This window comes from Thalia democratica, chromosome 2, assembly GCF_965202585.1.
Source record: "Thalia democratica chromosome 2, ktThaDemo2.hap1.1, whole genome shotgun sequence".
Lineage (NCBI taxonomy): Eukaryota > Metazoa > Chordata > Thaliacea > Salpida > Salpidae > Thalia > Thalia democratica.
The window spans coordinates 47935254-48007342 of NC_139166.1; the positions used below are offsets into that span (position 1 = coordinate 47935254).

At 25.4% G+C, this 72089-nt stretch overlaps 3 protein-coding genes across 3 annotated transcripts; 1 reads left to right on the forward strand and 2 right to left on the reverse strand.

Moving 5' to 3' along the window:
- Positions 1-6096: 6096 nt before the first annotated feature.
- On the reverse strand, positions 6097-31668 carry LOC145829564 (uncharacterized). Its single transcript, XM_082937404.1, has 22 exons — positions 31524-31668; positions 27751-27942; positions 26966-27126; positions 26744-26900; positions 26499-26597; positions 24854-24967; positions 24654-24781; positions 23942-24049; positions 23333-23459; positions 21164-21322; positions 20936-21027; positions 17038-17245; positions 16695-16898; positions 16135-16266; positions 12942-13072; positions 11327-11461; positions 9956-10136; positions 9322-9418; positions 8151-8197; positions 8006-8094; positions 7696-7760; positions 6097-6427 (listed from the first exon to the last, which is right to left on the reverse strand). The coding sequence occupies exons 2-22, from the start codon at positions 27940-27942 to the stop codon at positions 6339-6341; spliced, it is 2715 nt and encodes a 904-aa protein (XP_082793530.1). The 5' UTR covers positions 31524-31668; the 3' UTR covers positions 6097-6338.
- Positions 31669-44089: 12421 nt separating this feature from the next.
- On the reverse strand, positions 44090-48669 carry LOC145829787 (uncharacterized). The gene is made up of 7 exons (XM_082937656.1): positions 48651-48669; positions 48029-48132; positions 47048-47226; positions 45983-46101; positions 45699-45791; positions 45362-45483; positions 44090-44331 (listed from the first exon to the last, which is right to left on the reverse strand). The coding sequence occupies exons 2-7, from the start codon at positions 48116-48118 to the stop codon at positions 44155-44157; spliced, it is 780 nt and encodes a 259-aa protein (XP_082793782.1). The 5' UTR covers positions 48119-48132; positions 48651-48669; the 3' UTR covers positions 44090-44154.
- A 7283-nt stretch (positions 48670-55952) lies between these two features.
- Positions 55953-62688, forward strand: LOC145849642 (purine nucleoside phosphorylase-like). The gene is made up of 2 exons (XM_082954643.1): positions 55953-56174; positions 61638-62688. Exons 1-2 carry the CDS (start codon positions 55961-55963, stop codon positions 62264-62266), a joined length of 843 nt encoding a protein of 280 aa, XP_082810769.1. The 5' UTR covers positions 55953-55960; the 3' UTR covers positions 62267-62688.
- The last annotated feature ends 9401 nt before the right edge of the window (positions 62689-72089 follow it).

Here is a 72089-nt window from a genome sequence, read left to right on the forward strand (position 1 = left end):
TTAATTCATAAAATACTTAGGCACTGTTGCGGTACAATTTTACACTTTAAATCAATAGAAAAACTTAAAGTCAAGAAAAGTAATATTGAATGACCGTAAAACTCAATTTTTACATTAATGAAATAGTGATTAATAAGTGTTATTACTACACAATATGCTTCTTTTATTTAAAGAGGCACTGGCTTAAACATTTTAGTATTTATGCATATGTGTTTTGTCTAAACTAAACTTATCTAATTCTAGTACTGTACATATTGATTTCACTTTTATTTTTGATGAAAATAAATACGTCATTACTGTACAACTATGTTATAGAACTTTTATAAACAGTTTTAAGTTTAGATGTTTTTAATAACAATATTTTTTATGCATTTCGTTGTGTGAGATAAAACTAGTTTTAACGTGATACTTCCACTAGTTAAAACTTTTAATATATTTTTTTTATATACTTTAGTAGTTATGGTATCTATTACAGTTGATGACTTTTTGATTACTTCTGAAAAGTTTTGTTTTTTATTAAAACAAAGTTCAACATATATTTTCTAACATGTAATACTAAAGAAAAATTTACTTTATATCTATCGTTTATTTATATATATAAATGATATAAAACTACCCTACAAAGTCCAAGGTCTAAAAACTAGTAAGTGGATCAAATTAAAATCACCTTGAATGATGTAAACAACACTACTGTAATAATTGTTTGTTATAAAAGTTTTTTAACTCTAAACTTCATTACTACATTAAGTTAAGTAATATTTTTTGTATTGAAACGAAAATGTAGCTTTTAAATCGAATAAAAAAAGTATTTCAAAAATTATCTAAATAAAGTTTTTACATTTCTAACTAAGACTATTTTTGTTTTTATAGGGCTATAAAACGTTTTGTTTGTATCAGTCAAAGTTATCTAGTTTAGCTAAATTTTTTTTTTTTCTTTAGAAGTTTGGAGAGTAGTATGATTTTAAATTTGAGGGTTTAAAATGAATTTTAGATACATCTAAAACTGAGTTGCTGCTTTATTTGATATTTTTTAGAAGCTTGTCATCTGCACTTTATTTTTTAATCATCAATTTTTTTAATTTTACACATTTAAATACACTAAATATCTATCTTAGCTAAAGTTTACTACCACTTTTATTTTTTATTTTCATAGTGTTCATTAAAAAAAAATAAATTTTTTTACTAACAAATTCCAACATTTATTTTATCTAAACAAAATTAAGGATAAAAAACTCATTACTGTTTTAGAAAGAAATTCACAACTTAATAATATTTTCAAAAAAAAAAATTGCCAAATATTATTTTTTTTAATTTTGAAATGTTGTTGACTTGAACTGTTTAATCCTGACACTTTGCCAAGATTTAAAAAAGAATTAGCCTGACACTTATAAACCTTTTGTTTGCTAATTATAAGTTTAGATAGTGAAAAATTTCATAACTTTAGACTTTGACATTAAATGTGTCAACGTCTAAATTTTTTCCATAAAATGGTTTGAGTATTTTACATCCTTTTTAATAAACTTGTCATCTTAACTTTTTTTACTTGATAAGTTTTAATCTTTAGAATAAAGTTGTGTAAACTACAACAATCTACAAAAGAATTTATTTTTATCACAGAAATTAAGTGAGACACCACGTTAAATTAACAGCTTTTTTCAGATAACTTTTTGAACAATCAAAAAAAACTCATCACACTTAAATAACTAGGTAATCAGAAAAAAAATAAACGACATACAGTAAACCAAAACGTTCTGGAATTTAGACAAACAATATATTAGTATAAAACAGATATTTTAAATGTTATCAAAAATAAAATATTTATGTAGACCAGGGTTTTTCAAAGTGTTTACAATACAGCTTCTTTAAGGGCGACTAAAAAGTAAATGAGTAATTAACTAGTAAAGAGGTGATTGTTTCTTTGACTTCTGTCTAGGTGGCATTTATGAAATAAGTTTTGGAAATCCTGATGTAGACCAAGATTACTGCTTTTTATAAGTATTGAGTTACAAATAAATAAATCTTTTTATAATGATAGTTTTTATACTTAAAGTTTTCTAAAATTATTTGGTTATGCGTTTGTTTTTAAACTTTATTTCAAACTTGAAATAGTCGTAAGCTGACATCATATTTCAATAACTTATCGGTTTTAACAGACTTTTAGAAGTGAAACATAAACCTTTATGTTTAAAAAGTACAAGTTTTACTTTAAATTTTAGTATTAAATTTAGTAGATGGTATATATATCATCTCATTGGATAAATTTTGTATAAAAAGTTTTGTTTAAAAAGATGCAAATGGACAATTTTCTATTAATTTTGATGTTGTGTACAGTATGAGTTTTTTTGATATATTTGTTTATATGCCATTGTTCGTCAAATTTTTACAATACTAATTAGCTTAAGAACGAAAAATTAAACTTTGGTTTGAAGAAATTTATGCCTTAAAATTTTGGTTTTTAAAACTACTTAGTTTTAAGGATAAAATTAAAACATGTTTTTTAATATAGTTGCGGGTCAAATATTCGACAAAATCTCATTACAGATATTGAAAAATTTGATACTTTTTAAACTGTTTTCAAAAAATTATATTTAAAGTTTATCATTACAATCAGTGTAAAACAGCTATTTTACAACCAAAAAAAAAATTGGTAAAAAAATACACGATTAAAAGTTAGTTTAGTAAAATGGTGTGCCACTCTAGTGGTAATTGTCTCTTTTTTAACTTCTTCTTTTCTCTCAAGCGAGTATAAATTCAACAATCGCGCGTAATTTTAACTTTGAGTTTCTACTGCATTGCAGCTGACTGAAGTCAGTGCAGCTTTTCGCTGCACTTAAGTTTTAATGGTTTCAATCTTGTTGTCGAGTTGATTTCGATTTTAGAACACTTTTTGAGTTTGGTTTAAACATTTAGTTTTTAGTTTCTTTGATTTGAGTATTGTTGTCTTTAAAAGAATTGATAATTTGATTTATTCGTGTAATGTTGTGCAGTATTTTATCCTCTTTTCGTTTCGCAAATTCATTGTAAACATAATCATTATCACAGATTCGAACTAAGTTTAAATTAGTATAAGTAACTGATTTATTAAACCTTTAGTAAATAGTAAGTAAGTCATATTAGTTTATTTAAGTCAACTATAATTTAAGCGTTATCTTGGGGCATCTACTATATAAGTTAGAGCCCACATTGCGTTAAAAATCAGGCCAATAATAGTTGTATAAGTAGAACCCTGTGATAGCGACATGATGACCCGGACGTCCAGTTAACTATAGCTGGAATTGAACACAGATACCTTCATTGAAATTTCTACTTTTTTTAGATGGTGACATGGGGACAGAGTGGGATAAACCTGATTTAATAATAGTATAAATTTGATAAACTTTATGGCATTTCTTTAACCTAGTAATCAGGCCTGTAAAATTTATAAAAATGAGTTTAAAAATTTCTAGTTGGAAAAACAACTAAGTAGTTCAAGTTTGTGATAGATTTGAGTTGTTTTTTTCTAATGGTAATTAGTTTTATTGTGTTTAATTTTATGTTAAAGTGGTTTGGGAAAGGCTAATCGACATGTGTTAGAACTAAAATGTATTGGTGGTGTATGATATTATCGCAATTCATCGTTGAAGCGTTTTTTTTAAGTGAATTTTAAATCTTGTACGAGCAAGTTGAAATAAAAGTCTTGTTTTCAAGTTGTTCCGCCGTCTCGTCAAATAAATTTATTAAATATCGTTTAATCGTTTTAAACATTTTATTTAAAAAGAAATGTTCACTTAAAATAGAATAATATTAAAGGCTTCTAATAATAAAACTTTTCTTAAAATATAAAGAGTTTTAAACGTCTATAAAAGTTAGCAACTGTAAAGTTTAATTTTTTTGTTTTCAGACAATCATTTTAATTTGAACTATAACGGATAATAAACTTTTTAAACTGCATGTAAAAACATTGTTGTTTTTCGTTCGTCCTTGTAAAAATACTTGTATGAGGTTATTAAAACTTGTTTTCGAGTGTATAATCGGTTAATAAAGTGAAATTTCTTAAATTTAGTAAACTTAATCTAATTTTATATTTAGCAACAATGTTATGTTCAAACTTTGAACTGTAATATTTACAGTTGTTTGACAATGACTTTGTTAATTGCTTGTAACAAACTTTATTGGCATGTTTTTGTTGTTTTAAATCTAACCGTGCTTATAAAAAAACATTTTTAACGAGGTCATTCGAGCTATTAAATGTCTTACCCGGTATTTAAAATCTAAAAATAAGAAAAATTGTTTAAAGTTTGTTTGAATATTAAAGTTTTTAAAATCAGTACAAGTTCACTGGCTTTATATTTTTACGAAAAGAAGATTAAACTTTTGAGACGCATGTAATTGCTTGTTTTGTCAACTACTCGTGTAAAATGTGAAATGTTTTTATGTTAAATCTTGTAGAGATTACTTCGTATTAATTGGAGCCACAATTTTTTTTTCAATTACTTTAAAACATAACGGACTTTAAAGTTAAAATATAAATAAACTAATGACTAATGTTGTGGCTAATTAATACATATAAATTTGTTAATTGAATTTTTTCTAATGTTTTAAATTGTTTTTAAAATTGAAATCAAGTAATGTTACGTACATTCTATTTGGACTATCGCACGAACGGCTCGAGAAACGAATCGGCGAGGAGCGGTACGAAAAGACCGAGCTTTATGTACGAGGAGATGAAATAGGAGATGTACGGAGAGACGGATCAGAGGATTCCGTAGCGCCAACAGACCGCTAAGATGAGGCCAGGAGACGGATTCCGTAGCGCCAACAGACCGTTAGGTGAGGCCAGGAGACAGATTCCGTAGCGCCAACAGACCGGTAAGTTGAGGCCAGGAGACAGATTCCGTAGCGCCAACAGACCGTTAGGTGAGGCCAGAAGACGGATCTGAGGATTCCGTATCGCCAACAAACCGCTAAGGTGAGGACAGGAGACGGATTGCGTAGCGCCAACAGACCGGTAAGGTGAGGCTAGGAGACGGATAAGCATAAACCAGTGAAACGACGTGGAGATGTACAAAGGTGGAGCGAGTTCCAGCAGCAAAGGAATTTTTTAAAACTTTCTACATTTTTCTGTCATTTTGAAAAACTGTATCATACTTTTATTAATTTTGTGTATTTTAAACTAATTTATAGAATTTTCAAAGTAAAGTAATACTTTTTAAATTAAGGAGATAAAAGTCGGCGGTCGTTTTTCGTTCATTTTTCTATATCGGGAGTTTTAAGCATTCTTACAAGTATTAATGAATAAAAGTTAATGTTTTTTTTTCGGAAAACCAAGAATAAATTCTTAAAGTACGAAAGTATGGAGAGGAAATGTGCCACTCTAGTGGTAATTGTCTCTTTTTTACTTTCTTCTTTTCTCTCAAGCGAGTATAAATTCAACAATCGCGCGTAATTTTAACTTTGAGTTTCTACTGCATTGCAGCGGACTGAAGTCAGTGCAGCTTTTCGCTGCACTTAAGTTTTAATGGTTTCAATCTTGTTGTCGAGTTGATTTCGATTTTAGAACACTTTTTGAGTTTGGTTTAAACATTTAGTTTTTAGTTTCTTTGATTCGAGTATTGCTGTCTTTTAAAAGAATTGATAATTTGATTTATTCGTGTAATGTTGTGCAGTATTTTATCCTCTTTTCGTTTCGCAAATTCATTGTAAATATAATCATTATCACAGATTCGAACTAAGTTTAAATTAGTATAAGTAACTGATTTATTAAACCTTTAGTAAATAGTAAGTAAGTCATATTAGTTTATTTAAGTCAACTATAATTTAAGCGTTATCTTGGGACATCTACTATATAAGTTAGAGCGCACGTTGCGTTATAAACCAGGCCAATAAAATTGTATAAGTGGAAACCTGTGATAGCGACAATGGTAATAAAAAAATATTTTAAATAAATTAAACTTTTACATATGAATCATTTTTAAGAAAAAAACATTGTCTTAAATATTTTCAAACTTAGCTGTTGTTCAATCATTTTTGAGTATAAAATCAAAACATAATTCACGACACAAAACCTAACATTATGAATTATGTTTATTTCAACAATTATAAAAACTTAAATTAGTTTCGTTCTCAAATTTTTTTTAATTTAAGCAGGGTAAGTATACATAAATTTAAATTCCATTTATAAGGCTAAGATTAAAAACTTGAGAAAAAATCAAAGCACAGAGCTAACAATAAAACTTAAGTAGCATGACAGTATCAATAAACACAGTAATGAAGCAAATTAATAGTTAAAAAAAAAACAGCAAATCACAGTTAGAACTAAAATAAATTTCACAAGTTAAGAGCTAGATATTTAAAACACATCAAAATGTTCGTGAAAATCTTTTTTTGCTTGACAAGTCAGAATCACTATAGCTGAGCTGATTTCTTAACATCTCGTTTTTATCAATGTCTGTTAAAATAAATTAAAATGGTAGTGGAATCGAACCTTTTTTTACAAAAATTAATATTTGATACTGTTTAATGTATAGACTTTATGATTCTTCTGATGTAAAAAAAATCATTTTTTTAAATCATTTAAGGTAAAGATTTAAGAAAATTTTCTTTTAAATTTTACAACAACTTAGAAATAGCATATTTTTGAAAAAAAATGAGAAAAAAAAAGAATCTAAATTTGATTTTAAAAAGTTTGCTTATTTTTGATTTAAAATAAATAAATCTTTTAAAAATAGACTGAGAAATTTTTAAAACGATTGCTTAAAACCTGTAGAAGGAGATACAATATAAGTAAAATATTCTACTTCCACCTTTGAGTTTGCGCCTTTTATAAGGAACCTATTGAACTCTCTAACTTTGGTGGCTATTGTTTTAAAATTACTTTGATTATAAAAAAAAGATAGAAAACAACTGGTAGCTTAGTTATAATGAAAAAATTAGTCAAGTTTTAAAGAAAGTGGTGCACCCCCTATGCCCTTAATATATAATTTTTGATAGTAACTTTACTTAGTTTGTTTATAAAACTAAATAGTACAAGTTAATTTTGTTGAAAAAATATTAACTAGCAATAAAAAAATTCGCTTATCTACGATCTTATCTCGCAAATAAACTACTTTACTCACATAGTGGCCCGATAGCGCAGAGGTCTTAATGACTGATGACACTCTCTAAGTTGAGCGTTATAAATTCAAAACCCAGTGGTCGACACAAACCATATTTAAGTTTAAATTTTTTTGCATTCAATAGTAGTGGTGGAGTAATGATTTATTAATCAGTAATAAGAACAAAATACATCAATTATTTTTTTTTACAAAACATTGTAAAAAAATATTCTTTGAAATTTTTTTGGCCTTAATTTTTTTTTTCTAAATTAATCCAATGCAGTACATACCTTGGGAAACACTATTTTGAGATATTTTAAAAAAGATGCAATATTTCATTCTACTCTCTGATAAGCATTTCTGATGCACAAAAATAAGTATTTACTACTTAGTTTACAGTGAACTGAAAACTTAAAGCAAACAAAGTGTTAACAAGTTTTACAATTTCTTAACTAAATATACTTAACTAATTAATAATTAAACTTAATGCCATAAACTAAGTCTTAGTTATTAATCTTTTTTAAAACTTGTAGATTTAAACTATAAACTAAAATAAAAATTAAGTTAAATCTAATCATTTAAAACTTTAACTTTTTTAGACTTTATTGAAAAATTAAAATACCTGGATTAAAAGCACTATTTGTAGATGTTTCTTTGTTTGCGTTTTCCCGTTCATTATACCCTAAACTAAAAAAATGTTTTATTTCCGTAATCGTAATAATCTATAACTTGAGTAAATAACTTTTAAAACAGGCCTTTTAGCTTAAAAATAACATTTTAAACCGATAATAAACTACAGCAATAGTAGAAGTATAAAAATAAACAAGGATGATGAATTTTTAAATGGCCATAGTATATATAACTCTAATGACAACAATTCTTAGTTTGTTGATTTTTGCACATTAACTTAAGATAAAGTGTTAAAGTAATACCTGGTTACTTTATATCTTTCTATTTCATTTAATGGTTCATTATTTTCTAATGAGACGCAACGCTTTAATCCACAAAAGTCCTTAAGAACCTGTTAATTTATATTTTTTTCAAAAGTTTACATAACTAAAATAATAGAAAAAAAACCTTTAATACTTCTTTTTCAATTATGTATTTTTCTTTTTCTCCTATATCTGTAAAATTTAATTTTTCTTATATGAATACATAATCGAGATGGTGAAAACATTTTTTTTATTAATAACATCGCATTTATTGTATAATTGAAATTTTTAAAAGACTAAAATAAAAGTGAAGATGGTATGTTATATTTTGTAAATTAGACTTAAAGTTCTTAGCACTTCATAAAAAAAAGCAAAATCAAATATATTTATATATAACAAACACTGATTATACATACAAATATTTCACTTAGGCATCAAAACTTCCTCAAAAATAAATAAGTAAAGTATAATAAATGTGTATATGTAAAAACTGGTATTATCGAATTTTACTTTTTGACAAAAAGCACTAAAATAAGAATTCTACTAGTAAAAAACTTGTACAGATCTACCACGGTAGTTAATTAACAAAGTAAATGACCATCCAAAATCTATACTTACTTTTAAAAACGCTTATTGCTTTAAAAAAAAAAGCATAAAAACATTACTTTTTATAATTTCGCAATTAATTCTGTTTTCACTTATTCCCTCTCCCATTAATTATTTTAAATCTTTGTTAATTAATTAACTTTTTTAAAAGCAGTGTAGTCATGTATGGAGTGTAATCTAATCTCTGAGAAATATAACAATAAAAAAAAGTTCAGAGTTTCATTTTTAAGTTAAGTTAAAATCAAGTTTAAAAGTTTTAATTTGTTAGTTTTATTTGTTATCTATAAAAACGTAGTTGTTGCCGTACTTTTTAACCAACTTAGTTTGTGACTAAAATTCATAAGCTACTTTGAGCTATTTAAACAAAATATAAATAAACAGCATAAAAAAACATCTTTAATTTAATAAAAACATACTAGACCTTATTTTCAATCTTAAATTTGAAGAAAGATTGATTGAAAAACAAACTGTGATAAATACGATTAAAAAAAAAATTACTTTGGTGTTTTTTTACGGCGTTGCATAAAAGGATATTCAACAAAGTCCAAATAGAACTACATAAATATTAGCTGATTTCTTTCAAGTAGCTACTATAACACAAGGTATTGTACAACTAGAAATTTTCTCTTAAGCTTGTGATAACTAAAACTTTAATGCTACAGATTAGGTTCAATAAAAAAATTACAGTTATTTTCATAAAAAAAGATTACCCGAATAGGATGCAGCGCACTTTTCAACTTCTGTATTGGACAAAACAACTCCTAAGTTTTCTTTTTTATCAACACTCATTACAAACTTCGACATGATCTAATTTGATATATTTTTTTTTTATAAATGTTTAAACAAACATTAATCCTTAAAATAAATTTTGTAAGTAAAAAAAAAAAATTCATGTTAAGTACATATAAAACATACAATTTATGAAATCACCTGCAATAATAACTTTTGGTCAACTGAATATTAACTTTACTTTTACTTTTAATTTTATTATGGACATGTCTAAACTAAAAAAATAAAATAAGCTAAGAAACTAATAAAATAAAAATAAATCACTCTTAAAGTTTCAATTAATATTTAATGATCAGGGAGTAATATCATCAAAAACACTAAAATAATTAAACCAAGCTTTCATATAAACCTAAACTTCTGTAAAAGAAAAAAATCAAAATCACATCCAGTTTTAAATAAATCGTTGTTTTTTTAATTCTAGTCTTTTTGGAAAGAAACATAAGCTTACCTTAAATAATTTGAGTACAAAAAAAAACGTATCTAACTGGTTTAATACAGTTTAGTCGTAGTTTAAGACGATTTTAATTAAAGGGTTCACTATAAATAAAAAACTACTTGATGAAAAAATTTTGATTGATAGTTTGTGTTGGTTGTGTTGTCAGTATGTAGCAATTGATTGAACTGGTTAACTCTAAACATTTGCTGTTGCTTTTCTTCCATAATTTGGTGTTTATGCTCTCTATTCTTAACGGCTTTGTTTAAAGTTGACTGAAGCTTTTCAATTTGAGCTTTATACCTAAAGTTATAAATTTTGAAAGTTTTTTACTAATCACACAATAATAATAAATTATTATTATTGTTTAGTAGTTTTGAAGATAATATCAACCCTAAGAAAATTATGAAAACGGTAACTTTGATAAATTTTGTAGACAGAACATTTTATTTTTGTTCAGAATTAAAAAAAAACTATATGATAAATATTTGTTTATAATTATATCTTAATTAGGTTTGTATACTATTAGTTAAGTTCTGAATATATCCGGTAATGAAATATTTAATGTAATAAACAAACCGATTCCTACACTAAAAAACTAAAACAATCAAAGGAATTATTAACATTTTATTATTATTCGATTTATTTGTTATGCATTATTCAAATAGTCAAAAAATATAAATATGGAAAAATAATTATGAATAAAGTTAAAATAGATTAAAAATATTCTAAAAACTATAAAAATTAAACAAAAAAAAGTCTTAAAACAAAACTAATAAAATAATGTTATTTTAAGGCTTTAGGGGAGTGAGGATCTTTTACTGAACAAGTAGTTGTTTTTAATATTTAAAAATATTATAACTAGTTTTTGAGATATAATGGTACAGATTAAGAGAGTTCAATATGTTACTAATGGAAGGACCAATAAAAGGCAAAACGTATTTTATTGAAATCTACTTCCTACAGCTTTTGAGCAATTTTTCTCAAACTTTTCAGTCTGATTTTAACTTAGTAATAAACAACTGTATTTCAGAAATTTTTTTTTGATAGAATCAAAGTATCTTTTTCAAAAAAAAAAGATATTGTAGTTACTTCTTAGCCATTAGATTATTTTTAATCGCTTCAATATGATGTTTTAAAGATAATTTTCTTAATAAATTAAGCAGAAAACATTTTCAATTATCAGAGAATATTGGCAAAAACAAAATATTTTTCATACTTTTTAGCAAACTGACTATATCTGAAAAGTTTGTTAAAAAGAATTTAATTGTATATTATTTGAACTTTAAAGTAAAACCAATTTTTATTTGTGTAAAAAAAACTCTCTTTTTGCCTTAAATTAAAGAAATAATAATAGAAACAGAAAACAAGATTTTGCGAAACTTTTAATGTAAAAAATATAAAACAACAAAAAATAATTATTCAAAACAAGTTTATGCAATAAAATATAAGATCTTTAGGTGTAAAATTGTTATGTATACTACAATACTTACAACTTTTCTTGTTTTACTTTGCCTCTAATGTTCATTTTCATTTCCATTAGTTCACTTTCTAATTGGTCAAATTTACTAACAAGTTGAAAAAAGTTCTTCTTCACTCTTTTATTCTCTACTTCAAGAGAATTTGAACTAAAACAAAACATCTGGTAAACTTTAATAAAAAATTTGTACCAAATACTTTGTGATAATACTAAATGAACACTTTATTGCATAATGTAAAACAACTTAAATTTTAAGCTACAATTAGTTGATACTTTCCTTGTTAATACTTAAAAAAGAAATATAAAATAAATTTAAAGTTAACTTTATTAAACCATATTTAAGTGGGTAGGTGTCAGAAAAGCACAGCGTAACTTTAGCACGGAGTAACACTTTGGCATGGAGTGACACTTTTGCACGGAGTGAAACTTTTGCACGGAAGAATTTTAAATCTTTTTGAATATTCATTTAAACAATCTTGAATCATTCTATAACTATCAAGTTAACAAACAGATAAATGTAAAAATTAGTTCTCACACTTTTGAAAGTATCCTCTTTAAAAAAGTATAAATCTAGTTTTTACTAGAAACACTTTAAACTAAGCTGTATCTGTAAGTTTTAATTAAAACTTTAATTTTATTGAAAACGGTAAAAAATCTAAATGGGTTGAAAAATTGTTGAGTTAATTTTATTTACCCTTGTAGTAGTCTATACACAATTTTTATAACATATAATTAAGCATTAAAAAAAGTTGCAAGTTACGTGCATGTAAAAACAATAAGAAATTAAAATAATTATTTATTATGATGTTCAAAGCTCTATGTATTTTAAAAATTAAATAAGTAAGTTATCAACCTTTATATATCTCACATTGTATTAAAAATTTTAATTAATAAAAAAACTTTATTAAAACTAAATTAATCCTTTTAAAAAAGTTCTAAGAACAATAGAGCTTGTTCATATTGCTAGCTTTATAAAAATAGTTTTAGTTCGAAAACTTTAATGTAAAAGTAACAAAATATCTTCATATAAAACTGTATAGTAAAATAATTTAAAGCTTGAAAATTTACTTTTGTTTTAGTTTTAATTAGAGCTTAAACTTGTAACTCATTTAAAGCTTGTTAACTTTTAGTTTACATGTTTCATAGTTCGTTTTTAGATTTTTAAACATAATAGTACAAATATTATTTAAGCTTTAAAAAAATTGCGAAATAAATTCTGTGCTAAAATGTCACTCCGTGCAAAAGTGACGCCGTGCTAAAGCCACACTCTGTGCTAAAGTGTCACTCTGTGCTAAAATGACGCCGTGCTTTTCTGACCCGTTCCCATTTAAGTAGATTAATTTATAACTATTTCTTTACAAAAATATTCTCAGTACTACATTATTCTTTATAAAATATGATGCTAAAGTTTTGATTATTAAGAAAATAGAGTACTTTTAAGGTATAAATGTCTTTTAAAGTTCTCGACTTTATTGATTTAATGTTGTTTTGATATGATAATTAATACTGTTTTCTCAGAGATTTAAAATTCAGAAAAACACTTTTATTTTGTTAATTGTAAATTTAGCTATTAGAAATAACTATAATTAGCGAAAATAAGAGGACAAAGAGCTTGTAAAATAACTAACCGACTGTTAGCGCCATGAAGTTGATATTGCAATGAGTCGACTAATGCTCTCTTTTCCGTCACTTCATTCTGAATTTTAGCCACCGCTAAAGATTTGCATTCGTCAGATCTTCCTAGCAAGTCGAACTTTTCCTGTCATACAACTGTTACTTAAACCTTTCATAATTAAATAACCACTGTTTGTGCATCTATTGTAGTTTAAAATATTGTTTTAATTACAGTTTTCTTTAAAAAATTACAACTATATCAGTGGTATTCAGGAAAAGATTTGAAATAAAGTGCACCAAGCTGTTTTATTTACAAATTTAAACAAAATTATAGACTATTTTTCAAAAAGTAAGTGCTCTACTTTTTAAAATAAACTTAACCGTTTTTGACGTAGAGAGCATAAAACTTAAAACTTATCTTATAATTGTGTAAATAAACTTTTTAGGCTTATTTTACAGGTTTGAAAATTCAAAAGATTGTTTTAAACTTAAAACTTAAATCTTACAAAAATTTCTTTGTTAGAGTTTTACTTAAGTTTGCCAAATTTGTAAGTTAAATATAAATGTCTACCATCTTTTAAACCTATAATACTTAAGATCTTAATATTTTTACTGTTGCAAAACTTTAATAGATTATGGAGGAAACTGAAAAATATCCTTCTTGTTGGTTTTGTTCATAATTTTTAATTAATAAGTAAGTACAAACAAATCATAATTGTGCCCATGTTCACTTTAAAAAATTAACATGAAATTTACAAAATTTAAGCAATACTATAATTAATAAAAGGATTGTAACTTAGAAAGAGACTAAATTTTAATTTTAATGGTATTCTGTTTTTGCTTACAACAACTATGAATAAAATTATTGAAAACATTTCAAATTTATATTTATTGATAGTAGTTTAAATAAACATGCAATAAATTTGTTTAGAAATTCTAAGTGACAAAAACATGAATTACTTAAGCATCAAAATATTGATGTTTAATTTAAAAGTAGTTCGTTTAAAGCAGTGGTTCCCAACCTTTTTGATGCCCCGCACCCCTAAAGTCTCTTAATTTGATCTCGCACCCCTAACACTATATGCTATTATTATTTATTAATATTTTGATTATAAAATCATTGTTTTTATTAATTAATATTTTATATTTTAATTTTTATGATAGTGTACTATATTAACAAAAACAAAATACTTGAAAATTTAGAAATATAATAAACTATATTCGAACAAGTTTTATCTATTTTTTAATTTATACAAAAACAATGCTTCAGCCTATGTCTTTTTCATTTAGTTTTTTAAGATTTAAAAAGATATTAGAAGTGAGGAAAAAGCACTAGAAATTAATAAATATTAGGCTTAAAATTAAAAATAAACTTTTTATACATTTTGTTATGAATATGTGTACTTAAAAAATAAAAATCATCTGTTTTAAGTTAAGCTTATGTGATGTTTTATTTTCAAAACTATTGGCAGCTAGGAGGTTTCAAAATAATAAGGGTTTTAGTTAAGGTTTTTTAAAGTTAAAAGATTTAAAAGTCTTAAATTGAAATAGATATGTATAAAAGCAAATACAAAAATAAAGTTTGTATGCTTACAACAGTGGCGTAGCATCGTATTTTGGTCAAAAAAATTCCCTAAATTAAAACTTTTGTAATTAGCTATAAAAAGATCTTTTTATAAGTAATATAATTGAAATTAATTCATTAAGTAAATAAAGTTCGAAGTAACTGTTTTAAAAAATACTTAGAATTATTAGAAGTTACTTAAATAAAAGATTACATTATAAATATAATAGACTTAAAAGAACCTGTTCTTAACAGCTAATAAAAAACCTGCTTAAGATACTAATTTTTATTTAAGTATTTCAACAAGATAGATGCTAGCTCATAAACTGTTTTAAACAACTAATGGCCAGTTAAGAAAATAAAATATTTAAAGAATAGATGATTAAAATTCACAGGTGTAAAACTCTAAGAAAGCTTTACTGAAATGTTAATTCTAAACTAACAGCTATTATATGAAATTAATAAAATGAATTTACTTCTAGAAAAGCGCTCTTGCTCTATGATGTATAACTAAAATTAATTTATTCACAAAATTAGCGCCAACTTCTTTTTATAACAAAATGTACTTTTTAACTTTGTAAACTTTATTAGAGAGTGAAAATCTCCTTATTTATCATACAAAAATGAAAAGCCATCTCGCACCCCCTGGAATGCTGACTCGCACCCCCAAGGGGTGCGAGCACCACTGGTTGGGAACCCCTGGTTTAAAGCATATATTATATCCCTTTTTTTTACAACTTTAAAAACTAAAATTAATTGAAACAAATAAATTGTTTGATGAAAACTTAAAAAAAAATACAAAGGTATTTGTAAAAGTTACTTAGTAACTTCTAGATGTGTAATGTTTTTTTTTCTATTTAAAAAACTTAAAGTGATATAGTAAAATTTATTTACAATACTAATGCAAGTAAAGTATAAATAGTTTCAAATAAATTCCAAGACCGTAAAATTTTCAGATGAAGTATAAAAACAAAATATTAACATGTAAAATTTTTCTATTATATGAAAAACTTTACTTGATTAGTGTTTGTATAAAATTAGTTACGGCGATAGAAAGTCAACCTTATTTTTACAAGTTGATCTTATTTTGTAGAGTTTAATCTTAGCTATCAGACACTTATAAGCGCTCAACGAAGCTCAAAGTAACTTTTTTAGATATTTGCGAGTTAATTACTAATATTTCTAAATTTTAGCTGGAGAACTTTTTATGTATATTGAAATAAACAACTATGGTTATTTTCATTAAATTTATCAAAAATGTTTTATTTATTTATTTTATAATTTTAAGAACTGAAATATTTTAAACTGTTTAAAGAACGTTTTCTAAAAATTTGAGGTCTATAGCTCAAAAAAAAAAGCAGACATATTCTTAATAAAAATTTAATTTTCCAAGGAAATCGAAAATGAAAAAGTTGCAGTTTGGATGAAAAACCTTTTTTGAAAATGACTTCATGTTAAAGTTAATCTAAAAATTTATATTTAATTAAAACTGACTTATGGTTTACACTTGTACCTTTCATATATGAGTCATTATAACTTTAGAAAAATAAACATTAAACCTCGCTCAATATAATACTTAAATTAACTCTATGAGTTACATATAATTTTGCATACGCATTAAGTAAAGTTACTAAGATACTTACTTTTAGCATGTTCAAATCACTTGACTGTGACTTTAGCACTGATTTTAAGTTATCAGTTCGATTCAGATGACTCTCTATTGTGCTTTTTAATTCCCTGTCAAGTGAATCCCGCTCATGTATCAAATGCCCAACCTAGAATATTTTAATTATTTTTTTTTACTATATAAACACAACTATTTTTTAGTGTATGAAAAGTATCAAAAAATAACTCGAATACTAAAATTGATACTCTATAAAAGAAGCCGTATACTGTAGCACTTTAAAGCTACTTTTATTTATATAACTAGTTTTATAATAATTTAATTCAAAAACTAAAAATAAAATTATTTAAAGATAAAAATAGAAAAATATTAATGGGTTATAATTTTGTATATCACAAGCTTTTTAAAAAACTACTGCACATAAAAATGCCAGTAAAGTTAGACAATAGATTTTTAAAAATCATATTATTTCAGTATATTTATTTACTCATAAAATACCACACGTAGACAATAAATTTTAAAATACAATTTATTTCATCAATTTTATAAAAGCTTTTTGTTCTAAACAAATTAACACACTTGTGAACGTATTTCTACATTTTCTTTTTCAAGGCTACATTTGCTTTCTATCATTTCAACTATTTTATTTTGTCGTTGATCAGCTAATTCAACAAACTTTTTGTTATCAACGAGTAATTTCTGCAACTTTTCAGAGCTGCAGCGCTGATCTTTTTCTATGGAATTCAGATCACTTTCTAACATGTTAGCTTTCTGAATGCTTTCCTTTAAAGTAACACACAATATTCAAAGGTATATAAAATATACTAATTTTAAATGAACTCCGTTTTTAATGTGTTTAAAGGTTAGAACTTTTAAATAAATAAAAGCCTACCGTTCAATATCAAAATCAAACTTAACTTACATCAAGTTTTTTTTTAAGATCATTTTCAGAACTAATTAATTGTAGCTTTCTGATTTTGCACTGATCTAAGTCTTGATTTAGGCAGTTTATCTTATTTACAAGATCTTGTATTTCGTCTTGCTTTTCATTCATCCTGGAATTAAAGCTGCTGATTTCATTCTTTAGCTCTTGATTTTTCTTCGAGAATTCTAAGTTTTCATCAGTCAACCTAATTCATAACAAGTTAAAAGACAGTCTAAATTTGTATACAAACATATAAATAAATAATATTCGACTTGAAAACTACGACAAGACATAAAATATACATTTATGACTTACACAATGTTAGAGCGAAAAACAATTCTAAATATAAACATTTAAAGATTTAAGTTCATTTTTATTTAAATTACAAAATGTATACTAAGTGAGAAAAAAATTAACCTCAAACTTAAAAGTTTAAACAAAGTATAGAAAAACGTTTAAGTTTTGTACATTAAGGCCATAGGGGGTAAGGAACTTTTTGAACATGTTTATCTCATTTAAGAAATAATAAACTTGGCTAGCAGTTGCTTTTTACCAAATTGTTAAATTCAAAAAATTAGTTTTTGAAGTGTGAGGATACAAAGTCAAAGAGTTCAATAGCTTCCTTATGGAAGGATCAAAGTAAAGAGACAAAAAAAGAGTATTTCCTTAATGTATCTTCTCCTACAGTTTTTAAGCATTCTTTCTAAAATGTACTTGATTTAATATTTATGTATTGTTAAATTATTCTATTGTAGGATATTTTTTTAATTTAGAGTAACTTTTTTTTGTTAAAAATGAATAACTATTGAGTTGTTTTAGTCATAGAAACTTCCACTTTTTTAAATCGTGATAATAGATTGTTTTGCATTAATTAAAAGAACGTTTCCTAAAAACTTGAAAATAACTAATTAAAAAATTTTTGAATAGTTTGGTTTTGGTACTTGTTTTGACTAAAAAATTTAAACATAAGTCACTCATTTAAAAAAGGTTTATTAATTAATTTCGTTTAGCTCATCATCAGAATAAACTTGCCAAAAACTGATAACATTATAGTGTAAATTTAGTTACAAACAGTAATTTTGAAATACCTAGCTAAAAATTGTTACGTCATAAAGTATAAAAGTCTGTTTAAAATGTTTAAATTAGAGTTGAATTAAAAAAAACAGTTAAGATAGTAGAAATTTTACCTGAAACAAAATTAAATAAAAACTACATTACAAAAATACGACAATAAACGACAACAATATTCATGGTTGCCACTGATCAAGCTGAGAAAAATTTCCTGACTTTTCCTGACTTTTTACCAAAATTTTCCTGACTTTTCTAAATCAAACTCTTAAATTAAACTTATTCTAAAATACATAATCTAACACTTGAAACTATATAAAGCTTTCAATCTAATTTCAATACAGGTTAAAAACAACAGCTTTTTGCTGAATTCTATCATCAAACTTCCAGTACATCACTTAAACCATCTGTGTATGATTAATGTTTGTAATAAACAGCTCTATCAGAAAAATACTTGTATTATTACCTCATAAACACAGCTTGTCTGAAAAAAGACACTATATTTTAGCATTTCCTAGCATAAATGTACCTAGATAAACATACGACATATAAGGAACTTATACAATTAAAACCTTGAATTAATAACAAACTTTTACAACTAAAATCTTAAAACAACAACAAATTTTTACAGTTAAAACCTTAAAACAATAACGAACACGATTTTTAAGAATTTCCTAGCATATATGTATCTAAATAAACGAAACGACATATAAGGAACTTTTACAATTAAAACCTTAAATCAATAAGGAACTTTCAAAACTCAAACCTTAAAACAATAACGAACTTTTACAATTAAAACATTAAAACAATAAGGAGCTTAATCAAATACTGTTTTTTTAATTTATTTTCTCCGTTTTTTTATTAGCACTTCAACCTCTTCATCTAATGAAGATATGGTTTCCTTCATCTGAACTGTCTTCCGCATCATTTTCTTGGCAGTTAAAATCATTTTCCTCATTTTATTTCAATTGCTCTCATCTGCTGCCCCTACACTTGTTAAAGAGAATCTTTTCTCTAAATCAAATCACAACTTGTGGGCTTCATTTCTTTTTTTTTGGCACTCATTTATTTTTATTTTTATTTATAAAATATTTCCTCTTATCATTTAGTATAAAATTTGTAACAAATATACTCTTATTTACTTTAAAAACTTAAGTCACTCTACAAAAAATACAAAAAATAAGTAAACTTAATCTTGGCATATACCTCTCTTATAACTTATTTTATAAATTTAAACAACTTTGAAAAAATTATAAAGAGGTAAAGTATACACATTAACTTGTTACATAAAATACTAAACTAACTGCTTAGTTATAAAGAACTCAATTATTTACTCAATCAAAAAACACTTTATTTCTAAAATTATGCTAGATAAACTTTTGTGTATGTATCACAGTTTCACTATGGAAATGTCCTTGCTACAGATCCTCAATACTACATAGCTTACAAAATCTGCACTATGGTAGGGTACTTGTTCAATATGTTAATAGAAAATTTTTGCAGTTTTGTAAAGAATATTTTACCAATTTATACCGGATGAAGAAATTGGAAATAAAATTAAATATTTTTGTGAATTTCTAGGAATTTCTAGGAAAATTTTGGAATTTTTTTCTGACTTTAAAGGACTTTTAATTAATTTTTACCATTTGAAGGTTTTGGAAAACAAGGAATTATGTAAATTTAAACTGACAAAATCTGACTTTTTTTTTTTTAATCAAATTTCCTGACTTTTCCTGACTTTTTTTCAAAACCCCCCATTTTTTCCTGACTTTTGTTATTTTTTTTAAACTTTCCTGACTTTTGCTGATTTCCTTACTTTTCCTGACCGAGTTGCAACCCTGAATATTACTAAAAACACGCTATTCATAAAGTTTTAAATTGTAAAAATCTCTATGTAAGCAAATTTTCGGCTCACGAGTTCTAATAAACAAAGATTCTAGAACTGAGAGATGGTAAGTGTTTCTCGCTCTAGATAGAATTTTGAACCTACTATCCAGGTAGTTCTCAGCACAAACAGGGTTGTTGAGGAGGTTTGTGCTGAGAACTACCTGGATAGTAGGTTCAAAATTCTATCTAGAGCGAGAAACACTTACCATCTCTCAGTTCTAGAATCTTTGTTTATTAGAACTCGTGAGCCGAAAGTTTGCTAACAAAGAGATTTTTACAATTTAAAACTTTATAAATAGCGTGTTTTTAGTAATGTTGTTATCGTTTATTGTCGTATTTTTGTAATGTAGTTTTTATTTAATTTTGTTTCAGGTAAAATTTCTAATATTTTAAATTTTTTTATTTAAACAGTTTTGTTTTCCAAACAACTTCAAAATCATAAATCTAATTCAACTCTAATTTAAACATTTTAAACAGACTTTTATACTTTATGACGTAACAATTTTTAGCTAGGTATTTCAAAATTACTGTTTATAACTAAATTTACACTATAATATTATTAGTTTTTAGCAAGTTTATTCTGATGATGAGCTACCCGAAATTAATTAATAAACCTTTTTTAAATGAGTGACTTATGTTTAAATTTTTAATTAAAAAATAAAGGTGAACACAGATTTTTAGTAGAATTTTGAAAATTCTGAGAAAATTGGTATTAAAAATTCACTTCCATACGTTTGTATTGGAAACATTTTACATATCTGACTATATTTCAAAAAAACTTTTCTATGAAAAGTATCTTTTAATAAAAAAATTTAGTATTCATGTAGGGGCAAATGCTAAATTTTATAAAACAAAATAAAAAATGTTTGACCCCCATGGCCTTAAATACCAGACCCTGTTTAAAATATAGTTTCATTTCAAAATATTGATAAAAAAAAACCTTTTATTTTCGCAGTGGATACTGTCATGAGTTTCATATAAGTTGGAAATTAAATCTTCGTTTTTCTCTAACTTTAACGAAAGTTCGTCAACCTAAAATATTGTTATCATAAACTTTATAAAAAAGTAGCTGAAATATAGTTGTGATCATACTATACAACGTGCTATTAAATTTAAAAACAAGTATTATTGGATAATATTAGAAGTAAAAATTATGGTAACTTCGAACTTGTTGGAAAGACTGATGTAACTTGCAATTAAGATTTGTCTTTTCCATTACAACAGTGGCAAGCTGTTCTTCAACCATGCGACATTTCAACTTGATACCAGCCAGTTCACCTTCACTTGCTTGTTTTAATGAGTTAACATTGTCCAACTCTGATTGCATCTGCAATTAAAAAGTTTTTATTATATGTTTTAAACCTTACTTTTTTTTAACTTTATAAAAACACTCATATGAAAAAGAAATAAAGATTTATACTTAAAGATAAAAATACCAAAATGTATTATATTTATGATTTTTTTTCAAAAATAGCTTAATTTGATATGTTGTTGTTTAGTACATTTACAAATAACTATTTAGTCTATAAACTGTACTTTATAATAATATATTTTAAGTATACATGTGTTATTAAGTTTAAATAAATTGGACAAAAAGCAGAAAAATACTATTTAAACGAACAAAAATATTCATATCTAACTAGAATGAACAGTCAAATTTTGGAAAACAGGTTAGTTGCAAAAATATTGTTATAAAATTACAAAAAAGCTAGCTTAAATGTATTAAACAAATACTTTTTGTTTTGTGTTATTTAATAAACTATTAAAATTTTTAAGTAGTTGAGTATCAGAAAAAAAATTCTCTTTAATTGGAGAAACAGAGCGACAACTGTTTTTTTCAGAATTGAAGAACACACTAGGCTCACAAGTAGTGCAGTATTTTCTCATATTGAACAATGTACAATTTAGGGTGCATCTATTGACCTCAAAAAATGAAAATTTTTGATTAGAGCTTACTTAAACTTTTTGTGCGTGGCAAATCATATAAAAAAACAACACAAAAAAGATTGGCTACTTAGCTTTTACTACATTTGCGCTATTCACATTTCTCTGAAAACAGCCCCTATTTAAATTTTATGGGAACTTTAAAATTCGACTTTCAAATTTTTGTACATGTAACAATCATCACGAAAACACATTCTACTCATTTTAAGATAAATTAAATAAGTTTTCATCTTGGTTTTTTTCAAAAAAACTTAAACTAAAAAAAAAGGACAGAAAGTTAAAAAAATCCTTTTTGAACCTTTCTTTAAATCGTCTTCAAACGCGTAGAGTGTGTTTTTTTGATGATTGCTACTTGTAAAAAAAAATTCAGCCAAAAATACGAAGGTCGAATATTTAAGGTCCCATACAATTTAAATAGGGGTTGTTTTCAGGAAAATGTAATTAGCTCAAGTGTGGTAAAAGCTAGGAAGCTATTTTTTTTGTGTTGTGTTTCTTATGTGATTTGCCACGCATAAAAAGTTAAACTAAGCTTAAGTCCAAGATCGGGGCAACAGATGCACCTTTATTTACATTTTGTTAAAACTAAGATAATATCTAAACTTCTAAACTGTTTGATGTGATTAAACATTGTAAAAAACGAAGTAGTTTAATAGTAGTTGAGGCAATAATAATTTAAAAAATCAAACAAAAACTTAATTATCATGTAGGTCATGATAAATTATCTAGAATTACACTTACTGTTTTTTAGATAGTCCATTTTTGTTCAAATTATCTTTTTTAAGTTTTTATTATTAAGCTGATTATTTTTCTATTGATTGTTACTAAGTTTACTCGTATTTTATTTGATTAATTATTTTCAACCAGTAGTTATTACGGCCATCTTCAACAGAGTCGAGATGTTTGATTAATAAGTTATGAGAGTATTTATTTTGTTTTGAAAATGCGTTTAATTATAATTTGAAAGAATTGCTCAATAAATTTGTTATGAAAAAAGCGTTGTTATTTGCAATAAAATGGTGTCTAAAATTAATAAAATTCCTTTGAAATAAAATTCACTTAAAGATTATAACCTAAAAAATAGTTTCAGCATAGAATAATTATGAAAACTTATATTTCTTTTAATTAAAATTTTTGTTTTTAATTCTTTTTTTCAAGATAAAATTTAAATATTTCAATTCATTAACTATATCAAGATAGACTATGAATATTTTAAAGAGTGATACATTTAAAGTGACTAAAATATAGCAATCCAAAAAGTTATAAATTTTAATACTATAATGGTCTTTGTAAAAAATTAAACTTAATAACGATAGTCTGAAAAAAAACAGTAGTATTTAGTTTTTAGCCGTGCTATCAGGACCTAAATATGTAGTCAAAGATGTTATTAACAAACTTTATTTTTAACAAGTTGTTCTGTTTCTTTCACTTTTTCATTTACTTCTGCTGCTGCGCTACGTTTTATTTCAGCCACTGTTTCTTGAAGAATTTCGACTTCTGAACACTTGTTTTCAAAATCAGACCTTTAAAACATTTTATTAGTTTTAATAAGTTTTGCAGTTTAAAAAAATTAATATATGTAATGTTCTTTAACATACACTTGTATTGTCGAATGTAAAGAGTTATGACGAGAAAAACGTAGAAAAAAAAGTTATTTTTAAATACACACACACAGTTTTTACAGCGCCTTGTACTTGTACTTTTCTTTAGTTAATTCAAATTTACTTTAGACTACTTTTTAATTGTGTCATTTTATACAAACGGTCATTACAATCTTTAAAGTAAAGTTAATATTTCAAACAAATTTTAAACAGCTTAAGTTTTAATAATTTAAATTTATAAAGTCACGTTGTAATAAAAAGAATCCGAAAAAGAATGACTGTCTCTATTATTGGTATATAAGTATTAGTAGTTAAGTTTGTTATTGTTATATCATTAGCAATTATAAAAATTTCTAAAGAAAAAGCATACTAAACATAATATTAAATAAAAAATCTGTACTAACTTTAAGTTTGATATTAAGTTTTCTTTATCTTTCATTTCATTTTCAAAAGATGGTATTTTTATGAGCTTCTGCTGTAACCTATCGATTTGCATCTGTTGTTCTTCAATTCTGAGTTTTTGATTTATATATAGTCTAGTATAGTTTAAAAAACAAAAAAATATATATTCTTAACTTTTTGTAAATGTAAAATATAAAAAGTTAAAGAAATTGTAACTAATTTAATTTTGAATAAATTCTTCAAATAGGTGATTATTTTAGTATTTAAAAAATATCAAAAGCTTAACTGATTAGCAATCTTTATTCACAAAGGAACTCTTTTTTTTTTATTACACTGATTAGAAAACAAGCCAACAAAAAATATTGGTGATATAATACAAAGCAGTCAATTTTTACTTAATTCACAAATCTATGCTTATGTTAAAACAGATATTTTCAGATAAATAATATTTTTTGTTAATTCGTGTAAATATTGTGTTGAACTACCACCGATTTGCTGTTCACAACAAATAAAAAGCTTGTATTATCGAGTATTTTTGAAATATAATCTAATAGATAAATGTAGAGCTGTTCATATTTTCATTTAAAAATAATTCATACAAAAAACAGATGTTTTGATTTTCCAACAAACCTTGCTTTTTAAAATCTTTATGATTTAAAACCCTATTACGTTTTTTCTGATTTATTTTTTACACCATTAAAAAACAGAACAAACTTTAAGTTGCAAGATTCATTTTCAGCACGTAGTTCTTGCACAACCTCATTGGCTGATTTAACATCACTTTTTGCTTCTTCCATTTTCTTTTCTAGAGTATCCATCAACTCACAATTTTCATCTACTTCCTGATTAAGAATAAATACCATCGTCAAAAATACAAGCTGGAACAGACTTTTTATAAAAAAAATTGTGTTTACCTTTTTGTACTTTTCAGTTAATAAGCAATTTTCTTCATTATGCTTTTTGATTTCTTCTGACTGCAAACTAAGCTCTCCTTCAAGCACTTTTATCCTTTCTCGTAATTCTTGATTCTGAATTAGTTATTCAAGAACTTAGAATAATTTAATATTATAATCTAACCGAAACTTAATTTTATTAAGTTATAAGTAAAGGTACTTTTTTTGCAATAACAAAAATTACCAATTTACTTAACCAATTTTATATAACTTGTTTTATCTAAAAATTTCTATTGACTATTACTACTTAAGTTTTAAGATTTTAATTTTTAAAACAGGAAAAATAATTGTCTATTTGGCTTCTTATCCAAATCTATTTACATGCTAACTTAGTTGTTATTAATTAGTAAGAGTTAAATTGCCTTATCAAAAAAAGTTTATTTATTTACAAATTCTTTTTTTTTTAGTTTTTTAATTTGAGTTCATAAAACTTGTTGTTTATCAAGTATTTTGTCCTAAATATAAAACAACAAAAATGTTGTTGTAGTACTAATTAAAAAACAGTAAATTTGCATTTTGTTTGCAATAAGAGATATTACATTATCAACAAGAAATGTTTGAGTAATAGAATTCATACAGTTTTTTTAAAGAATTTTAATGGTCCCTATTTTTAAGAAGAAAACTTCTGGTTTTAATTTGCATGCTATAATTACTCAACTTGTAGCCATATCTTAAGGAAATTAAGTTATGTGGAAGACCTAATAGTCGATAAGGAAGATCCAATATTCAATGTGAAAATCCACTGGTTCATAAGGAAGTTTCAATGTCCGGTTTAGAAGATCTGACGGTGGATGATGAAACGCTAAAACTTTTTTTTTGTAATATAGGTGGATTTTTTTAATTGTAGTTAAATTGCTTGTTTCTTTTACTTATTTATAATGGTTTTTTTTTGATAATTACTCTTGTTTTAACTTAAATTATAGGTTGGCAATGTACGACCCGCGGGTTAAATCCCGCATAAAGAGTAAATCTGACCAGCTAAACAAACTTTGAAACTTATACTATATATGCTGGGATCTAAAATAAAAAGCAAAAAATTGGTCTTAGGTACAACTTATAGGATATTCGAAAGATACAAGGGTCACATAGAATTTGTCTTTTGCGAAATTAATTGGATTTTAAATGCCCTGGCCTGTCAAAGACCATATTTTTCCACACCTGGCCCTCCAACTAAAAACGTTTCCCACCCCTAATTTACATTGATTATCTTATGTTTATTTTATTTTTGTTAACCTGATCTTTTGTTGCTTGGTTAACAACTGTGATGACAGCCCTTTTTTTTTGTTTAATAGAAATTGAGTGTAGTTTATCTATTAATTAGATTATTAAATTGTTAAAGAATGTTCAGTCTGATTAAAATAATAATAATTCTTAATTTAATTTACTTATATATAACGAGGTAGCTTTATGTAGAAAAGTTTTACAAATTTACAAAGTATATTTCATCAAATGTTTTTTTGGAACACTTCAACTTTTAAACACTGTCAAATAATAACATACAATCAAACGCAATCAGCTTGCTGTAATTAAGTAAAAAAATATTTTTTTAACCATAAATTTATTATATACAAATAGCTGGTTGTGTTATAAATATTTCAAGTAAAACCTTACAAACAGTTTCTTCATTGCAGTATTCACTCATTACTCGCTGAGTTTCAAATTCCAATTGCAATGCAGTTGAATTGTTTATTTCTTTCTGATGCTCCTGCAATAAAATATTTGTTACCACGTTTGATCTTATTGTTTACTTAGATTCAATTTTCTGTTTTGATCAACAACTGTGTTTTACTATTCTTTAAAAATGCTTACTCTCATAAACAAGTTCAGAAAAAAAATTGAAAAAAAACAAACTTCCTTGTATGCGTTTCGTTCAAGTTCCAAATCGAAAACCTTTCTTCTTAGTAAGTCACTACCACCACACACTTGCATCAAAACGTATTCTAGTGCATTAACAATATTTTTACAGTCTAAATTCTCCATGTACTGAGAAAGCTCTTTTTTTTCAAAGCTGTTTGTATAAAGTACATACTTTTTTTTATATTTAATAACTACTTTTTTATTATATCAACAAACCTTGGAACTTTATTCTCACATGATTTTAGTAAATCTATAATGCTTGATATGCAAACACTGTATTTTTTGTTTTCAGTTTTAAGCTTTTCCATATTTTTGTTTGTTTCAAGCCAACAAGTTTCATGGTTTTTGTTAGTACACATTAAATCTTTTACTTTTTCCTGAATATTATAGGCAATAACAAAGTCAAACTTAATGAACAAATCATTGTTTATTAGTTACATTACTAACTATTAAATAATTAATAATAAAATTTCTTTAGTGCAAAAATCTTTTTTATTAAAATTTAAAAAAAAGGTTTTAAGTTAGTAAATAATAATGTGTTTGTACAAACCTCTTCAATAAAATTCTAAGAAGATATTAAAAAATAGTGAAACAAGTATACAAAGCACATGCTTTGTACAGTGTACACTAAAACAATTTTATTGTTTAGTGAAATAAAATATGTTATTTTTTTCTTTTTAAGTTATGAGCAATTAGATACTATTTAAAAAGTATGAACTTTTATGAGCACTTGTAAAATTAATTTAAAATATATATATACAGTGACTAATAATAATTAATCCCGTTTAGCACTGCAAATAAATATCTCAAAATAAATTGAAAATAGATATACTAAAAACTCTATATAAGATAGTTAGGAATGAAATTGTAAGGTATTTTTTAACATCAGCTACCATTGTAATTAAAACTAACTTCTATTTATAACCTTAGGTATTTTATGTCCAATATTCAAATTGCATAGCTAATGATAGTTTCCTTAGCTTATTTAAAAAATACCTCACCTTCAATTCAACTAAATTTTTTTGTTGATTTTCCATTTCAGATTGTTTATTTTGAATAAGTAGATTGTTTTTCAAGACTGAGTTTTCTAATTCTTCCTGAAGGTGGATAACAGCTGTTTGAAAATTTTCTTTTAATGTTTCATTAATCTTGTTTGATTGCTTTAGCTTCTCATTAAGAAACTTGATTTCCATCTATTAAGACAATAATAAAATGTCTAGATTTAGAGATTTTTTTTGATTAACAAATTTATAAGATCTATCTGGCAATACTACATAATTATTTTACATAAAGACTACTCAAAAACAGCTTAAAATTTAAAAGTAGTCCAACAAGTCTATTGCATTTTATAGCATGTTTTAAGTTAGTATAATAGTTTTTACCAGCAATAATGAATGAAAAAGAATAGAAAAAAATTAAATAAAAGCCTATAATATTTTATTTATAGTAAAACAACAAAAGCTACATATACTTAACATATAATGTATAAAGTTTTAGGTGGTCTTTAGAACTGTATTTATCATGAAAATAGAATTAAAATTTATACAAAAATTTTGATGATATGATGCAATAATTTATTAACACTGTACAACAGGGACGTAGCTCAAAAATGTTATGAATCTGCAAAAATTGAAACATCTGAAATGACGCGTGATAACGTCCTTGATAACGCCCTAGCGGGAACACAGCAATTTAAACTACCTCTAATGTTATTGAATTTAATCTGAAAATAGGCAGATATGTTAATACATCAAAAAAGGAATGATTAAGTACGATTGATAACTGTATACAAGGCAATTTATTTTGCTCTACACCCCCTATGACTCTTTATGTGTTGCCATCCGTGTAAACCCAGAAAACATTCATTTTAAATAAGTATAAGAAAATCACAATTTAACTCAAAAACATTTGTATTGTTTTCAAAATCAAACATATAACGTAATCAATAGTAACAACAAGTTATGCAAATTTTTGTAACATAAAATTGTATGATTCTGATTTTTGAAACTACAGCTTCCATTAGAATCAATTTTGCAATGCAGCTTTTTGTCAAATCAAAGCTTTAACTCACTAAATGTTACAATTTTGATGTATTTAATTCGTTAAATTTTCAAGACAGTAAAAATGCTAAAGAGTATATATATGTCAAAATTATCTCTCAGGAGTGCATAACTAAGTATATATGAATACTAAAAGCTAAGAAAGCAGAGTCTTTTCAAGCTGAAATAAAAGCAAGTTTTTACGCATATAAGTATACGTCCCTGCTGTACAATAACAAAACTTAGTTATTTGAGACAATATTATTAATCATTATATTCAAACACTATGTTTTTTAAGGCTGAGGTAATTGATGAAATTTGGTAGTATATTGGTAAAAACGTAGAAAAGATATTAAAATAAAACTTAAAAACAACTCGAAAGAATTTAGTAAATTTAATAGAATACCTAAGAAAAACTGCTTGTATTCACTATATGTGTTAAATTTAAAGGCTAGCTGTGTTTTTTAAAGTTTTGAAAGTATATGCATATTGCAAATATTTTGTCTTCTGTTTTTTATATTCAGAGCTTTAGATTTTTCTACTTTTTCAATTTCTATTTGTTCCAACGTACATAATTTGCAGGTGTTTTTTGAGTTAAATTTTGTTTTTGTTTGTTTATTTTATCCCATTTTATGATACACTTTTGTTTTTAAAGTGCTATAAATAATTAGATAGTTTTGTAGCTTATCTTTTAAATTAAGTTTAAAGGTTATGTAACATAAGTTTAGAAACTAATATTTTTTCTTGTAAGTAAATTGTTCAGCCTATTTTTGTTTATTTCAGAACTCATTTGCTCATATTTATTTCTTACTGTTTTAATAAAATATTTCCAAAACAATATGGTCCATAAACTGGGTTGCTACTCTTCGAGTCAAAATACTGTCCTGAGTGACCTTAAAAACTGCCTTTTTTTTCGAATACTTAAAGAAATTGCCTCTGGCCAAACTACTTATACCTCATGATCATCTTTCTTCTTAATATTTAAAAGAAAGGTTGTATGTGTATGCTCCTGCATCAGATGTTCACTAAACTTATGAGAAATACTGTTTTTGAAATTTCAGCATTTTTAGATTTCAACATAAATTTAAATCAATTGAGATTAAAAAAGAAAATAGTGGACAATTTTATGTAACAACTTAGATACCTTTATATATATAAGAAAACAAAGTAATTTTTTTGATATTTTAATTGACTAACTTTAAACTTACTATCTTTAAGTACTCACTTGCATAAATAAATTCAAATCATGATAAATGTTAATTCCTGAGTACAAACTACAATACTATTTCTAAGAACTAGCCTCAAGGCTTAAAAATTTTTTTTTTTACATTTTAAATTTAATAAAAACCATGTTCTTGAATAATTTAGGTATATAAAATATCAAAATATTGAAACTGGACTATTAAATCTCATTTAAATCAATAAAAACCTGTCCTGAGATCTTAAAAAAATCTCAAAATTATCCTGAGATTTTTATTTTAAAAAATTGCCCTGAGTCATACTGAGTTTAAAACAAAAGTCAAAATGTCCTGAGTTATCCTGAGCCTCAGTGAGATTTTCTAGAGTTTCAAATTATCCTGAGCTTCCCAGAGAACTCTGAAAGTGTAGCAACCCTGCATTAAGGACTTCTTCCTATAACGTAGCCTGTAAAGAAGTTTTTCAGTTTTTCACAGCAAAGAAGTTTAACCTGTTCTTTTTCAATAGCTAGCTGTAGACTCCTAAAAACCTCAAGACACTTCACTGTAAACTTATTATGATCACTTTTAAATTAAAAAGCTTGATATCTTTCAAAATCAATCCTATCAATTGAAAACTGATCCAGAAGGGACAAATATAAACATTTTTGAAATAAAAATATGGTCAAATCTGGATTTATTTTTAAAGTTGAAAACAGGCCAGATCCATATCTTAACAAAAAGGGCATAGGAGGATTAAACACTTTTTTCACATTTTTAATTTCACTTTTTCAAAGTTAAAGGCAACAATAACTTCCTTATGGGAGGGGCAAACAAAAACTGGAAATAACTAGAAATCACTAAAAATCTATCTCCTCCTACGTTTTTTGAGATAACTACCTCAAATTTTCAAGAAATGTTCCTTGCAATATTAAAAATATTAAAAAATAAAAATTTTATAACAAAAAAACAAAAAAAAAAACAGTTTTTTTGTTTATATTTTATATTAATTTTTTTTTTTTTTAATTCTTTCCTACAGAATTTTCTAAATATATCAAGGAACACTTACTGAAATTTATAGGTAGTTGTCTCAAAAAACGTAGGAGAAGATAGAGTTTTAATAAAATAGTCTACTTTTATAGTTTACTCCAATAAGGAACCTATTGTTGCCTATGACTTTGACCAGCTATATCTCAAAAATTATTTTGTAATTTTAAAATCTGTAAAAAGTATCTTGTAGCTTAGTAAAAACTATATAAAACAAGATAAAATTGTGAAAGAAGTTTTTTACCGCCTCCCCCCCTATGCCCTTAAAAGAGCTTAAATAAAGTTGTAGTTTAGTATAACAATTAATTCCAATTATTTAAAAGTTAAGAAACAGGCAACTAGTTTACAAAACTTTCGTGTTTATTAACTTAGAGCTTTTCATAACTGAAATTTTGTATCAATAAGTATTTAGAAACTTACTCAACACTAAAAGTGTAGATTTAAAAAATTAAATAAGGAAAAAGTATTATGGGCTGTAAAACTTAAAAAACAATGTGTTGTCTTTTTACTTACTTGGGAACTTTCATAACCAGTTTTTAGTACTGCATTATTCTTTTTTTTTCTATATACATTTCCATCTCCACTTTTTGAAACTGTTTCTTTTTTTTCAGCATAATTACAATCAATCAAGCGATAAAACTCATTGTTTAAACTGTTTATACTTGTATCTATTTTTGTTGTAGACTTTTCCAAATTAGGACTTGATTTAGTTTCTCTTGAAGGCTTACTTGAATTTAAAAAAGAAAAATTTGCAAGTTCTTGTTGTAGTATTGAACTTTGATTAAATTCACTAAAACTTTCTAAGTCCAGTGGAAAAGTGCAATTATCTGTAAAATATAAAATGGTTACAATAAATAAAATCTTAATATGTTTACTGTTTTATTAGATTATATTTTTCATTTGTCTATAACTTTTCATTTTTCATAATATTATATAACTGTATAAATAAAATGTAATAAAAATAAACATAAAAGAACAAAGCATTTAAAGACGTAGTAATTATAATGTAGTAATTAAAAAAATATATATTACTTTTTTTTTGAGTATACCTGAAATTATTATTTTTATTTAAGTTAATTACTAAACAATAACAAAAACAAAGTTGTAATAGTATTTCAGGTATACTCAAAAAAAAAAATTAATGTAATATACTTTTTTTTAAATTACTACATTATAGTTACTACATTACTATTAATTTTTTAAAAACATAAATGTAGTTTAGAGCAAAAATACTTTTATACTTGAAATGTTACCTTATCATAGTATAAGGCCAGGGTTTCCCAAAGTGGACCATGAGTTGTGAAGGGGCTACAAGGTCATAATTTAAAACTTACAGTTACACTAGATATTCTAGACTTAATGATGAAGAGCGAAAAATAAAAAGTTTAAGGTGTTCTTAATGGTAGTTTTTTGAGTAATCTTGTTGGACGGGGCCATAGCTTTTTTAATTTCTGTTTAGGGGGCCTTTTGAAAACAAGTTTGGGAAACCCTGGTCTAAACAGTTACTTACTACTCAAAGTAAATTATAACCTAATTAGTTTAAATTAACATTATTTGAAATAAAAAATAAATAACTAGAAATGTTGAAATATTTTAATTGAACTACAATTTTTTTCTTTAATTTTAATAATTATATGGTTCTTATGATATAAAAACATAATCAGTTATTGAATTCCTAATAATCTGATTATAATGTTTAATATATGTGTCTTTTCAAAATTATTATTTTTAACATTAAAAAAGGTTTTTTCTTTTTAGTAATGTCAATAAGTTTATTTAATTTATTGTTCATGAATTTAATACTGACAAAATTTTGAGGACATAAAACATTAACTTTTAGTTATACTGTTTTTAGTACAGTTAAAATAATACAATTCCATAAGTACAAAAAATACACCAAAAAAAGTCTGACTTTTGTGTATTTATATTTAAAACTTACAATTCTTGCAAAAGTGTTCAATACATTACATTTTTTTATTTTGGAAAGCAAATAAAAAAAAGAAGTTTTTGTTTTACTCCTAAACTGGTTTTGAAACATTGTTTTATTATTTTGATAAAGTTATCTACTCTAAATCTTTTTGAAATTGTTGTATTTGATATTCCAGATATGAGTTGAATATAATATATATAGTAACATATTATGAAGTTCTTTTAATAAGCTGAGATATATTACTTTGAAATGAAGTTTAAAATTTAAAAATTAAAGTTATGAGCTTAAAATACATACACTATTATTTAATAAGTGTATTTCTATCCTTTTCATCTAGTTTATGTTACTTAAAATAAAATTATTAATAAATAAAACCTTAATTGAACTACTAAGTTTTTCCTTTCATTTTATAATTAATTATATTGTTCTTATGATTAAAAAAATATAAAGAGTTTATGAGTTTGTAATAATTTGATCATAAAAAATTACTGTGTTTGTAACTTTATTAACTTTGAATAAAAGTCTTATAGTTATAACATAACATACAGGGTTGCCAATCGTTTTTTCAAAAATTTTTCCAGGTTTTCCAAATTTCTTCCAGGTTTTTAAAAATACACATGTTTGGGTCTAATTTTAGTTTAAAGTTAAGTTTTAGGTAAGAAACTGTGTTAAAAAGTATAAAAACATTTAGATGATAGATTTTTTGAGTCAAAACGTAATTTTACTACTGAATATATAAAAATTCCAGGTTTTTCCAGGTTTTTTTAGTGATTTTTGTTCAAAACTACAGGAATTTTTCAAAATTTCTCAAATTCCAGGTTTTTCCAGTTTTTTTTTTTGCCTTAATTGTCAAATTCCAGTTTTTTCCAGGATTCCAGGTAATGTGGCAACTCTGAACATATTAAGTAAACAAATGAATAAAATATTACATTTAAGTGAACTTTATTAACAAATTATTAATTTGAATGGATTAATTACTCTTAAAATACTAAATAGTAAAACAAATATTTTTCTCCATAACTTATTTCTCAATTTTAATTTATCAGTTTGTGAAATTAGTTTACTACATACAGTGTTATACTGAATAATTCACAAAAAACAATACAAAAGTTACAGTAATGTATCAATGCTAAGAAATAATTAAACAAAAGTTTAATAAGTTAAAAAATTCTTCTGATAACACTTATAAATTTAAAGTAAAATGACTTTAAGCTTATATAAAAACCTTGCATGTTTGAGCTGTCATCTTCAATTATTTCTTCAGGTTTCTTCGGATTAAAACCCAGCTTTTTACCTTCTTCAAGCAACTTTCTTATTTTACAATCAAAGCTTTCATCCATCAAATTATTTTCAGAAAAAATAACAAAAATTAAGCTTAAATCATTTTAAAAAAGCTTTAAAAAATTCTACCAGTTAATGATAAAAATAGATCCTATTTTTTCTAATTAAGTGACTATTTTTGTAAATAAAATGATCTTAAATGCTATAAAAAGACTCATGTAAAAAAAATTACAGGAAATATTCATATCAACTTATATTAAAACTAACTTAAAAGAATTTATAAAGTAAGTTTATATAATTAAGTTTATACATCAAAAATGAAAAAGCAGAATGAAAAAAATGAATAACACATATTCTTATAAAAACTTAAAATACATTTATAAACATAAAGTATATCCATACAAGTTTTACCTATATTCTTAGCTAAGCTATTTAAGGGATTTCTTGCTCAAGTGCTAAGAGTTTATGTAAAACTTGTATGTGTCATATATTTAAAAAACAATAATTAAATGAGAAAAAAGTATATTACATTATGAAACTTAACAACACAAGTCTGTTAAAAATAAAAATTATTAAAAAAAAAATATTTTTGCATAAAAGTCTGTAAACCTAAAAATCGAAATTCTTGCAAAATTGGACTTTTTCTAAAAAAGTTATTTAGGCTTATGGTATAAAAAAAATATTAAAAGTTTAAAATTAGTTTAATAAGTATGATAAAATAAAAAATTTAAGAAAAAATTTCATTTTCAAATAAAAACTTGTAAAATTAAATAAAAAGATAAAAAACTCAAAATTTTTAAAGGGGCCCTACTACAAAAGTCAAACCCCAATTCGATGGAAATTATTGTGAAAAGCAAAGCAAAAGAACGTTCTTTAGAATAAAAAAAAGGTTCCAAGTTAGCATTAAAGAATTTGAAAATAATTGGTTTTAAAGTTTGGTTAAAAAAAAAAATTACAAAAAAAGCCATTCAAGCCAAGTTCACGCTTGTAAAAAATATCTAAAAGACTATATCTCAAAAAGTAATGTAAATTTGAAAAAAATGAAAAACACATATGTAAATCTTATTAGAATCTACAAGCAAATTTTTCTTTTTTGCAAAATCTTAAATATTTTTTAAGAATAAACATTTAGAAAAAAAAATATTTTTATACAATTATTTATCAAAAATTTAAAATAAAAAAAGACCCTTGATTTTAAACCTCTGAAGAGTAATCCTGTAAAGTTTCAGAATTCCAAATGAACTAGAAGTTACCTTTTTATTGTAGTAAAGTGATATAGCATTTATGTGTATATTCAAGTTTCTTAATTTTGAATATCAAATAAACTTCCTATCCATCTATAAGTTGAGGTAGGCAATAGTAGGTATACAACAAGGTTGCCACTCTTTGAGTCAAAAAAATTGCCCTGATTGACCTTAAACTGCCCGGAGTCATCCTGTGTTTTATTTCAAATCCTTAAAAACTTTATTTTTGCCTCTGGCGCAAACTACTCATACCTCATGTTTATTTTCCTTCTTAATAATTAAAAGGAAGATTGTATGTGTATACTTCTGCATTAGATGTTCATAAAACTTATGAGAAATACTGTTTTTGAAGATTCAACGTTATAAGTTTAAATCAACTGAGATTAGAAAACAAAATAGAGGGTAATTTAATAACAAAGACATAATTAGTATGCATATGAATTTTCATTTCCATACATTCAGTAACATTTTCAATTAAATTCAACCAAAACTATCTTTCAATAATAAGTCTATGTAGAATATTACATAGTTATGTTGTGTTAGAGTGTTTTTGTTCTATCACCAGTAAAAACTTTCTTGGAGCCTCATGACTTTCCCATACTTGGTAGTTTTTAATAGAGATATTTTAACATTTGTGAGTGTTCACCATGTGGTATGTCACCAAATGTTTTTTAATTTTGTTTAAAACATAAGTTTTTTTTTTCTATATTGGTTAGTTTTAAAGGAGGGATTGTAAGTTTTATGTGATAAGTTCCAAGTTCAATTGGAAACCTGTATTCAAATCACAGATAAACCGTGCTTTTTTACCTACTACGCCCAATATACCGGATAGAGGTCTTTTTACTGCAGGTTTATACTTAGCATATATCCACCTTGTTGTTATATGTTTTACATTTTTACTTTCATATTAAACATAAACACGTAATTTATAACATAGTTTAATAATTAAATATTTAAAACATCTCTATAACATCTTTAATTTAGATACCCAACTGGTCCTTTTTAAAATATTTTTTTTTTTTTACTTATTAAATAAGATATATGTAGTTTAAGTCATGGTGGTTTTATGTATGGCGATGTAAGTTAATTATTGTTCAGGACTTTGAAAGCTAAATACCAAGTTTGATTTTTGTCCTTTGTATTTTCAAGTTTAAAAAAAAAAAACTTAATTAAATTTAATTTCAATCTACTTTCTAACTGTATCTACCTTTAATTTTGTTATAATTTAAATTTAACCATTATAAATACTCAATAAAAAAAAATTTACATTATACCAAGTTTCTGTGGCTTTTATTGCCTTCACTATTATTTAATTTATTAATTCAATATTTAATATTTGTTGTTTTACTTTTTATTCACTTTTTTAAATAAAAGCAATCTACTACTTTTTTTAAACATAAAGAAAAAATTATCTAACTTAGTATTATAAATTAACTAGCTAGTCCTTATGTTCATATATATTGAGACGTAATTATTAGATATATTTTTTCAATGATTAGTAAACAGTAAATATTTATAATTAGTACTTCCTTCATTTTCATGTAAGTTTATATTATAATTTGTTATTTTATTTTGTATCTTTACTTTAATTTATTTAAATTAGAATTAATAGTGACAAATATTAAAAAAAAAAATTAACAGTCGGATTTAACATCAAGTAACTTATCTATTATTAAACATTAACCTATAAAAATCTATAGCAATTATTTTTATTTATAATGGACACATGTATATACACTACTTCAACTTCTATTCTTTCCTTACAGTATTTATTTTTTACAGAGCTCCGTTGAAGTGTGTTAATCCGTTTACACACAGAAACATGTGTTAGTGTAATAAAAGAAGGATACTGTATAGTTTGTTATTATTATCTACTAGTATAAATGAAATTCTTTTATGTACAAAACTGAAAATTCCTACTATGAATAGTAGCATTTATTTTCAAACGGAAACTATGAACACTAAAACTAAAATGCTTTTTTACTACACTTCAACTTAAAAATAATTCGTGTTTTTCAATAAAGAAGTAACATATAGGCCTGAGCTGAAAAAAAAATCCTGAGTCAGTAAAAAAAAAACTTTTTTTCATGATTCTATAACTATAAATATCAAAACTTTATTATTTATATATATGTTTGAGTAAGGTGGGTTAGCAATAAGGGTATAAATTTTAAAAAAATTAAAAAACTTTGAATAAATTGCTGACTCAGCTTTTTTTCAGCTCAGACTGACCTTTAAATACACTTTTTAACATGGAAAAATTAAGTTATTCAAACATAAAAAACAAAAGGATGCTCAAAAACATTTTAATCTAAGGACCTGGGTGCACGAAAAGACAGCTCAATCATCAAGCTCACACCTAGAATCGAAGTGAAAACGGAGTTAGGAGTTTTATTTTGTTTCTGTTGTTAAGTTCAAAATGAGCTATCCGACAGATGTATAAGTAGAGTAGACTTTTTTTATTAGCCATCAACTTTTTTTACTGAGATTTTGCACATATTTATAATAACAAACTCGAATAAGATGGTTACAGAAAAGAAATGCTAGATCAAGTGTTGTAAAAAAACAGTCTGTTAATTCTACAATGAATCATATAAAACTTAGTAAAACTTGATGTCGAAGTACCATAAAGTTTTGTTCTAGGACCTTCGAGTTATTTTAGGGTCAAGAGCAATGTCCTTTCCTAACTTAGGTTAGGACCGTTATTATTCCTAATGCATTTAAACGACTACAAAATAATATTTGTTTTAGCGTCCTTAACTTTGCAAAGATCATACTTTAATAATAACAAAAAACTTAAAAACTTAGGTAACGCTTAAACTCAATAGCGCAGCAGGCATAATTGCCAGAAATATTCAGCTATCGATAGCCCTCCTATTATTTTTGTAGGAAAATTGACGTATACAATTTTTACCATAGAGTATCGCTCAAGAGCTAAGTAAGACTCTATTTTGACTATCAATAACTTATGAGCTTACTGTTTAAAAGTTACAGTATAATACAGTATAGTGCTTTATTCACAAACTTTGTATAGCATAGTGCTTACTATACTATAGTGCTTTATTCACAAACTTTAAGTTTACGAAAGTAAACTTATTCATAAAAATACTAAAAGACATTTTACAACCGAGCAGAAAAAACTCAGATATAGTTTTTAGGTGATTAAAAAGTTAATTGTAAAAAATACAATTTTTTATAAAGGTATTTATGATTTCCAAATCTAAAAGTCAGGGTTCGCATTTCTTGAACTAGCACCCTCAGTTAATTTTGAAATTTTTGAGTTTGCACTGCTGGTTAAGTTTGCATTTTTAGCCAAAATATTTCTGCTCAAATATAACTCTTTTTAATTTTAAAATAGTTAATTCAAGCTAAAAAACAGTTTTAAAACATAATTTTTTTAAACTAAATAATTTTTTTTTTCAATAATCTAAATATGTTAAAAAAAACAGAAAGTAATGAAAACACAATGTAAAGTTTTCAATTATATTAAACGGTCTAATCAAAAAAAATCATTCGTTAGTTTTCTCACAATTATATTTTCTTTGTAATTTCAGTTTATAATAAGCATATATAGTTAGTAATAAACACTTTTAATTTAATAAAAAAGTAAACTATACGACTTTTATAAATCTTTATTGAAAATTTATCTCGTTTAAAATATGTAAATTTATATAATGTTTACACTTTCACTAATTTAAAAAAAACAGTTTTCAGTAACTTAAACATATTTAACCTTTTTGTTGTAAAAGTTTGTTTAAATATTGAAATTAATATTAAACTAAATGAAACTTAATATTATCATTTATAGATTATCTTATTTATTAGAAATAGTTGTTAAGCATTGAACACTAACTTTTATACTTTTAACAAATTTAAATTGATCAAAAATGACACTTAGTGTTAGTGTACTTTATGTAAATGTTATTTTGTAGTTTTATAACACAACTTTTTAACTTAAAGCTTGTAATTTAATATTACAAGTATAAATTCATGTAATAAGTAATTTTTGTACAAACTTAAAGAAACAAATTACAATAGTTTGAATAATTTTGACGAAAACTATTGGATGGTTTTGGGTATAGGATACAAGTTTTTCAAATATAAAGAAAATCCACTAGTACTGAGTTTATTTTTTAAAGCCAATTTATGCATTTTTTCACGTACTAAAATTATATTAAATTACTTATGAAAAAAATCTATAAAAGTTTAACATAAACTAATAAAAACTAAAGCTTTATCACAGTAAACAAATAAAAAACATAAACAACAAAAACAAATCGAATTCCATACATTCATTGTAAAAATAAGAAAGAGTTTACTATTTGAAATAAAGCAAAACTAAAAAATATAAAAGCACCCTATAAACAATAAATCTACTAAACATTTTTAAGTACCAAAAAGAATTTTATACTAAATTTTAAATTGGTCTTATAATCTTTTTTTTTATATATGGAAAAAATATGTTCTAAATCAAATACTTCCATTGGTACTTCTTAAAACTACTTAATATAAAAAAAACTAATACTGTTTGAGTTTTTTCTTCTAACAGTTGTTTTTGTTATTAATTTAGTTTTAAATTGAAAAATTCTTACTAAAAAAATCAAACAATATCAATTAATATACTAAAATCGCTTACAAAGATTTTGTATATGACAAAAAGAAAGATAATAAAATTTTTAGCTTTTTACTTGTAAACATGTATAAAACAAAGAAAGCAAATCAATTTTTTTTAATAATATCTACTCTACAAAGAGAGTGAAAACTTAAAAGCATGTGCTTTTTAACTAAATTAGTTTAAGTTATTTTTTAGTCGTTCGAGTAAGTACTTACAAAATAAGTTATAATTTCGATTGTTCTTATTTACCAAGTGAAAATATTAGAAATCAATTACTTCTATATAAACTTAATTTTTAAATTCATTTATTTTATTTGTTTACATTCAATTTTTACTTAGTTCGAAAATTAACGATCTTTTATTATACACTTTCTTTTTTTGTTGCTTAATGGACTTATTAGCTTACATATTGTCTTTAATTAGTTTGACTTGAACTTTGAAAAAAAGTACTAAAGTGCATATTTCGTGCTCAGTAATTCAGTAAAAACTGGTATATATTTGAAGCAAAAAAATCCATGTCTGGCAAGACACCCATATACATAATGTAGTACAGGGTTTCCTGATTTTTTTTTCAAATTGCCCCCTTTAAAGAATTTAAAAATGCTATTGACCCCTCCAACAAGACTACCAGCTAAAATACCATAAGGCTTTTTTTTTGCTCTTCATCTGCAACTCAAGAATACCTAGTGTAAGTTTCAAAATTACTAATAAATACGCATATGACCTTTTTTTTCTTGCTCAAGAATATCTAGTGTAAGTTTCAAAACTTTAAAATTGCAGTATAAACCTGCAGTAATACTTAGCATAGGACCACCTTGTTGTTTTACATTTTAATTTTCATACATAACACAGTTTACTTATTAAATATTTAAAATATCTGTATGAGATATTTAATTTAAACACCCGACTGTTACTTTATCAATCAATTATTTTAATAGTTATTAAATACAATATATATGTAATTTAAGTCATTGTGATTTTATGTATGTCGCTGTAACTTAATTATCGGTCAGTACTTTAAAAACTAAATAACAAGTTTTTTTTTTTTTGTGTTTTGTTTTTCTTATATTTGAAATTTTTTCATTTTTGATTTTTACATTTGAACTAAATATGCTTCCTAACTGTATATAACTTTGATTTAATCATTACAAGCATTTAATATATAATATACATGTTACATCGAGTTTCTGTGACTTTTATTGTCTTCACCGTTGTTAAGTTTTATTAAATTTTATTGATTCACTAACTAATGGTTGATGTTTTGTTCAAAATAGATGACAAACATAAAAACTAAATTAACAAACTTTGCAATACAAATTAAATAGTTGAAATAACCTCACTTATATCGTGACGTAATTATTAGATGTAATGAATATATTTTCTTCATTCAATGACAACAGTAAAGTTTGAATCAGTTTTTCTTTCCATTAACGTGAGTGGTTTGTTTATATTATGATTTGTTGTGTGTTTTAGTTTACTTTACTTATTTTAGACTTAATAGTTACAAGTATTATATAGTTTTATAACAGTCGGATTTAATATCAAGTATTTTACCTATTTCTAACTATTATCTGTAGAAATTATTTTAATGAAAAAATGTATACACCTACTTTATTCTAAGCTTCTAGTCTTTCATTACAGTAATTTTTTTTTTACAAAACCTAGTTGAAGTGTGTTGATTCGTTAAAACTAGTGATGTACCGGACTCACTATCCGGGTCCGGGTCCGGCCGGATATTGCCATTTTTGTCTGATATCCGGATCCGGCCGGACTCTAATTTGAAAAAAAAGTCCGGATCCGGTTCCGGCCGGATTCTAATTTGAAAAAAAAAAAACCGCTCCGGTTCCAGCCGGATTCTAATTTGAAAAAAAAGTCCGGATCCGGGTCCGGCCGGATCTCTGTTAGGACCCGGATCTAGTTAGTAAAAAAGAGCATATTGAAAAATATTTTTTTAAAAACAAACCCTGTGTTAATTAATAAGAGTCATTTTCGTCACTTAAAATTAAACACCTACCCCGATTGGCTCATTTTGTACACGTGACTAATTTACACTTGTTTACATTAAAACTATGAAATAAACATTTTAGAAATACAACTCTTTACAATGTTGTAAAATTGAAAACTTTGGAATGAATACTTGCATTATTTGTTGTTTAAAGTTGAGCTCAGAGAATATTTAGAGTTAATACGGTTGAATGTACGAGCCAATGAGAATCATATGACGAAATGTTTCAAACTAAATACTGATGCAACAAAATATCAGAAGATGACAGGCAGTTTATATGAAAGCAGTTAGTTAGTTTTGTGAGCAGCTTGAAGCAACAAAATATCTTGAACTTTTTATGAATGATTATTGTAAGTAGTGTTTTGTTTTAAAAGTGAATATTTCAACTGGTGTTTAATTGTTTAAATATTTAAGCAAGGTTTATAGTTTAATAGTTTATGAAAAATTTTACAGTTTCTTGTTTACTAAAAGTTTTATTTAATTTTTAGTATATTGTTTAAAGTCTTTTGAAATAGATTTAAATAGTTTCCAGTTTTTAAAGTGTTACCAAAGTAATTAATAATTTTGTATATGCTAGTATTTCTTGTTGTGTTTTATGTAAAAGATTCATCAATCAAAACTGTCGTGTCTGATTATAGAAAGTAGTCTCAGTTTTAATTTAGTATTTGTTAGATATTAATTATATACGGTAGGATTTAATTATGATGGGTACTACTAAAAAGTTAAGTGTACCACAATCAGTCCACAACTTTACTACCAAATTGTCAACCTTTGCTAGCTGTTATCTGATTATTAGATAAAAGTAATTTTAAAAACCTCATTCTGACTCAGGCTTGTTTATACTCACTCTAGCTAGTTTTATTGACTTAAACAGTGGCAACCCTGCTAGTTTGAAAATTTTTGGGAATTTTAGAAAATCTTGGACTGCCTGCCTCAAGCTAGTTTAGTTTTTTTTTAAAAACTCAGGCTAGTTTTCTTTTAGATTTTGAATGAGTTTGAGCTGATCTAGTTTTCAATATTTTGTAATTTTCTAGTGTATTTTGTTCATGAACTTGATTCAGATTTTTAATTGTAAATAATACCTAAATTTGTAAACCTTGTGGCTAGCTGTTCTACTTATTATTAGTTTAAAGTTATTTTTTTTAGTTTATAAAAACCTCATTGTGACTTAGGCTAGTTTATACTAATGATGTACCGTACTCACTATCCGGGTCCGGGTCCGGCCGGATATTGCCATTTTTGTCTGATATCCGGATCCGGCCGGACTCTAATTTGAAAAAAAAGTCCGGATCCGGTTCCGGCCGGATTCTAATTTGAAAAAAAAGTCCGGATCCGGTTCCGGCCGGATTCTAATTTGAAAAAAAAGTCCGGATCCGGGTCCGGCCGGACCTGAAATTGTGGGTCCGGTACATCACTAGTTAAAGCACAGAAACATATGTTGGTACAATAAAGAAAGATTACTGTACAATTTGTTTTTATTTATATTCCAGTGAAGTTACTTTACTAGGATCTTTTGTTAGTTAACGATTAAACCTATATTTTTGAACAGTTAAAAGTAATAAAACTTCAGTTAAAGGATTTTTATGCAAAAAAGTAAGAATAATAAATCTTTAAAAGTATTCAAAACTTTTTTATTTAATTCGGTTACTATAATTAGATCAAAACAAATTTATTTTTGTTCCAAGCCTCAAAAGAAAATTAAACATTTCTATTTTTGTTTTGCTCAAAATGTTATAAAAAAAAAGTTTTCTACAATTCTAAGTTTTAATAGTTGATATTTCAAAGAAGTATTTACTTCCAGGAATTTCGTCATAAAACAATGGTTCACTCTTGTTAAAGATATTTATTTTGAAATTTTTGAGTTTAAAACAAACATAAATGTAGACACAATGGTTTTGCTTAGTGTTTTATTAACTAAACTAAGCAAATATTCGACTTTAAATTATTCTTTAAATAAACTGTTTAGTGAAACAACTACTGAAACTAAAACAAAACAAATAACTCTAGTGGTTGGTGTATATTTATTAAAAGCCAGAACTAATATTGTTTATATACAAATCATAAAAACATCAAATTTTAGTATACATCGATGTATCAACGACATAATAACCAAATGTCACTTTAACATCCTCCTTTGCCTGAGACATTTTATTCATATGCTCTGCTGCTTCAATTCCTTCTTGTACATTTTCAAACGATGTTGGTGTTCTAACTACAAAAGGAAATCTCGGAACAGCACAAAACCTCTGTTTTATTTTTAAATAAAATACTTTTATTTTTCCGAAATATATGCTATAATGGTCAAAGTTTATATAACTTATTATTTTTTCGTTAATCAACTTTTTTTTAACGTATAGCAAAATGTGGTCTCTAGGAAAACTAGTTAATTTTTTTTAAGGAGTAATGGAGTAGTAGTTTAATTTAACTACATATCCAAAAAAAATACAGCTTCTTTTTACAAGTTACATATTTACATTAAAACCCTAATCTATTATTTATTTTTACAGTTTATTATCAACAAAACAGTGTTTCATGTTTATCAATTATTGTTTTGTTAATAATAAACTGTAAAAATAAATAATAGATGAAAATCTTCTTAATGATAATTAAGTCGAGAACTTTAAATTATTTGATTTAAAACAAATTAAAATATTAATACCCTAATGTAAAACTAAATACTCTAAAATGAGTGTCTAAAAGATTACAAGTTTTAATAATAAGTTTTTAATTTCATACATAGGACACAAAAAAGTACTAGTTTATTCTGCAAAATGAAAATTGTATAGATCAATTCAACCACGTTTGTACAAAAGCTGCTAATCATCAGCTACATTATAACTAGTTTATGTTATATTAAATTAAATTTTTTAAACTTGTTGACTGCAAACCAGTGGATGAAATATTCTTTGCAAAGTTTTAGTATACACTTATTTAAACTAAAAAAGTAGGATTATGACCTTGTTTCCCTAAATAGATAGTATTAATTAAACATGAAGTAAGGGTATAAAATGAAGGTATAACATTTGTAACAGACAGAAATAAATTAAACCTTTTAAAATAGCTTATGTTTTTTGTGTACATTAAATATATTTATATATAATATATATACAAGCATGTACTAAACAATACACTGTAATTAACATTTCAAAATACTTGGTTGAATAAAAGAATTATGTAAGACACTATAATGTTAGCATTTTTTTAATATAATGTAAAAAAAATGAATTTTTGTCAATTGAGAACGAAACTGCTTTCAAATTAAGTAAATCTACAAACCCTGAAGAAGTAGCTGTCACTAAGTGACTGTGAGTTCTTTTCAAGTTTGCTTCGAAGCACATCTGTCATTGTAGATTGTTCCCAATTTGAAATTATATCCTCGTGTGAATCGTTTCCTTTTGCTAAAATAAACAAAACATTTTGTATTTATTAAGAAACTATTGGAAAGCTTCCTAAGTAAAAAGAGATTATAACAAATAAAAAAAAAAACAATATTTAGATATTTTTCAGAAAAATTATTTCCTACTTAATATTGGCTATTGTATTAGGTTTTACTTAACATAAATTTTAATTTTATTCATTTTAGCAAAATATCTAGCTAAAAAATGTTAATTACTTTCAACTAGAGACAAAATACATCCTCTTCCTTTTCCAGCGTCTTTTGAGTTATAATTTTCACCGCTAGTTGTTCCAACAAGTCTATATCCAGCTACAAAGTATTCACTTAATTTACTGGTTATTATTTTTTAGATTTTCTTTTGATTTACTTTGTTTTAGTCTTTAAAATCATTGTTTTTTCTTGTTTTCGTTTATCTGATTAACATTTAAAAACGTTTTAATATAGAATATTGACAAAAAAACGTTGTTTCTATTTCAAAATATTTTAGTAAATATAAAAACCAGGTGAAGCTTTTAAAGTGTTTGGCATGTTTTTTATTCCTTGTGTCCACTTCGGATCAGGTCTTCCGAAAGCAACAACATCCTCTGATGCAAATACAGCGAAATTGACCCACGGAAAGCTAAAAGGTACTTTAGTAAACTAAAGTTATATTTTTACAATGAATTGTTAAAAGAGTTATAATTTTTGAAACATTTTTTAATATAAGTGATAAAGAATTATAGTAAATTTATACTTTATAAGTGAGATGTTTTAAATTAAAAAACAAGTTCTTATTTAATAAGTATTATTTTAACAAATAGTCTATTGCACTAGAACATAAAACAAAACTAAAACAAATAAAAGTTATAAAAAATTTAATTGTCTAAACCTTTATATAAGTTTATTTGATTTTTTTTGATAGGTATTATGAATTTTAAGTTTCAATATCTTCTTACTTTTTACTTGTAATTATCCTTAATACTAAATCCGATGATTCGCGTTAATAGTATAATACTAGTCTCGAAAAGTTTTACTTATTTTAAAATTTTGATATATATTACCTCGTATTTTAATCCTATAATAATGTTTAAGACAACCTATAAGTATCTATGAAATGGTTATGCACGAACTCCAGCAAAAGTTCGTATCATCAGTGAAATACGTTCTTTATTTTTTTTTTTCTTACACCAAATCATAGCTAATATTTACTTAATTTTATGAAAACACCATGTAGTTTGTTTTATAGCTGTTAATTTTTTTCTAAAAACTTTTAGGTTAAATTTGTTTTAATCATATCAAGGTTAAACTTTTGTTCGTTTATTTTCAATTGCTTAATGAAACATCTTATTATTTATATTTTTGGTCATTTCTGAGATGCCGAGCGTACTTCTTAAATTGTATATATTATCAATGTTTCTAAATTATATTAACATTTATTTTATGTCGAAAATTAAGTTAATAAGTTTAAAAATGGGACTAAAATAAATGAAATACAAAAATGAGCTCAATCAGATAGCTTAGAAATAATTGTCTTTTTTTAATGAATTCAACGAGCGGAAATTAATATTTACAAACTAAAAAATCACCTGCTGCTTACACTATGATGCAAATGAGTTTCAACAAATTTTTCCTTCTCTTCTCTTTGAATGTAGATAGCTTTTTCTAGCCAAAAATTTTTGAATTTTTTGTTGTCAGGAACAGGCTCAAACACATTGAACAAAAAGAAGTTTTTATCGATGACAGGAAATTCTGGCTCTCGAGGGATCTGTATGTATTTGAAACAATAAATACGAGAAAATACTTGGTTAATTACATATTTCGTACTTAAATTTACAAAAATTACTAGTATTTATTATTTATATACAATTTTAAACTGATATAAATACTGTTAACTTAGAATAGTTAGTAAAAAGTTTAAATACTTTTTTTATGACAACTTACAGATGTTTTAAAAACAAATATTTTGTTTACTAAAAAAAAAATAGTTAAAATAATACATTTAAAACATTTAACAGAATGTCTAATTATTTATACATATAATTTTTACTAGTCTTAGTTTCAAAACTATTAAGTTTAAAACAAATGGGATTTTTTTATTTTTCGTTTAATATTTGTGTATATAAAAGTATGTAAATATAAATTAAATGTTTATAAAAGTGCTAAAGCCATTGAAAAAAAGTATAATGTATTTTTGCATTTCACAAGTGTAGTATAGCTCGTTGTAAATTATGCTACCTTATAGATTTTCCCGCTCTAGCTTCAAAGTTTTTAAAAGCTGAAATTAAAAACTGTTTAAGGTGCTGGTTGTGATACGAGTATCATAACGCTATCAAAAATTAAAAAAAAAGACTATTTTAAAATGTACAAAAGCATCAAGAACACAAAAACTTAAACTTTATTTTTAATTAATCGAAAGTTGACTGTATGATTAGAGTTAATTTAAATAATTTTAAGATAAAAGTTGTTTGTTTTGAAGTTCTATTTAAAAAGTGTTTTTAATGGTAGCTTCAATATATCTTTAATTAATTGGTTTGACAAGTTTATTTAAAATAGTTAAAACACTTTACCTCGTAAAAAGACCTTTGCTGTACACTCATAGTTTTTGTAGATTGATTAACGAATCCTTTAACAAACCTTTGCAAGTTTTTAGAGATCATTCTAGTATGAAATACTGTTAAAAAGTTATAAAATTTAGTGTAATTAATTTTTATGAGACTACAACTTATTTTTGTGTCTGACTTTAGCATATTAGAGTTTTGTTGATAGACTAATACTGTTTTATGTACTTAGATCAGTTACAAACTAAATTGAATATCTATGATTTTGAACAATGTTAAATTTAAGCTTAGTATAAATATTAAATTAGAAAAAGTACTTTCAAAAAACACAAAAGTACACTTTATTAATATTTAAAGGTATATTTTATCAAGAGTATATAAAAATTAAAACTTTAATTGTTTAAAGTAATTTATAAACATTTATATGAACTACATTTTGTAAATAAAAACAAAAAAAAAACTTTTATATTTTTTATTAATAGTTTTAAATTCAGCTTTTAGTTAGCATTTTCTGAAATTTTATTAAAAATTAGGTTCCTGGCAAAAAATAGATAATTAAAAAGATAAGTAGCCAGTTTTTTAAACAAAAACTAAAGAAAACTGTTCTAAATAAAATGCTATCAACCTATACCTTTACAATTGAATTGCCTAACTTAAAACCACTTTTAAGTTATTTAGAATAAATTTTATTTTGAAATTTATTTCTAGAGTTTACTTGACGGCTTCAATTAAATTAAACTAAGCATGAAAACACAGTTAAAATCTAACATGGTCAATAGGAGAACGAATAAAAAACTGCAAACAATCTTTACCCACAATTGTTCAGTACACAATACAAAAGTTGTGATTTATTTTAAAGAAATTTGCCTACTCATTGCACGCTTAATAGATCAACTTTTAGCTTTAAAAATTCAAACGAGCCATATATTAATACATCAAATTAGTATGTTAAAAACATTTTTTTATAACAGTAATCACAAAAAAATTTTTTGAGGTTAGTACATTAATAAACCCTTTTTAAGATTAAAAAGACTACAACTTAGAGTAGAAAAATCAAAGTTCTTATTTACAATCACAACTTTTCATTAAATGCATGGTTACTTTCTAAACTTTATCAATAACTTTGAAAGCGTATAAAATGAAAATTGTTTATATGAGAGAAAAGAAAAAGTTAAGAGTTTTGTTTAAAATGTTTTGTGTACACTTCTCTAAAAAAATATGTATAGATATACTTCTGGCCGCACAACTTTTTATACTATAATGTATTTTCTATTGTTTCACTAAATCTTTAATTTAAGTTTAGTTTTGTAAACTTACTTAAAAAAAAATTGATTTTTTATTTTGTAAATCAAAAAACTTTTGCTAAATCTACTCTAATTCAACGTATTGTAAAAATTTAGAAACTTTAAATACTGTTTTAGTAAAATTGTTTAAAGTATTTTTTACTCATCAGTTTAATAAGTATGTTAAAATTTCTATCTCTTTAACAAGTTTTTTGGTTATTGCCATGAAAATTGAGCAATAAATGCAACAACTTTAGACGTTTATAGCTCTTCAGTTACGGATAATTAAGTTTGTTTTTTATTTACCTTCAAAAAAATTCTGAACTAAATGAATATTTTTATAGGTATACACTTTGTAATAAACTACTTTTTGTTCAGAAAATAATAATGCTGTAGCTTATTCAAGGTTAAATAGTTAAGTAAAAAACAATTAAGAAACAAAGACAGTAACTAAGTTTCATATAAAAATATTAATTTACTCAAAGTTATATATGCAATACCGAATTTACATATTTATAATAATAGCCTGTAAAACATTAATTTAAATTTAATAGCAGTTATCTTTAAGTATATTTTATTTCTTTATTGGTTTTTGCAAGTTTATGTCCATAATTTTCTTGTTGGTCGAAATTATTTTATTTTCAAATAATTAGTTCAATGTACACTATGCTAAAGCTTTTCAACAGCTTAAGTTTATCGATAGTTCTAAATGAACAAAAATGGCGATTTTTTTAAAATATAACTCTCTGGCTTAACGTAGTCTTTTCTGAATTTCTATAACGTGTTCTATAACTGTGTATGATGCTGCACTCTAAAACATAAAAAGTAGCAAAACATTGATTATTTAAATGACGAAGATTTTTGTTATGTGTCTTTTTACTGAAGAACTCAAGCAAACTTCAGTATATATTTTCTTCGATTTTAAACAAATATTCATGAAGAGAGATGCCCGGGAATGCATTTTAAACAACAAAGCATTTGTAAATAAATTCTAATATTTAGTCTTAACACAGCCATAGACTATATCTATGAAACAGTGTTAAAAAATATATGTTATAGCAAAAGTTACTAGGTTTTGTATGATAACTTTTTAGAATATTTTTGCTCTATATATTTTAGTTAAAATAAGGCTAATTTTGAAATAAAAAGGAAGCAAGTTACGCTAAACAAAAACACCGGCGAAAGTCTACATTGCTTAAGCCTGGACTTCCGTATGCCGTGAGAGCTTAAGTTTAACATAAGGTATGATCATACCGATTTAATCATCAGACTGAAGCCTTTGGTAGGCTCAGACCGGTTTCGTCCTTATTAGGACTCATAAGTCAGTCAAAACTGAATACAGTTACGCTAAATTTAAAAAGTTAAAAAAAATATATGTATGCTGTCCTGTCAGCTAAAACTGACTAAGGAAAGTAAAAACCTTCTTAGTTTAAAAAAAGTCGTACATAGGGTAAAAACTATTTTTAGTATAGTTTATTATAACTTAAAATTTAAAAAAATACATTGATATTCACATTTATATGATCTTAGTTAGCTAGGTTAATTACGTTAAGGACAAAACAACGTGAAATAAAACCCTTTTTTGCAAGAGAAACTTTTGTTTTAATTTAAAGTCAATCTCATTCAACAAAACTTTGAGATATTTCAATTAAACTATTGAAGAAAAACTTTTACTTTTAGTTTAAAATAAGTTTAAGATGTATACATAACTTATGATAAATTGTTAGATTTTAAAACGTCCAATCTTGTTTTATTCAAAAGTTCTTAAATCAATTTATGCCAACTGGCATACCTTTTTTGTAAACAGAATATTTATTTTTTTCTAAATAAGCTAAAGTCTTGGCTTTCTGGCTATAAATGAAAGAAAAAGTCCTCTTATTTCTAGTTGTGGTCCCACTGTAAGATGTTTTGTTGGTATCATCAAAACTTACAGGTACTCAACTCAATCTAGAGAACGCTTCATTACAGTATCCAGCAATTTTTTACTTGTGAATAAACTTCTTTTAAGTATGCTTTTCGAAAAGTATGCCTATCTGTTCAGGACAAGGTGTTAAACCGTATCCAATTAGTGTACAACTCGGTAACAGAAGGGATTTTTCATACATTAGGTCCTAGGACCTGTTATTTGAGCGCTGTTTTTCGTTCAATAAACAATATATCTTATCTAAACTACAAACGAATGTTTTGATAAGATATAGACGATGTAATAATGTTTTGATCGACTAGGCGCCAGGATTGGAAGTCTGAGTTGTTTTTAAGAAGTTTTGTACTGCATTTTGAACTTGAAAAGTTTTCAAGAAATTTTTGTGCGTTGAACAATTAGAGATAATGGCTGTTTTAACTTTTAAAACAATTATTTAAACTAGAAAAAAAAAAAATATTTAGCAACAACTGTCGGTAAACTTATTTGTGTTACAGAGAATTTTTTCCTAAATTACTTCAATAGAAAAAAAAAAACTAAAATATAAATTATAAAACTTAGTTTTATAAGCATTTTTATAAACATTTAAACTTTTAAAGTGTTTTTTATTGTAGTAAATGAAATTACCTAAGAGAAAATTTTAGTAAAAAATTAAGAAGTTTTATAAAGTGTATGTTTTATTAATATAACTTTTAGCTTTCATGCTCTCGCCAAATATTTTTTTTGTTTAATTTCAGTTCTTTTTTTTACAAATAAGTTTAACTTTAAGTTTGTGTTAAACATAATTTTTAAACCGTCAATGCTTTTAAATAAATTGTTAAAACTGGTAGTTTGTTTAAAATAAATAAACTAGCCATGTTTTACTTGAAAATAGTTCTTAAATTACTTTTTATAACACTCTAAAAATACTTAATTTTTATTTAACTTTATTTTGTTTTTGGCCAAATAAGGAATTAAAAAAAAAAAGTTTAAATTTAGTAGAGTTTAAAAAAACCATTTTCAATAAAATTTTTGCTCTAATTCAAAAGTCTAAAACCGCACTTTAGTATAATTTATTGTGAAAAGCAAGGAAACAGAACGTTCTCTTCTCTGAAATAAAAAACTCAAAGTTACCCTAAAAAAGACAAGAAAAATAACAAGCGTAAAATTTTAGTATTGTTTTTAAAAACTGTTAGCTGAACATTCTAAACAATTCTTGTTTGCTAAAATTTAACTCAGGTTTGTTCTAGGATTCAAAAAATAAAACTATTTTTGATTTATTTGTCAAAAGTTTAGGTAAGTTTGGTTAGGAATAGGGTTTGATTTTAAATAAATGTTTAAGGTTAAAACTCTGTGCGCTTCTAATTAGTTGAAATTGACTTATGTTTTTTGAAATTTTACTTAATAAACCTTTTGTTTTTGATTTGTTTGCTAAAAATTTTGGTAAGGTAAGGTGAATTAGGCAGAGATATCATATGGATTTGATAATTGAAAACATCAGCTGCAAATCAAAGGCGCTTCCGATTAGCTAATATTAATTTTAAATTATTAAATTTTTTTTTTTAAACTATTTTAATTTAATTTTTTTTTATATTTGGGTAAAGTTAGTTAGGGATAAGGATATAGATAAAAAATTTCGTGTAAATTAAAATTGTCAAAAATGGCTTTTGGAGCTGAGTTAGGCTTAATTTATGAAGCCTTGTGTAAGTTGCAAAACTGCAATGCAGATATAAAAAAGTTCAGCTCCTTATTTTTTAGCCAATCAAATTTAAACAAATATAATTTTCTGTCTAAATTTTGTGCAGACTTCTTATTCTGGATTAAACCAGATCTCTATTTTCTACGAACCTATGGACTTATAGATATCAAAATTTTCATACACATTACTGAAGATAATAATGTTATATTATTTGAATTTCTACTCAATCTTTCACTAGATGACCATGTAGCCTGGAATCTTTTAATTTTAGAATTTAGGCAAAAAATTCTTTAATTTTGAACAACTTAAAGATACATAGTAATTAATCTATTACATATAATATGTTTTTTGTAAAATTAAAAGTTTTACTTATTTTAAATCACATTTAAAGTAGTGTTACTGTATCTTCTCAATTTTCTTATAACTTTAAAAATAGTTTTTAGCATAAATTAAATACACTTTGAAACATGTGGTTTGATGGTGTAGGATTCCAAAAAACAACTTTATAAACTTTATAAAAACTTCAGAGTTGAATGTTGTAAGATAAAAACCCAATGGTCAGGCACATATACATGTTGTTTAGGATTTTTTAAATGATAGAAATAATCTAAAAGTGATTTATTTACTATAACTAGAATGTTTACTTTTGCTTTCAACTATTTTTGCTTGCATATTAAAAAAAATCTAAACTAGAAAGTTATTCATATCTATTACAAATTTAAATATTGATATTTTAGTTTACCTACACCACTCATTTTGGTAAGTATTGGTAAGATTTAAACAGGGTTGCCACACACTCAGGCAACTTAAGATAGCTCAAGCTAGTTTTAAATTTGTAAAAAGCACTGGACAACTCCTGGTTAGTTGGATAATTTTCTTATGCCTTGGCTAGGCTTTTGACTTTTTTTGTAGAGTTGTTTTTATTAAAAGATTTTGGTTTTATAGGTATTAAAGTTTGATTAACAATTTTTTTCAGTATTTGCCTCATTTTGGTTCTTTTTCTCAGTTTTCTTTCTCATAAATTCAGGCTAGTTTTTGGTCCTTCATCTTTGCCTCAAAGAGTGACAGCCCTGTACGGGGTTGCCACAAGGTCAGGAAATTTGACAAAAAAAAAGCAGACTTAGTCAGTTTAAATTTACAAAATTCTTTGCTTTTTAAAGCCTTCATATGGTTAAAAATTAATTAAAAATATTTTTAAGTAAGACTAAAACTGCAAAATTTTCCTAGAAATTTACAAAACTATTTAATTTCCAATGCCTTTATTTGGTATAAATTAATATAATATCCTTTATAAAACTGCAACATTTTTCTATTAAAATATTGAACAACTACCCTACTTGAACAGCATATTTTTTGAATCAAAGTTTTTTTGTTTAAGTAAATAGTTGAGGCAGCAAAATTAGAGGTAAAAATCAGGTTTGCCACAAGGTCAGGAAAAACTAAAAAAAATGACTTGGTATCTTTAAAAGTATTGTTATCTTGGCCACTTTTTACTCTTACTCTTTCTACAAAATCAAATAAGGGGAGCTTAAGTTAAGAACTTCAGGGTTACAACACTCAGTATAGTCAGGATAACTCTAGACATTTAGAATTTGTTATAAATATAAGGGTGAAGGACGACTCGGCTTGTTTATTTTTTATAAATTAAAACTCAAGTTTATTTATAAACTCTGTATAGTTTCATGAATTTTGAAAGTCTTAGTCCAGTTTTTTTTCTAGATCTTGAATCAGATTTAGTTGTTCCACTTTCAATATTTTGATATTTTATTACTGATTTTGTTATAAAACTTGATCTTGAAATGTTTATTTTTTTCAAAATTTAAATATTTTCCTTAATATTTAAAAGATTTTTTTATCAATAAAAAAACTCAGGATTACTCACAGTTTTTGGTACCTCAGAACTTTTTTTGACTCTAAGAGTGGCAACCCTGGAACAAACTCTAGGCTATACAATATATCTAGGTTATACAATATACCAAAACCATAATAGACTTAAACACCTACCAATTATTAAAAAAATATATAACATATAAAACTACAATGAATCCTGAAAACAAAAGCCACACCCAGTATGTACAAGCTTACTAGATTCAAAGTAAATTATAAAAAAGGAGGATAATTTTAGAAGCATAAGTTAAAACTTAGGCTCATATTAAAACTTGCAATCTATGCTTGAAACAGGGTTGCCAAAAAAGCTGGAATCCTGGAAAAACCTGAAACTTGAGAAGTTTAGAAAAAACCTGGCATTTTAAACAATTTTTATGTGTAAGTAGTAAAAATTTATTAGACTTGAAGAATCTGTTTCAAAGATTATATTTTTTGTATCATTTATAATTTTATTTATTATAATACACATTTAAATTAGCTTTACAGTATCTTATAAAGGCAATTTTAATATTAAAGACAGTTTTTTACCTTATAATCTTCTTTTATTTATTTTTTATTCTAAAGTACAGTTAATATTTTTAATTGCATTGAATTAAGTTTTGTCTGTGACTAAATTAGTTAAAATAATGTTTTTGATTTTGAAGTATCTAAATTTTCTTAAAAACTAAGACTTTTGTACTTTTAAAGTACTTTATTTAATTCAAACTAGAACTTGAAATAAAGAGAAATTAAATTTTAGGCTTTTAAATTTGAGCAGTACTAATGCAGCTAGCAGATTAATCATTAACTATTGGTTTGATTGAAAATAAATGTTTGAGTGATTTCTGTTCAGCATATAAAAATGCCATTTTTTAAGTAATACTATTGTTTCATATAACAAAAATGTCAGCTTGTGTCCAATTACTTTTCAAAAAAAAGTCTTTGCAAAATACCAAGGAATATGCTTGTGTATGATTGAAAATTAAGTTTATTTTATATAAGTCTAGTAAACTAAGGTTTTTGTATTTTATTTCACAAAGTCAGATACAAAGTTGTCTAAAATAACTATACATTTGTTTGTAAGTTTGCAAATAGACTAAAAGTTTTAAAAAGTAAAATGTTTAGAAATAAGTAGTTCCAAATTTAAAATTACATTATTTTTAACAAACATTTATTTCTAGAATAACTTAAAAATGGCCACTTATGAAAAGGTAAAAGAAGCTGCTGACTACATAAAGTCCAAAATTGACAACACACCAAAAATAGCTATTATTTGTGGTTCTGGTCTTTCCAAAATCGGAAGTGTAATTGAAGAATCAATTGTAATTCAGTACAAGTCAATTCCATCTTTTGTTACTACTTCTGTTCAAGGTCATAAAAATCAGCTAGTTCTTGGAAAAATAAAAGGTAAAACTTGTAGTTTATTTTTTTAATCGAGTAAAATAGTTCTCAACAACCATTTGAAAAAAAATAATTTTTTTGTATAGACCATCTTTGTAACTCATGTGTAGTATAAACAAACTTCTTTAAAAAGTAGTCAACATATTTAATTTAGTTTAAGAATGTTTTATGATGGTAGTTTCTAAAAAACTAGTTTAAACAAGTTAAGTAATCATAAAATTTTAAATAAGTTTTATGTACCTTGAACTTAAAAGCGCTTTTTCATTAGTAAATAATTTAATAATGATGAAATTAGAATGAAGTAAAAAAAAAATTATTATGAAATAAGTCTAATTAAAAATAAACTATCTATAAAAGATATAGATTTGTTTTTTTTTAAGAATATGCTGTTCATTATTTTATGAAAAAAAGAAGCTTAAGATAACATGGTTTAATATATACAACATTCAAAAGTATTTGAAAAATATGTATTAAATTTTCTTTAACATTTTTAATGTTTTTAAACTTAATCATTTACCTTGGATTTTTTGCTATGTTTTGAATAATATTTTTTATTGTATTACAAAACTAGTATATCTATTTTCAGACAACAGCTCAAATATAAGTAGGGGTAGGGAGTACACCACATTTTTTTGGTCATGTTGTAAAATTTATATTTTTCTTTTTGATTTAGATGTGTTTTAGCATCATTAAGAAGAATTTAATATTAAAAAAAAAAAATTGCCAAAAAAAAAAATTCCGAACCCAAAAATTGATTTTGACCCCAAAAATCACTTATTTTCATTATTTTTGACTTAAATAGTCATAAAGTCACTTATACATGTCCTATACTTATAGTTTTTATCTTAAATTAAAGTTTACAGTTATAGGCAAACATTTAAAGACATTTCAACTGTTTTTGTTACATTATGATGTCATAATCACACAAAATATGTAAATGTTTTCGATAAAATAGTACTTTTTAAAAATTTAATAAGCATAGCTCTATTTAAATTTTTTTATTCTAAAAGTAACAGTTACTTTAACATTTTAAACAAACTTCTTACTTACCTTTAAAGATTTAAATGATGTTGTACTGGTATGTATATTAGCGTGATGTTTGAAGTCATAATTCATTTAGTCATAAGTGTTTAAAAAACTCTTAGATAATTATTCAATTAGTACTGAATACTAAAATAAGTGAAGGCCAGTCTCCATCAATTTTGGACCTTGATGTTGCATCAAAGTGCAAAATTGACTTTATGTTGTCTGGTTTCGTATATAAAGCCATTGCTGCTTGATTTTCATGTTGCACAGCCTTAAACTGCTTGTGATCTGTTAAGGTACGTGTGCTTGGAAGAACAAACTCATAGATCTTCCATTCTTCAGTAGTGTGCGGAAGGTTTTTAGCAGCTTCAGACAAGGTGAAAGAAGACAGTCTACTACGTTTGGGAGGTTTTATTGATAAAGGAGAAGATGATGAAGTCGACAAAGAAGTTCTTAAATCTAATTCAGATTGATTTTGGATGGCTTCATCTTTAGATAAAAAATAATTATGACCATAAAATGAGCCACAAGCGGTTTTAAACGCAAGCCTAGATGCTTCTAGTGATAAATTACATTTTACTGAAATTTCACACAATGTGTTTTTTATAGTATCAGTAAAATTTCTAACTGTTCGAACTGACGGACGATTAGAAAGACAACACTGGACAGCAAAATGTGAGTGGTTTTTAGTTAAACGCACTAATCTAGAACGATTAGTGCTAATGATAGTACTTCTACCATCATTTGAACTGGAAACTGAAGGTTCAACATCAACTTCCGAAATGTATGACTCCTCACACATGTCTCGCTTCAGAGCTGCTTGTGCTAATTCTAACTCAGTTTGCTTTTCAGTTACATATTTCAAATCAACATCTTCACTTATACGGCCACAACGGGAACTTAGTTGATCAGTATAAAAACATGCCTCATCTCCAGTAAGAGTATCCATGTTTTTGCCTATGTCAAACAACTTGTCAACAACTAGAGGTACGTTTTTATGTCTACCTGTAAATATATTAGATTGTCTCCATTCTTTGTTGAGCTGCCTCAAACTCTTTTTGACACCTGATTTATCTCGGGTCTGCTCCTTATACACTTTACTAAAGTAATTATTTACTACAGTTAACAACTTTGATTGTACTTGTTTTATTTTTAGAGCATATTCTTCACCAAATGCTTTGGTCCACTGTAAAATGAGAGCTGTTGCATACGCCTTAACACAATTTTTCATCTTTTGTGATTTTGGGTTAGAACAAATGTTAAAAATGTTAATAGCAACATCATAAGTTGTTGGTAGGCAATCTCCCAGAATTATACTTAAATTACTACTATTATTCATCTGTAAAAAATTAACAAAAACTGTTTTTTTAATCTTTAACAGTATAGTGAACTTTATAAATCTTTAGTACAAAAGCAACTAAGAAGTAAGTAATCAAATTTTTTGAGTCAACTATAAAACACTTGAAGATCTTGTAGATATCTAATACTTTTCAAACCACTTAAACAATAAACTAAAAATTAAATAAATTTCTATCTAGTGTGTAATAAAACTATAAAAAATTTAATAACTATTAAACTTTTAAAATAAATAAATTAAAGCAGATAACATATAATTTAACTTTAACTTTTTATATAAAACTCAAAATTAATATATTGATGATTTGTTGCACTAGCCAGTTTTACTGCACTGATAAAATAAAACTGATAAAAAGTTGCATCATTGATTTTAAACTTCATTTCTCATAACTGCAACAAGCTCTAAATATTCTCTTGAGTTCAACAATGAATGATGCAAGCATTAGTTCATTACACTAATGTAAAAGCACAACAGCAGAATAAATTAGCTCTTTTTAATAAAATGTACCCTTACAGTCAAAATTTACATATTTTGTGTGATTATGACGTCATAATGTTACAAAAACAGTTAAAATGTCTTTAAATGTTTGCCTATAACTGTAAACTTTAATTTAAGATAAAAATTATAAGTATAGGACATGTATAAGTGATTTTATTACTATTTAAGTCAAAAATCATGAAAATAAGTGATTTTTGGGGTCAAAATCAATTTTTGGGTTCGGAATTTTTTTTTTGGGAATTTTTTTTTTTCAATATCAAATTCTTCTTAATAATGCTAAAACACATCTAAATCGAAAAGAAAAAAAAGTCTAGCAAACATCACCCAAGTACTCCCTACCCCTAATATAAGTTTTGTTTTTGTAACTTTCAACCCCCATGTACAAGTAAAATTATAACAGTTTATCAATGATGTCAGAGAAAGTTGTCTTGTTTGTATATTATTTATATCAGGGTTGACACACACTTAGGGTACCCAGGGAAACTCACGATATTTTGAAAATTTCAAAAATCTCTCTGTAACATAGGATAAATCAGGATAATTTGACCATTTTTAAATTCAGGATGACTCCGGGCAGTTTTGAATTTCTATAAAAATCTCAGGATAGTTTTAAGATTTTAAAAAAATCTCATGGTAAATTTTTTAGATCTAGAATGAGAATAGAGAATTGGAGTTTATGTTAAACAGAAAAAGTTAAGAGATATGAATGTAAAACTGTGCATTAAATGTTTTAATATGTATAATTTTAGTTACCTATATAGTTTAGTAAAGTTATATTATTTTATACGTTGATAATTCTTATATAAAGTTTTTTGTTATACTTATTAATACTTATTTTCAGTAAAAGTAAATTAAAAATGAGTAAAGACTAGTGTTGTCTTGTCTTTATTACAAGTTTAGTGAACATCTAATGCAGAAGCATACACATACAACCTTTATTTTAATTATTAAGAAGAAAAATTACCATGAGGTAAAGTAGTTTTTGCCAGAAACAATTTTTTTTAAGGGTTTGAAAATGATCAGGGTGACTCAGGGCAGTTTTTTTGACTCTTAAAGTGACAACCCTGTTACATCTTTTTAGATCAAAATTAAATAAAACTGTATTTTTAATATTGAATCAACATTATGTAAAATATCTTTATGTTTGACATATACTTTTAGTGTTAAAAAATAATTATTAAAAAACAAATAAGTACATTTTTAGGTTTAAATTTTCTAGTTATGAATATCTTTAAACTTTTTTTTAAAGCTCATAATTCAGTTTCTTTATTTTTTTGACTCATTACATTAATTAAATTTCAAATTTTAAAGTAGTACTAATTTTACCTAGTAATACACTGATAAGCTGGAATTTTCGAATATGTAATATAGTTTTTTGTTTAGGTTTTCATGCATAAATAAGTTTTGAAATAACATTATAGATAAGCAACATTGTTATGTACAGTTTAATATTTTATTATTCTTAAAGGTCGCATTTTAATGCCACCGAAATCTAGTTGTAAATAAAATATTTAATTTGCACATCTTTATTTAGGGTTTTATTCAGCAAAACATTAAGTATTTTATAAATGAGTACCTCCATAAACCACTGTTAAATATATATTACATGCAAGTTTAAAACTGTTTTTAAAATTTGTCTACACCAACTCCTGCAGTTTTATTTTATGTTTATTATTATTATTTTGTTGTTTAAGAACATCTAGTTTATATGTTCATATTGATATACTGAATTGTCTTTTTTAACTTAAATTGCATTTTTTTATTTACTAGTATTTACTATTTATTAATTAATATATAAAATTACTTTTAACTTTCATTTTAACATAAGTATAACTAGTAAGTACTAAACTAAAGACTAAAAAAGGAGTGTTGGATTAATTTCGAGTTCTACCTTTGTTCAATTTAAAATTGTTGAGGTGTTAGTTACTAATCGTGAAACTTAACTGTCAGTTAATTTTATTGTACGTACGAATTGTTCGTAGAAGTATATTTTCTTTAAGCAAATTTATTCATTAAACTTTATAGTTAACTTTATACAATATAAATGAGTACTTTAAGTATAATTAGTCCTCAGACTAATTATAATCTGTAAAATAGGAAAGTTATAAAAAGGTATTGTTGTTTATCTACATTTTGCTTTGCTAGGATGCTTAACTGTTCAAATTCGTACAAATTAAAATTCCGACAACTCTAGTTTTAATAATTCTATGTTATTGTTTGTATCCTTTTTAATAAATGTTAAAAAACTATATTTTACCATCATTGTACTAATAATTAGACTAGATGCAAAGTGTTTAGTTTCAAAAAATTTAAATTTTTAAGAAATTATAATAAAATAAGTTTTTAAGTAAACTTCAGTAGTTTTGAAAATTCTCTTTTAACAAGTTTTTTAACTATCATAATTATACTTATAAAGTCCTATCATATATGTATTACTTTTCAAGATGTGACCCCTTAAAATTTTTAAAGAGTTTGAATTTTCCAAACTTGAATTTTAGGTAACCGCTTTGCAAAGCCTAGTTAAATTTATATGTTTTGAAATTATGATAATTATTTTCATTTCATGCTTTGAAATAATTTTGTTGCAGGCAAACATGTAGTGTGCATGCAAGGTAGATTCCACCCGTACGAAGGATATGAAGCGTGGGTTCCCGCCTTTCCTGTCAGAGTGTTCAAAACTCTCGGATGCGAAGTGATTATTGTGACAAACGCTGCGGGGGGATTGGACAGATCCTACACCGTGGGCGACTTTATGCTCTTGCAGGACCACATTTCCTACCTTTCTTTAGGCGGTTACACCCCCTTAAAAGGACACAACGTTGCCGAGTTCGGCCCGCGCTTCCCGTCCATGATCAACGCGTACGACAAGGACTTGCGCGAGCAGATGAAACAGTGCGCGGCCAAACTGAACTACGACTTTGTGAGGGAGGGAGTGTACGTGCAAGTTGCCGGACCCTCGTACGAGACCATCGCAGAGATCAAGATGGTGCACGCGAGCGGGGGCAACGCGGTGGGCATGAGCACGGTGCAGGAGGTGATCGCGGCGCGGCACTGCGGGTTGAAGGTGGTGGCGTGCTCGCTCATCACCAACAAGTGCATCATGGACTACGAGGGCAGGAGCGACGTGTGCCACGAGGAAGTGCTGGAAACTGCTGATAGGAGGGGCGATCAGATGGTCACTCTCATCGGTGACTTCATCCACCAGCTTGATGTTTAGTTTTTTATTAGTTTTCTCTATGAAGCATTTAAACTTTTTTTTTTCAAATTTATTAGAGAAATTTACTTCTTTTTTTTGATTCATATTATTTTTTACTTCCAAGAAAACAATTTTTAAGTCAGCTCAAAAGTTAATAGTTTAGTAAATTTATAATTTACAACTTAATTTGTTACGTGGATTTTTGATATTTGCTTTTAAATAAAAATTGAGTAATGTTTGTTTTATAACTTAATTTTGTCCTACCTATCAGATAGCAGATTGAGCATTTAGTCAATTATTTATGAAAAATCAAAGTTTGCTTTAGCAACTCAGGGACGTTTCAATACAAAAACAACTTTTTAATCACTACAATAGTTCAATACAATTATGTTTTATTATTTACTCGTTTATTTCATTCTCTTAATAAACTTGAAAAAAATAAATTATTTGCAGTAATTTATTGAATAATTTAAGAAGTAGCTAAGTTAAAGATAAGCATGTAAATTCAATAATATATGTTTATAATTTTATACATAAGTATAATTTGCCGAACACTAAAGCTATTTGTAAAAACTTGTAGAGCCATATTTTTCTGCTTTCTGAAAACCGAATAAGTTGAATTATAAATTATTTTCGAATGGTATTAATAATGAATAGTTGGTAATTTATTTTATCAGTATGGTAAGACTCGCAAAGAAAAAAAGAAACTACCATTTATTCTTAATTTAGATATTTTATTTAGTTTTTAATACCTGTATCATTCCCAGCTATTAGGACAAAGTTCTAGTAATTTTCTTTATTATAATTTTATTTACTAATAAGTGGTATGGTTAATAATGAAACTGTAGAGGCAATAAAAAGTCATCAATTGATTCTACTTTTTATAATTAGTTATAAATAAAAAGCTATTTTCACATACTGCAATCCTTTTCAAAATTAATTTTTTCTATATAAAGTACTTATTTTTTTTACACAAAAATGTTATACTACAAAATATAATTGTTATGTAAGGTTGAATATTTTTTTTCTAATGGTTTTTTATAATTTAGTCTTAGAGACTTATTTGCACAGAGTGTTATTATATTTCAAGAAGAAAGACTTTTTTTTAATTTGTTAAGGCATTTTATGAGATCAAAATAGCAATTTTTACATAATTGTTAAAAGTTCTACCTTGTTGTGTAATTAATTATTTTGAAGGTTATTCCCAAGTTATTAATATTTGCATTTATAGGTTAACAAGTTCAACAATAGTTTATTATAAAATTTATAAAGAACACTAAGTGTTTATTAATCTGCTAACTTTAAATAAAATATTACTGATAACTGGTTGAAACATTAATTGTATTTTATAAACTAACTTTTGTTGAAATGTAAATAGTAATTCACCAATATAAAAAACAATTTTTTGGTTGGGACTGACTGACGAGTTTCAATAAGAGCGAAACCCGGGTCTCAGTCTACTGAAAGCTTGTGGTCTAATAATCGAAGTGGTGTGAAGTACTTATGTTAACTTGAGCTTGTCTAACGGCATTCGAAATTCTAGTCATACACTCTGTAGAATTTCGCCGAAGTTTTCTTTGATATTGTGCAATACATGCAGAAGTCCTTTTTGTGATAAAATAAGTTAATAAAACAATTGAGAAAAACTGATTTTTAGTAAGTTATAATCGTACTGTATGGTATTTGTACTTCATTAAATAGGTATTTGTTCATAATGTCTAAGAGTACAAACAAAAACTTATAAATAGCTACTAATCAAAAATCCAGGCCTAGGATAAACAGTGCAACGTTAAATTTACATTACTACCCGTACAAATACCACCATCACAAACTTATATCATTATAAAACTTAAGTATTTATGTAAAATTAAAAATATTAAAATAAAGCATACTTGCTGTAATTTGAAAATTTATACTAGTATGTTTTATTAGATAGATAAGTATATAGTTGGTACGGGTTTGAATTTTAACATGTTTTGGTATTAATAGTATATTTAGTTGGACTGAACCTTATTTTTAGTTGATTAAATTGAAGTTTACATGTTTTTAACATAAATTATACTTTGCTCTGCTGTAAACCTATACAATTTTTTTTCGAAAGTAAGCGCAAATTTGTTTTACTGTATAAGACTGAATTTCTTTTTTTGACAAAACTAGTTTGTGTCATAAATGTTAACTCTATTTGTTTTCTTGGTCTAAAAAAATTTAGTACAGTTTTTCTTAAAATATAGTTTAGCTTTGGTAGATTTTAAAAAAATATTAAGTTATTTTTAATCTACCATGAGTTTTTTTCATAGATATACTGTGCTTATATTTTAAAATGCTGTGTCATAATTTCAAAAAAACTAAAGATATAAAAGTAAATTTATTGATTTTAGACCGTCAGACATTTTCTAAAAAAAATTAGGAGTCTGTTTAAATTCTAATATTGAAAACTTATTGTTTTTTTTAATAACATCAGTATAAATTTTAATTAAAATAATTGTGTTTGTTAAATTTGAATTAAATATTAAGAAAATGACATAAAAGCTTTAACTCTCAAGACTCAAACTTTTGAATTTCTTTAAGTAAACCTTTTTGAAAAGTAATATTTGAACTAAACTGAAGGAAAAATAAAGTTTATCAGATTTAAAAAACCTTTTTATACTTTCTCAGCAATCATTATCATATTAGGTTTTGTTTTCAAAAATTATAACAATCTATATTTATTAACAAAATCCATGTAGGTAAACTAACATTTATACTTGTTAGTTTACCTACATAGATTTTGTTAATAAATATAGATTATTATAATATTTGAAAACAAAACCTAATATGATAATGATTGCTGAGAAAGTATAAAAAGGTTTTTTAAATCTGATAAACTTTATTTTTCCTTCAGTTTAGTTCAAATATTACTTTTCAAAAACGTTTACTTAAAGAAATTCAAAATTATGTTTTCAAAAGTAAAATTTATGTTTAGGACTTTTTAACATTTGAAAGATAATTTATACACTGAAGTTTACTTAATACATTTACCTAAAACAGGGTTTCCCAAACTTTTTTGCAACCCTCTTTAAAGAAATTGAAAAAGCCATGGCCCCCTTCAAAAAGATTACTCATAAACTACCACAAAGTACGCCTAAGACCTTTTTTTTTGCTCTTCATCTACAACTCAAGAATATCTAGTGTAAGTTTTAAATTATGACCTCATGGCCCCCCTGTGGCTCCTTTACTGCTCATGGCCCCCCTCTTATCCCTTTGCTGCTCATGGCCCCCTGAGTATCTGTCATGGCCCCCAAGGGGGCCACTTTGGGAAACCCTGACTTTAAACTTTTAGTTTTACCATACGTTCTATAAAGTACTTTAAGATGAGTAATATCTTGAATGTTTACTTTTCAAGTAGCCTTTTTTTACTTTTCTAAGGTTTAAGTTTAATAAACATTAGCACTTTAAAGAAAAAAGCTATACGTGATTTTTGATAATAATAATTTTTAATCTAATGTTTAAAAAAAAGAAGAGCCGGATTTTATAGAATATTTTTTTTAATACAAATTTTCTCAGTTTTCTGAAAGTTACAAAACATTCTTTGAAATTTTATACAGAATGAGAAAAGTATGAGCAGAAAATATGAATGCATTTGTTTCTAAAATAATGAAGTAAAACTAAAGTTTAAATTATATCTCAAAGTCTTTTAAAATAATTGCAAAATCTATTTTTCAGCATGTCATACTATAACAGACTCGCTCAATTTGTCATCTAAAACTCTCAACTGCTGCACGCAACTTTTTATGGGGTATTTTTACCTAAACTTTAACCAATGATCTTTTTAAATACTTGAAAATTGTTTGTCATGATTAAAAGGCTTCAGTTTCCTAAATAGACAAAACACTGAAGTCTATTGAGTTGAGATCAGCCGATAAAGGAGGCTACAACTCTTTGCTTCAAAAGCACAAGCAGTTGTTTTTATTTTGATTTCTTGATAACTACACCCGACTTTTTTGGAAATGTGAGAGGGAGCAATGTCTTATTAAAACAAGTGTTTTTTGTATCACACGAGGTTTGAACTGAAAAGTTATCGATGATATTTGTGTGCATTTTTGCACCCTGATTTACAAATCAGAGATGATTTCTATGTTTTTTACATTGCAGCCAAACCTTGACAAGTTCTGGCGTATAGTAGCGATAAACGGATAACGTATATTCAGAAGCGTCCCTTGAGTGTTTGGCTAGCTTTCTGTCGTTATGCTTATTGAAAATTGTCTCAACAGTGAATAGCTTTCTGGTCTGAAAAAACGACTTCACCCTTCCATCATGACTTCAGTGAATTCTAAACTAGACTAGCTTTCTCAGTCATTTTTTGTTTTTGAAAATACTAAGATGCTTACGCTTGAGTTTTTTTTACATATGACATAGGGTCCATTTCGAAGACCCGTGTACAGTTTCTAATAGAGCGTTTTGGGTATCTCATTTCATTCTTTTAACAACTTTGATGATGGTTCAGTACGACTTGAGTGAGATCATCAGTTTTAAGATCAATCTATAATGTTGCCTTTTTACTCTTTTTACCTCCTAACCGCATAATAACGTGTGGAGCTTTTTGTAGCTGTTTTATGTTTTATTAGATTCGGGTTTACCACCACGACAAAGTTCAAAAGTTCACGAATCGCTTAATTAATTTATCAGCAATTTATAATACGTTTGTTTCATATAGCTGAGCTAGAATAAAGTTTAGCAATAGTATTATCGTAAATATTTTGCGATAAAACTAAGAACCTTAAATAAATTAGTAAAATTTATTATAAAAACACAAGTAGGTAACATTTCTTCTTCATGTATACTACTTATCAATTAAAAAACTAACTATTTTTTTTAAACACCTTAAATTTTTCAACACAATTCATAGGTTTAGTTATCAGTTTTTCATTAAATAGTATAATTGACAAAACTTAAAGGTTACTGTGCTAAGATTTAAAGATTTTGTCCTAGGTATTACTTTAAAAATTTTTCAAAGGTAACCAAATAAATAATTTCTTATTAGATGCTAAGTTTCAAAAGATCATAATAAAATGTGTTGCTTTAATATAACCGAATTTTCTTTTTATATATTTTTAGATATAAAAAACTAGTTACTCATAAATTTAATACAAAAAAAGCGTTACCAAACAATGATAATATAGCATTAAGCTTTTTCAAATTAAACTACAGTTTCTTGTTTATAACAAGCAAAACATCTAAATTTGTTTACATTTACTAAAATTTGAATTTAAAAGTGTAACGATAATTAGTGCAGAATTTCCTAAATTAAATAGGCTTTTATTATTTCAAAAATTTTTATGAAACCATAATAAGTTTATAATTCTAAACTACTTGTATCCGTTTTAAAGGTATTTAATTTATGTTTGTGCTACTTCTTAACTAATGGTTAGATTCTAGATAACAGTTTGTAAACTAAATGTTCAGCATTTAAAAACTTAGTAAGGAATACAAGCAAATTTTTACATAGGTAAAGTTTATGATTCAAAAATGTTTTCAATAAGTAATGTTGACTTTTTTCAGAATTATCACAGGCTAAAAAAACCTAAATTAAAACTTTAATATTTCCGCGCTTAATTGATATACGATGAAAAAATCAGAAGAATTGTGTGAAAATATCAAGATGAGGATAATATAACAACCAATTTTACTATTGTTTATTGAACAACAAAAAACACTCAAAATGTTTGGTTCAGGGACCTGGTGCACGAAAAAAACCTTTCGGTTATCAAGTCATGCACCAGAACAGTTTTACGTCATGTCCAGGACTTTTAATTTTCTTTAAAAACTGTTTTTTTATAAAAACTTGCTTTTAAATAATATTAAGATGCTAAAATTCTCCTTTAAAGTAAGTTCAGTCGTTTTAAAAAGCTTATATATTACATTTAGCTAACAAAAATATTTAAACTTTAAAGAACATAAAACTCGTTTTTAATTAATACTGTTTTTTTTTTAAGATGAAGTACTTTTAATTTATGTTTTATCTTATTCAAACTAAAGCTTAAAAAATAAGTATTATACATCTCGTAATTAGTTTATTAATATTTAGAAATGTAAAAATTTACAAAGTTTCAAATAACTATTGATGGTTACTGGTAAAACGAACAAAACATTTGTCATTAATTGAATGATTTAGTATATTTAATGAAATGAAAACCTTATATTGTTAATAAACACTTGATTCTTAATTCGTCAGTATAACTTAACAAACTAACCGATTCATTCAAACAAACATAGAGTTAAAACTTTTTTTAAAATAAAACAGAATTAAATGAAAAAGTAAAACTCAATAAAAATATTGAACTTTACTCAATATCGGAAAAAATAAACAAAGTTTAGGTTTTCTAAATACGTTGTGTATCTTACCAAGGCTGATTTTATAATATTTCTTTAAATCTGTTAAAACCACTCTCTTGTGTTTATTAATTTTTCTGATAGTGATAGGTAATCAGCTTTTAATATTTTATGGAATTATACACAATATATGCAAATATATTTACCACACAAAACTTGTTTGAAATTTTACAAGGTCCAGTATATATGCAATTTTAACTGGGCATCTTGAGAACTTATAAATTTATAACTATTTAGTGTTTGAAAAGTTTTAATGATTTGTCTTTTTTTACTGAAAGTCTCTGCAGTATAATTATAATATTTAATACTTGCTTTTTAAAGGTTTAACTTTTGGTTAAGTAAAACCTTTTTTTTTGTATCCATCTTAACAACTAACATGTTTATAATGGACTTATTTTACTTCGTGTTAATTATTTTGAATGAGCTTTACTCATTTAATTGTTTTACTTATTTTTGTTATATATCCGAAATATTTACTCCTTCTAAAATGAGTTAGAGTTACAAAAAACTCAATAAAAATTTATTTAGACTTTATAATAATTAAGAAGCTCTTTACTTCATACTTAATACTCATGCACTCTTTACTTCATGCTGAAACAAAATGAACTTATCTTAATTCAATAAAAACTTCTTTTTTACCGTATCCCTAAACTCAACTATATCCAATAAATTAAAACTTTAATACAATTTTTATACTTTTACACCATTTCAACAAAAATGTAACGTCTAGTACTTAAGTAAATCGTATATCTGGTTAAGGGGGTTATTTATATAAAAAGAATAAAAACTGTAAAAAAGTTTTAGTTTTTGTCAAAACAAACCTCATTTCTCTATTTTACTTACGTTATTAATATCATTTACATTTGGGAACGGGTCAAGAATTGCACGAAGACAAAATTGCACGAGGTTACTAGTTTTCACGAGGAGACTAAATTGCACGAGAACAAAATTGCACGAAGATACTTTTGCACAAAGACAAATTTGCACGAGGGCACAAAATTAAACGAGGGAACACAATTACACGAAGACAATTTTGCACCAAGGGTCAATTTTGCACGAATTACATTTTTGAACGAGAGTAATAAAAGACAAACAAATAAATAAAAAATAGAAAAAATAAACTAAATGATAAACTAATAAAAAAACAAAAAAAAGAAAGTTACTGACCGAGGGTAAGGATTAAGGGTAACAGTGACAGTAAATATAAAAATAAAAAAACAAGTAAAAAATATTATAAAAAAAAGAAGAAAAATTAAATAATTACGAAAAAAAAAGCTACCGACCGAGGGTAAGGCTTAGGGGTAACAGTGAAAGTTAAGAAAGAAATTAATGAATAAAAAATTGAATAAAAATAAATAAATAATAAAAAAAGCTACCAACCGAGGGTAAGGGTTAGGAGTAACAGTGATAGTAAAAAAAAAAGTTACCGACCGAGGGTAAGGGTTAGGGGTAACAGTGATAGTAAAAAAAAATCAAACCGTACAAAAATGTCTCCGTGCGAAATTGTCTGCTCGTGCATAAATATCTTCGTGCGATTTTATCTTCGTGCAATTTTATCCCCTCGTGCAAAAGTGTCTTCGTGCAACTTCGTTCACTCGTGCAGTTTTGTCCCCTCGTGCACTTTTGTACGCTCGTGCAAATTTGACAGCTACCCTCTACATTTAAATAGTTTAATACTTTTGTTATTAATAGAAAACTCATTATATTAACGATGAAACGTTAAGATTGAAATTCATAAATTATTCTGGTATGTATAATATAAAAATTCTGCAGCTTTTTTGTAAAGGTTGTAGAGACTAGACTCTATATGTTGTACAGTTGTGTAAAATTAAGTTAATGACACAGTTTACAATCGTTTGTTTTACAAAATTGTCAATTTTCAAATAAAGTAACCTAGAAGAAAATGTTAATTAATTTTTTAAAGTTGATCCTTATTAAAAGGAGTTTTATGTTCGATTGACGAATGTTAGTATTTTAGAATAATAAAATTTAAGAAAATATTTTTCTTGTTTATGTGCTCAGTTTAAAAAGAAAAGTAATTTAAAATGTTAAAAAGAAACTACTTTTTTTTTTGCGTTTTGTAAAAAGCAATATAGTTTTCTTTGATTTAAATAATAATCAAAACATCTTCTAACTTATTAATGTTTTAATAAAGCTGTCCGACTATGAAACTGAGTCTTAAAAATTATACTGTACCTACAGTATACACTAATTGGCCCTTCAGTGGAATTTATAAAGACTTTTCTTCAATCAAAAAAAGTAACTTAATTTAATATTGATTACGTGGTTAGTCACTTCATAGGTTGAACTTATTAATTTAGTATATTCTGAAAATCCTCCTAAGCTTTTTCAAGGATTTATCTGATTTTCTAACATAACTTTAAACGTAAAATTATTTTATTAAAGACCCAGACAAGACATTAAACTGTATCCGTGGCGTACGACTCAATAACAGAAAGTTTTTTCTGAGACTAGGTCCTTAGACCAATTTTTTGAGCACTTTTTCGTCATTAAATTAATTTAACATTAATGATACACTTAATTTTTATCTTATTCACCTAAACATTTTGTTAAAAAGTTTGTGTCGAAAGGGCTTTAAACGTTTATTAAGTATGTAGTGTACTGATTTAAACATTTTATTCGAGTTAAGCACTGGAAAAAGAGTGATTTAATAACACTCAAATATTTTTACAATAGTTTATACTTTATTGAACGATAAAAAAAAACGCTCAAAACATTTAGTCCTAAGACCTGGTGCATGAAGAACCTTTTGGTTATCGAGTCGCACACCACGGATACCTTTTAACGTCTTTAATTACTAAATGTAAATATACATTTATATAATTTTCTAATGAATATATATGTTTTAAACTACTGATAATAAGTTTTAAATTTTATTGCCATAAAGTTGTAAAATACTATATTCTACCTACAAGTTGTATAAAATCATAAAAAAGCATTAAGAGGTATCATACTGTTTTAATTGTGATATTTACTATACTTTGTTTTTAACTTGTTAATTTCTTTTAGTTAAAATTCAATCATAATTTTTTGAATAAAAAACTACTCAAGACTTTCAACAAACATATATTTCAAAAATTAATTAAAATAAGTTTTAATCTAAAATTAATAAAAATATGCACGTTTAAATACCGTAATAAACTTTAAAAAATCTATTTTTCCTATATAAACTATTTTAGAACCAAAAAAAAAAAGCTTTATCATTTTAATGAAAATATACAGAACATTGTTTTGTAAAAGAATGTGAAAAAAAAACTGTAATTAAAGAAAGCGCGTTTGTGACATTCTTAACATTCTTGATTTATGACACCATATGCACAAACTTAAAAAAAACAACGTTGTTTTGGTTTAAGTGTTATAAGCTAGAGAGAAATTCTTCATACTAATTTCGAAAAAGCTTTTAATTGTTATAAAATTCATGAAATTTTTAGAGTGCAACACTTTAATTGAATAG

Bases quoted from the DNA above. Each gene is read 5' to 3' on its own strand.
- LOC145829564 (XM_082937404.1), bottom strand. From the start codon at position 27,942: ATGGAAATCAAGTTTCTTAATGAGAAGCTAAAGCAATCAAACAAGATT. The intron at 17,246-20,935 runs GTTTTTTTTTAT...GTTATGAATTAG, and splicing joins ATCCACTGCGAAAATAAAAG to GTTGACTGATGAAAACTTAG. The intron at 7,761-8,005 runs GTATTACTTTAA...ACATTTTTTTAG, and splicing joins GAAAGATATAAAGTAACCAG to TTTAGGGTATAATGAACGGG.
- LOC145829787 (XM_082937656.1), bottom strand. From the start codon at position 48,118: ATGATCTCTAAAAACTTGCAAAGGTTTGTTAAAGGATTCGTTAATCAA. The intron at 45,792-45,982 runs GTTTTTATATTT...AATACTTTGTAG, and splicing joins CACTTTAAAAGCTTCACCTG to CTGGATATAGACTTGTTGGA. The intron at 44,332-45,361 runs GTTTGTAGATTT...AAAATAAAACAG, and splicing joins GTGACAGCTACTTCTTCAGG to AGGTTTTGTGCTGTTCCGAG.
- LOC145849642 (XM_082954643.1), top strand. From the start codon at position 55,961: ATGGCCACTTATGAAAAGGTAAAAGAAGCTGCTGACTACATAAAGTCC. The intron at 56,175-61,637 runs GTAAAACTTGTA...ATTTTGTTGCAG, and splicing joins AGTTCTTGGAAAAATAAAAG to GCAAACATGTAGTGTGCATG.